Source organism: Pan paniscus, chromosome Y, assembly GCF_029289425.2.
Source record: "Pan paniscus chromosome Y, NHGRI_mPanPan1-v2.0_pri, whole genome shotgun sequence".
Lineage (NCBI taxonomy): Eukaryota > Metazoa > Chordata > Mammalia > Primates > Hominidae > Pan > Pan paniscus.
The window spans coordinates 42839220-42911308 of record NC_073273.2 but is presented as its reverse complement, the minus strand read 5'-3'; positions in this window follow the sequence as shown (position 1 = coordinate 42911308).

The following is a 72089-nucleotide window of genomic DNA, read 5'->3' as shown; positions in this document are numbered from 1 at the left end:
GAACAGGCAACCTACAAAATGGGAGAAAATTTTCACAACCTACTCATCTGACAAAGGGCTAATATCCATAATATACAATGAACTCAAACAAATTTACAAGAAAAAAACAGACAACCCCATCAAAAAGTGGGTGAAGGGCATGAACAGACACTTCTCAAAAGAAGACATTTATGCAGCCAAAAAACACATGAAAAAATGCTCACCATCACTGGCCATCAGAGAAATGCAAATCAAAACCACAATGAGATACCATCTCACACCACTTAGAATGGCTATCATTAAAAAGTCAGGAAACAACAGGTGCTGGAGAGGATGTGGAGAGATAGGAACACTTTTACACCGTTGGCAGGACTGTAAACTAGTTCAACCATTGTGGAAGTCAGTTTGGCGATGCCTCAGGGATCTAGAACTAGAAATACCATTTGACCCAGCCATCCATTACTGGGTATATACCCAAAGGATTATAAATCATGCTGCTATAAAGACACATGCACACGTATGTTTATTGTGGCACTATTCACAATAGCAAAGACTTGGAACCAACCCAAATGTCCAACGATGATAGACTGGATTAAGAAAATGTGGCACATATACACCATGGAATACTACGCAGTCATAAAAAATTATGAAGTCATGTCCTTTGTAGGGACATGGATGAAATTGGAAATCATCATTCTCAGTAAACTATTACAAGAACAAAAAACCAAACACCACATATTCTCACTCATAGCTGGGAATTGAACAATGAGATCACATGGACACAGGAAGGGGAACATCACACTCTGGGGACTGTTGTGGGGTGGGGGCACGGGGGAGGGATAGCATTGGGAGATATACCTAATGCTAGATGATGAGTTAGTGGGTGCAGCGCACCAGCATGGCACATGTATACATATGTAACTAACCTGCACATTGTGCACATGTACCCTAAAACTTAAAGTATAATAATAATACATTAAAAAATAAAAACTCTCAATAAATTAGGTATTGATGGGACGTATCTCAAAATAATAAGAGCTAGCTATGACAAACCCACAGCCAATATCATACTGAATGGGCAAAAACTGGAAGCATTCTCTTTGCAATTTGGCACAAGACAGGGATGCTCTCTCTCTCACCACTCCTATTCAACATAGTGTTGGAAGTTCTGGCCAGGTGAATCAGGCAGGAGAATAAAATAAATCATATTCAATTAGGAGAAGAGGAAGTCAAATTGTCCCTGTTTGCAGATGACATGATTGTATATCTAGAAAACCCCATCATCTCAGTCGAAAATCTCCTTAATCTGATATGCAATTTCAGCAAAGTCTCAGGATATAAAATCAATGTGCAAAAATCACAGTCTTATACACCAATAACAGACAAACAGAGAGCCAAATCATGAGTGAACTCCCATTCACAATTGCTTCAAAGATAATAAAATACCTAGGAATCCAACCTACAAGGGACATGAAGGACCTCTTCAAGAAGAACTACAAACCACTGCTCAACGAAATAAAAGAGGATACAAACAAATGGAATAACATTCCATGCTCATGGGTAGGAAGAATCAATATCGTGAAAATGGCCATACTGCCCAAGGTAATTTACAGATTCAATGCCATCCCCATCAAGCTACCAATGACTTTCTTCAAAGAATTGGAAAAAACTACTTTAAAGTTCATATGGAACTAAAAAAAGCCCACATTTCCAAGTCAATCCTAAACGAAAGGAACAAAGCTGGAGGCATCACGCTACCTGACTTCAAACTATGCTACAAGTCTGCTGTAACCAAAACAGCATGGTACTGGTACCAAAACAGAGATATAGACTAATGGAACAGAAAAGAGCCCTCAGAAACAATGCCACGTATCTACAACTATCTGATCTTTGACAAACCTGACAAAAACAAGCAATAGGGAAAGGATTCCCTATTTAATAAATGATTCTGGGAAAATTGGCTAGCCATATGTAGAAAGCTGAAACTGGATCCCTTCCTTACACCTTACACAAAAATTAATTCAAGATGGGTTAAAGATTTAAATGTTTGACCTAAAACCATAAAAACCCTAGAAGAAAACCTAGGCAATACCATTCAGGACATAGGCATGGGCAAAGACTTCATGTATAAAACACCAAAAGCAATGGCAACAAAAGCCAAAATTGACAAATGAGATCTACTTAAACTAAAGAGCTTCTGCACAGCAAAAGAAACAACCATCAGAATGAACAGGCAACCCACAGAATGGGAGAAAGTTTTTGCAATCTACTCATCTGACAAAGGGCTAATATCCAGAATCTACAATGAACTCAAACAAATTTACAAGAAAAAAAAAAACAACCCCGACAAAAAGTGGGTAAAGGATATGAACAGACACTTCTCAAAAGAAGACATTTATGCAGCCAAAAAACACATGAAAAAATGTTTATCACCACTGGCCATCAGAGAAATGCAAATCAAAACCACAATGAGATACCATCTCACACCAGTTAGAATGTTGATTATTATAAAGTCAGGAAATAACAGGTGCTGGAGAGGACGTGGAGAAATAGGAACACTTTTACACTGTTGGTGAGACTGTAAACTAGTTCAACCATTGTGGAAGTCAGTGTGACAGTTCCCCAGGGGTCTAGAACTAGAAATACCATTTGACCCAGCCATCCCATTAATGGATATATACCCATAGGATTATAAAACATGCTGCTATAAAGATACATGTACACGTATGTTTATTGTGGCACCATTCATAATAGCAAAGACTTGGAACCAGCCCAAATGCCTAAAAATCATAGACTGGATTAAGAAAATGTGGCACATATACACCAAGGAATACTATGCAGACATAAAAAATGATGAGGTCACGTCCTTTGTAGGGACATGTATGAAGCTGGAAACCATCACTCTTAGCAAACTATCACAAGGACAAAAACCAGACACCACATGTTTTCACTCATAGGTGGGAATTGAACAATGAGAACCCCTGAACACAGGAAGGGGAACATCACACACTGAGACCTGTTGTGGGGTGTGGGGAGCAGGTAGGGATAGCATTAGGAGATATACCTAATGTTAAATGATGAGTTGATGGGTACAGGCAAACAACATGGAACATGTATACATATGTAACTAACCAGCACATTGTTCACATATATCCTAAAACTTAACATATAATTTTTTAAAAAGCAGGAAACAGAAATAAGAATGGAAGGATCTCCAAGATATTACTAAATAAAAGACAGGAAAATGTAAAAAAAAATCATTTTATAATTAGCTTTATAATGCACAATCACACATTTGGCAGATTTATGTAGTCCCTAAATTTTCCACTTTGAATCATTATCATGCCAATTATATTAAAGAGATATTCCTGAAAAAAATAAAAAAACAAACACAGTTACCATCATTTTATCTCAGCATTCTGTGTGCAATTAACAGCAATTTTCTCATAATTAACTAATGGATTCTCTTCATGAGTTCACTCCCAAATTGTTGGCCATATCTGGTCTCTAGCCTAGAATCCATCATTTCTGCACAGAAAGATAAATGTGGGGGTCTGTCCTACCAATGCTGACCCAATGAAATATGAATAATGTGCACTGACACAAATATTCTGTTTTGCCAGTTGAGCGGAGCTAAGAGGCTGCTTACAGACTCCAAGCAGAGTGCTGTAAAGAGTAGCAGCTGCAACAAGCTAGTTAGATAAACTACCCCAAATTCCTTTGTATCTACTTTAATCTGTTTAACTAAAGGTAAATGGACTAGGCTGCCTTCAGCCAGATATATTACTAAAGTTTTGCAAACTCTCAGGCCTTCCAAGAGGGTTTGTGGCTATTATAACTAAAATTTTTCCCAACAGCCGGACTGAACTCCCTGTATAAAATTTCAGTTTTTTTCCAATTTGTTGATATATTACTCCATTCCTCCCTCATAAATTTTCATGCTAAGTTTTCTAAAGCTTGGTCCCTAAATTATGTCCTAGGTATAGAAGAACCAAGAACAGGTAATATATCATGTTCCTTAGCCCACATGTGGTTATCTAGGCCTGTTATGTTATACAGTCTTGTCTTGCTGATCACCTAGTTTTATTCTTGAAAGGTAAGTTCCCTTGAATCTACTTTTCCAAACCTTTACTCATTCTATGGTCTTTGTAAAAAGGATTTCTGCACTTTTCATAGTACTGCAGAGCTACATCTTGAATTATAAACACACATGTAAAATCATCTGCATAAACTTTATAAAATTTATCGGGGAAAAAAGAATGGGGAGAAATGAAAATAAATCAACCTCACAGGACACTCAACATTCATCCTAAGGGCAGCCTATCCCCTTGACCTTCTTCATCATAGTTGTTTGGTGCCTCTTGTCCTAGAATCACATAAACCGTAGATTAGAGTTCCCTTAACTGCTCTGTAGATAACAACTTCAACATTATGAAACAAGTTTTCCCTTTGAGATTTTTTTTCAGGTCCTGCATACTGATGAAACTACTAATGCCAGCTGGTCTGAAGCACACCACAAGAAGCTAACTCACCAAAGAATGCAGTTTCCATATCCTGAGGATTTTATGCTCCTTACCCTAAGCAGTCAATGACCCCAATTTCCCAGCCTCTTATCCTCTACAATCCCCTGAAAAACTACAGCTCAGAACTCCACAAGGAGACAGATTTGAGGGTTTCCTCCCATTTTCTCACTCAGTGTCCTACATTTATTAAGCTCTTTCTCTGCTGCAAACCCTGCTGTCTCAGAGTATTGGTTTTTTTACTGTACAGTGGACATTCGGCCCCAGTGGTCCTATAACACATAGTTCAAGACAGCTGTTGTTGGGTAAGTCAGGTCCTGCTTGTATGTCTCCCCATTCAGCGAGCTGCAAATAACAACATACACCTGTAAATCAGAGTCAAGTGAGTTTCATTAATGACTAACTCAAGGCTCCTTTAACCTATTTACAACCAAGACGGTGGCCCACTGTGAGTCTCATGAGTCTCACAGTGGGCCGCCGTCTTGGTTTTAAATAGGTTAATGACTCCAAGGATCATTTTCTCAGACTTGGACTCTCTTTCATGGTGAATGTGTTTTATAGCATTCTTTTTTACAAAAATGTAATGAAAACCACTGATAACGAACACTGACAATGAATGCTCAAATAATTTTCAAACACGTATTTGAGGCTGTAACTGTAATATAAAACAGAAATGTAACAGAAAAGCAACTTCTCTTACTTTAAAACACTATGGCATTTTAATAGGTAAATGGTAAGGTAGGGATGGAAAAAAAGACCCACAGGTTTGCTTTAGATAGAATCATTGAGATAGATACCAGAACTGCCAACACTGGTGTGTTGTGTTGGCAACTCAAATAGCAGCAGGAGGATTTCCATAGATAGTGTTTTCCAAAGTGGTGACTAGTTCTTGATCAGGTTCTGATCAAGGCAACTGACTGCAGTCCTCTGTTTCCACTGGTTTGCTTTCTTGTGAATTTCATCTTGATTAAAACTGTTCAAACGTGGATGGAACTGGAGGTCATTACATTAAGTGAGATAAGCCAGTCACTGGAGAACAGCACATATTCTCACTCCTGTGTGGGAACTCAAAAAAGTGGAGCTCATGTAGATAGAATGTAGAATGGGGATTACCAGAGTCTGGGGAGAGAAGTCTCACAGTGGGCCACCATCATGAGTCTCAAAATGGGCTGCCATCTTAGTGGTAAATAGGTTAATAGAGACTTGCTTTAGTCCGTGATGAAACCCACTTGAATATGTGTTGAATACCTAGAATAGACAGCCACAGTAGGTGTCCATTAATTTCAAAAATTAGTATTTGCAAGCAAATTTATTCAGATGAGAAGTCTTCATGAAAACTAACCTTCTTGGGTAAGCAGGATGAAGCTGTTTGTGAGTATAATGGTGAGTCATTGAATGAATATATTCCTACCTAATAGATTATAACTTATGTCCTAGCTTATTGAGGCAAATTATAAAAATATTTTTAAGAACAACCATTTATCACACAATGTTTGGACTATTGCAAATTTCTTGTTTCTTGCTGTCAAAATTAAATCTGTGGCATGTACTCAATGATCCTTCATGGAGGGAACTCCCCTTACTATTTTTAATTTTCAGTTTATTTTTAATTGACAAATAATAATTTCATGTATTTATGCGTTAAAAGGTGATTTTTTACACATTTATACATTGTGTATTTAACAAATCATGCTAATTAAAATAATCATCACTTCACATATTTGTCATTTCTTTATGGTGAGATCATTTGAAATCCAATTCTTAGAGAAATTTAAAAATATACAGTATATTATTAACTACAGTCACTGATATAGTTTGACTCTGTGATTCCACTCAAATATCATGTCAAATTGTAATCCCCAGTGTTGGAGGAGGGGCCTGGTGAGAGGTGGTTGAATCATGGGAGTGGACTTCCTTCTTGCTCCTCTTGTGATAATCAGGGAGTTCTCATGAGATCTGATGGTTTAAAAGTCTGTGGCACTTCCCCCCTCACTCCTTCTCTCTCCTCCATCACAATGGTAAGACATGCTTGCTTCCCCTTCATCTTCCAACAAGATTGTATGTTTCCTGAGGCCTCCCCAGCCATGCCTCCTGCATAGCCTGCAGAACCAGGAGCCAATTACACCTCTTTTATGTATAAATTACTCAGTCTCACATAGTTCTTTATAGCAACGCCAGAACAGACAAATACACTCACCTCATTGTGCAACAGATCACCAGAACTTATCCTTCCTGCCTAATTGAAACTTTGTACCCTTTGAACAATATACACTGCATGTCCCCATCCTCTACCATCCACCATTCTACTCTCTACTTCTGTGAGTTTGACTTTTTTAGTTTCCACATATGAGGGAGGTTATGCAATTTTTGTTTTCCTGCCAACTTCCGGGGCATGGAATGGTATGTGGATGGTAGACATACCCCAAATTGGCTACAGAGCTCTGGAGAGAAACCTTGAAGACAACTTAAGCGCATTTTGGAATCTGGCTCTGAGGCACACAGCAGGCTTAATGGGTCTTTAATTACAACCATTGGAGAACCAGGATAATATTCCTCCCTGCCTTTGTCCACTTGGGCTTCTATAATAAAATATCATGCACTGAGTGGCTAAAGCAACAATCATCAATTTCTCATGCCTCTGGAGAGCGGAAGTCCAAGATATGGATGTCAGCAGATCCAGTGGCTGGAAAGGACTCTCTTTTTGGTTTTCAGATGGCTACCTTCTTGTGTCTGCAAATGGTGGTGGGGGAGAGAGGGTGGAGAACAAGCTCTCTTGTCTCTCTGATTATAAAGGCACTAATCCCATCATGAGGGCTCCATTCTCATGACCTGTTTTTCAAAGTCCCCATCTTCAAATACCATCTGTCTTAGTCTTACAGGCTGCTATAATGAATACACTATAAAATGGGTGGCTTATAAGCAACATAAATTTATTCCTTCCAGTTCTGGAGGCTGGAAGTCCAAGATCAAGTTGTGGCAGATTTAGTGTCTGGTGAGGACTGTTCTCCTAGTTCATGGATGGTGCTATGTCCATTCTGGTTTATAGATGACATTATGTTCTTCCTGTGTCCTCACATGGTGGAAAGGGTGAGGGAGCTCTCTGGTTCCCTTTTCATAAGGAAACTCATTCCATCCATGAGGCTCCATCCTCATGACCTCACCACCTCCCAAAAGCACCACCTCCTAACACGATCACCTTGGAGGTGAAATTCCAATATGTGAAATTTGGAGGGCAGATATTCAGATCATAGAACCATGATAGTAAAAATTGGGATTCCAAAACATATAAATTTGGGGAAGTTGAGATAAACATTCATTCCATTGCATCCCCTACCTGCCCTGTGTAAAGAGAATGCATGCCTATTGAATTCAGATGCCTGCCTATCTAACTGGCATTTTCACTTGCGGGGTATGGATGGTACACATGCCCCAAACTGGCTACAGAGCTGTGGGCAGAAAGCTTGAAAGCAGCTTGAGGGCATTTTGGAATCTGGCTCTGAGGCACACAGCAGACTTAATGAGTCTTTAATGACAAGCAGAGACTTGGAGGTGGAGGGTGATTTTCTACACAGCAGATGAGAATGAACTTCTCTCCAACATTTGTTTGGATGAAGCAACTCAAGCCATCCATGAGATCAAATGCCCTGGCATGTCAATACCCAGCTGATTGGAAAGTCTTCTGGGAAAGAATGAACCTTCTCATTCCCCATCTGGCAGGCTTCTGATGCCACTGCACCATTGGAGGTTCCTAAAATGCTCATCAACACAATTCACTGGCAGCTCATTTTACCTAGGATTTGACCCTCAACATTACTGAGTTGGGGGAGAAAAACTTTCCACTTCTCAGGTAGGAGACCAGAATTGGGCCATGAACAGAGGAAGTGGGAAGCCCTGCCATCTGTAGCAATGGGACTGGTTTCTTGGGAAAAACTTGGTTTTACAAGGTTTAGAAAATCTGCTCATCAGAACTACCATCTCATCCAGCAATCCCACTTACTGTGTATCTACCCACAGGAAAATAAATCATTCTATCCAAAAGATACCTGCACTCACCCGTTTATCATAGCACTAGTCACAATAGCAAAGATATGGAATCAACCTAAGTTGATTCCTCTCAAAATGTAAGTGTCCATCAGTGCATGAATGGATAAAGAAAATGTGGCATATATACACACCATGTGTATTAATCTGTTCTCACACTGCTGATAAAGACATACCCAAGACTGGGTAATTTATAAAGGAAAGAGGTTTTAATGGACTTACAGTTCTATATGGCTGGGGAGGCCTTATAGTCATGGCAGAAGAGCAGGGTATGTCTTACATGGCATCAGGCAAGAAGAGAATGAGAACCAAGCAAAAAGTGCAACCCCTTATAAAACCATCAGATCTCGTGAGATTTATTCACTACTATGTAGACATTATGAGGGAGACTGCCCCCTTGATTCAATTATCTCCTACTGGATCTCTCCTGCAACACATGGGCATTATGGCAGCTACAATTCAAGATGATATTTGTGTGGGGACACAGCCAAACCATATCTCCACGGAATATTACACAGCCCTCCAAATGAATTAAATCATGACTTTTGCAGCAACATGGATAGAACTGGAGTATATTATCCTAAGTGAAACAACTCAAAAACAGAGAGATAAACACCCCATATTCTCACTTATAATAAGTGGGAGCTAAACATTGTGTAGACATGGACATAGACAGTGGAATAAGAGACATTGGAGACTGGGAAAGGAGGGAGGGGAGAGGAAGGCGAGGGATGAGAAATTACCCAGTGGATACAATGTACGCTATTTGAGTGATAGTTACAGTAAAAGCCCAGACTTCAGCACTGTGCAAACTCTCCATGTAACAGAACTGCACTGGTATCCCCTAAGTCTATAAAAATAAAAAAAAACTTTTAAAAAATTACAAATAAGAGGCTAGGTGTTGTGGCTCATGCCAGTAATCCCAGCACTTTGGGAGGCTGAGGCTAGTGGATTGCTTGAGTTCAGGAGTTTGAAAGCAGCCCAGGTAACATGGAAAAACTGCATCTCTACAAAAAATACAAAATAATTAGCCAAGCAGGTGGTGCATGACTGTAGTACCAGCTTCTTGGGAGGCTGAGGTGGGAGGATTTCTTGTACCCAGGAGATCAATGCAGTGAGCCAAGGTCACACCACTGCACTTCAGCCTGGGAAATAGAGGGAGACCCTGTCTCAAAAAATGAAAATAAAAGTAAAAATACACAACCTTACCTTATTCTTAAATATCCATTGCTATTTGAGTCTAGGAGGGCTGTGCCTCCTGGGGTAAACATGTACCAGCATCTATCTGCAAGGAACTGGGAATAGGCATTTCTTATAAATACTCAACCTTCTGCTCAAGTCTCCAGGGGTCCTTTTCCTCTTTGGGTAGCAGGGTGAGTGTCCATGATTTGCTGACGCTGCAAGCTCCCCCATGTCCAGCTGCTCTGTGATATTTATTTTCCACCTCCGATAATTAACCTCATCCTCCTCTCGAAATGTAAGCAGCAGGCAGCTTTAGAAAGATGGTGCAGATTTGCAGATTGCAGGCTTCAACATGCAGGACCTTGTCGAGTGCGTTCAAAGGCTGGTTTGATTGAAGGAGATTTTTGATGGCGCAGTGATTCAGGGCAGCTACAGAGGTACCACTGGATGGTGGAAAGCCACCGTGGAACGAAAGTCTCTGCAGGAATCAGCTGAGTGGCCTTGAATTAGAAAGGGATGTGGGGCAGATGTAAGGAGTTGACACTGAATTTGCACAATGCTGCCTTGTGTGTTTTCTTGCCTGTCTCCACGACCCCTCTCGAAAGCCACCTGGAAATACTGGACGCATAAACTTGGCATGGATTTAACATCATGCTAGCTGGCAGAACTCAGTGATCCCTGAGCTAAGCCAAAGGGGTAATAAATTAAAGACATGCTATGTTGGAAAGAGCTGCCGGGGGAAGCAGATTTATCAACGCGAGGGATGTCTGTAGGCACAGCGGACATTGTCAGCTCCCACCATTCCCCAGACACACTGGGACAGGAAGAGTAAGCTCATTTTTAGATCTGTAATTCATCTCGGGGGTTTTACTCTGCTACTCTAGCAAGCTCTAAGTGACAAGAATAATTTCTCTTTCGGCACAAACAGTTCTATTACAAAGGTGATCTCTCTTGGCTTCTAGTATAAGCCCACTGCTACTGCCACAAATGAATGACCCAGTAAAACGATTTATCTCTGCAGAATGGTGGCACTGCATAAACTGGAGTTAAAAAGTTTCAAAAGGGGCAGTTCACGCACACTTTCTTTACTACTCAGAAGGTATGGTAATGTTTCTGACTGTAGAGTATATCTACATGTTTATTTGGTGAAAAATAAGAGAACTGGATTGATTATTTAATTTATCCATTTGTTTTCATGAAATAGACTCTGTTTGGTACAAAAGCATCACAGTGAATAAAAAAAGAAAATATACAATGTATCGTGACAGTCTGAGTTCAGGCGCAGAGATGAACTTGGCTATTACATCTAAAGAGGAATTTCCATCCTAAAAAGCAAAGTGCTCTGATGCAAAGACCCTGTTACCTTAATGCTGTGCTTTTAGACAAGTTGGGAAGGCAACTGTGAGTACGACAGGCCCCACATCTCCCGAAGCTACCATAGAATCTGATATTCTGAATAAGGACAAGGAGTCTTTGTTCTTATAGAACTAGTCTGCAGTTTGCAAGACTCTACAATGCTAAACAGACATAGAAATCACATAAATTGGCTAGGCACAGTGGTTCATGCCTATAATCTCAGTAGTTTTGGAAGCCAAGGTGGGAGGATCCCTTGAACCCAGGAGTTTAAGACCAGCTTGGGCAACATAGCAAGGCCCCATTTCTACCAAAAAATAAAAATAAAAAATTATCCAAGTGTGGTGGTACATGCCTGTGGTCATAGCTACTTGGGAGGCTGAGATGGAAGAATTGCTTGAGCCTAGGAATTCAAGACCAGCCTGGGGAACATAGTGAGTCCTCATCTCTATTTTTAAAAAATGAAAATTAAAAAAAAAAGATGTACGTTCTATTTGGGGAACTGAGGTTGGAGGATCACTTCGGTTCAGGAGATCGACAGCTATGATCATGCCACTGCACTCCAGCCTGGATGACAGAGCAAGACCCTGTGTCTAAGAAAGAAGAAAGGGGAGGAGGAGAAGGAGGAGGAGGAGGAAGAAAAACAATAAATTTTTAAAAATGGCCATTTGCCTGTAGTATCAGCTACTTGGAAGGCTGAAGTGGGAAGATCACTTAAACCTAGGAATTTGAGGTTACAGTCAGCTGAGGTTACAGTGAGCTGAGGTTATAGTGATCTATGGTCACACACTGCACTTCAGCTTAGATGACAGAGAACCCATCACTGGAGAAAAGTAAATACATAAACAAAATGAAAATAAAATGGCCTCCAAGTATAGTGCTAAGTATTGTCCAGTCTTCCTAAGTGCAAGAAAGAAAGCTATGATGTGCCTTACACAGAAAATACTTTTGTTAGGGAAGCTTCATTCAGGCATGAATTATAGCACTGTTGGCCACGAGTTTCAGGGTTCAGTATTCATTAATTCAGTCTGTGGTGATTTTATAGAATAAAACACCTCAGAAATGAGTGTATATTCACAATTGCAAACTATAGAACCAGCCTAAATACCTATCAACCAATGAATGAATGAAGGAAATGAGATATATATATATCTGTATCTATCTATCTATCTATCTATCTATCTATCTATCTATCTATCTAACACACCACAGAATACTATTGTATCTATCTATCTATCTATATATAACTATCTATATATATCTATATATATATAACTAACTATCTGTATCTATATATATATAACACACCACGGAATACTACTTAGTCATAAAAAGGAACAAAATAATGGCATTCGCATCAACAGGGATGGAGTTGGAGACCAGTATTCTTATTCTAAGTGAAGTAACTTAGAAATGGAAAACGAAACATCATATGTTCTCACTCATAAATGGGAGCTAAGCATGAGGATGCAAAGGCATAAGAATGATATAATGGACTCTGGGGACTCAGGGAAAGGGTGGAAGAGGGGTGATGGATAAAACACTACACATTGGGTACAGTGTACACTGCTCGGAAGACAGGTGCAACAAAATCTCAAAAATAACCATTAAAGAACTTATTAATGTAATCAAACATGACCTGTTTCCCCAAAAACGTATCGAGCTAAGAAAAATAGTTTTTAAAAAATGAGTGTGTGGTACACATAAATATATCAATATATATCACAATGATATATAATCATGTTCAGGATTATATATAAGACAAAAATAACACAAAATAAGTGTGATATATATCCAACATGTTTATTTTATATATAAATATAAAATAGTATACATAATAATATACATTATATATTATACATAAAATATAATATATATTTATTTATATCTTCATTTTATATATCTAAAATATATATTTTATGTACTAAAATATATACTATATATAATTATTGTATATTATATACTATATATTTTATGTATCTTATATACGCAATAAAGATATACATAATAATATATTTTTATATATAAAATAAACATATATTGGATATGCAAAGGATAAGAATGACACAATGGTCTTTGGGGACTCGGGGGAAAGGATGGAAAGTGGGTGAGGGATAAAAGACTACAAACTGGCTTCAGTGTATATTGCTTGGGTGATGGGTGCGCCAAAATCTCACAAATCACCATTAAAAAACTTACTTATGTTACCAAATACCATCTGTTTACCAAAAATCTATGAAAATAAAAAAGTAAAAAAAGAAAGAAAGAAAGAAAAAAAGTCTTTGTCTCCTAAACCAGCCCGTAAACTCTCAAAAGGCAGGGATTACATATGTGTCTGCATGTGTGTATTTGTGTGTTTTCATGTCCCTTACAATGCCTTTACAACCTTCTACAATCTCATATTGCTTTTTATAATCTTTCTGTATTCGAGAGCCAATAATCAAATGTCATAGTGATCAGAGAATGTCACTCCATTAGAATGCTGGAAACTTCCTTTAACTAAATGATGTATTTCTTCAGTCTTATTTTATACAATGCTATGGTTTTTTGTAAAAAAAAAAAAATTATTGACCTATTGTATGTTTGGATACCTCAGCATCTTTTACAGATCATCAAGAATATTGGTTCTATCTTCTACTCTCCTGAGAGTTTGCAACATACCATGAACTAGGAAAACTTGAACAAATATTTAATTTTTTCCCTCTATTGAATAGGGTTGAGAGGTGTGTGTATTTCAGGTAATTGTTGGGTGTAGTTGGGAATATTTTTTTTAACTTCTGCTAAATTAGGAGAAAAGGTTATGGCAAAGTTATCAGCTAGGAGGACAGAAGAATGTCAATAAAGATTTTCACATTGAAGTGTATAGGCTTAGACTATCTAAGAGAATATGATTCACTGCTGAGGCCCAACCCTGTGTTTCCCCTTATACCCTTATATTCCTCTATATTGCCTTTGCCCTAGAAATCACACTCCACTTGCATTAGACTTTAATGAGTAGTTGTCTCTGTCTTCTAGACTGCAGACACATATGCAGATCTTCCCTTGAACCTGGAGATCAAGCTGTCTTCCAGTTTTGAGGTCTCTGTCAAATGACCCACGTTAGCAAGACTGGCGTATTGAACAGAGAACTACATAGGGGTATGTGGGGTTTGGGAGTAAGTATGTTATTACTGGAAAGAACATGCCAACATTTTTACTATGAGTAGTACAGATTGAGTTTACAGGGATAATACATTTCTTTTTGAACATGGATCAAAAATATTTTTGCAAGATACAGAACTAATCTAAGTGTCCATTAACCAATGAGTGGATAAGACTATGTGGATACCATGGAATACTACTCAGCCATAAAAGCGAATGAAATAATGTCTTCTGCAGCAACTTGGATAGAACTGGGGGCCACTATTCTAAGTGAAGTAACTCAAGAATGGAAAACCAAACATTGTATGTTCTCACCTATAGGTGGGAACTAAACTATGAGGATGCAAAGGCATAAGAATGATATAATGGGCTTCAAGGACTCAGGGAGATGGGAAGGCTGGGAGTGGGGTGAGGGATAAAAGACTACATATTGGGCACAGTGTACACTGCTTGGCTGGTAGGCACACAAAAATCTCAGAAATCACCAGTAATGAATGTAACATGTAACCTTAAACCACCTGTATTCCCCACAACTATTAAAATAAAAACAAAAGTATTAAAAAAAATTTTTTTGGCACATTTTGAGTACCAAGCACTAAATTATTTATTTTTTGTAGTAGTTTATTTTATTTATTACTTATTTTATTTCCGTAGGTTTTTGGGGAACTGGTGGTGTTTGACTACATGAGTAAGTTCTTTCATGGTGATCTGTGAGATTTGGGTACATGTTCATAGCAGCACAATTCACAATTGCAAAAATATGAAACCAGCCCAAATGCTCATCAATCAGTTAGTGAATAAAGAAGTTGTGGTTCATATGTACCGTGGAATACTACTCAGCAATAAAAAGGAATGAAAGGGCTGGGCGCGGTGGTTCACACCTGTAATCCCAGCACTTTGGGAGGCAAAGGCAGGCAGATGATGAGGTCAAGAGATCAAGACTCTCCTGGCAACAAGTTGAAACCCCATCTCTACTAAAAATAGAAAAATTTGCTGGGCATGGTGGTGCGCGTTGGTAGTCCCAGCTGCTTGGGAGGCTGAGGCAGGAGAATCACTTGAACCTGGGAGGCAGAGGTAGCAGTGAGGCAAGATTGCACCACTGCACTCCAGTCTGGCAACAGAGCGAGACACTGTCTTAAAAAAAAAAGAAAGAAAGAAAGAAAAGGAATGAACGAAGGCACTCACTGCAACCTGGATGGAATTGGAGATCATTATTCCAAGTGAACAAGTGAAGTAACTCAGGAATAGAAAACAAACATTGTAAGTTTCACTCACAAGCAGGAGCCAAGCTGTGAGGATGCAAAGGCATGAGAATGATACAATGGACTTTGGAGACTTGGGGGAAAGGGTGGGAAGGGGTGAGGAATTAAAGATTACGAATTGGGTACAGTGTATACTGCTTGGGCGATGGGTGCACCAAACACTAATTTAAAAGCAAATGGCATATATGAGTAGAAAGTTTTCATTTTGTAAGTTGAAAATGAGTTCTGAAGATGGATGGTGATGGTTGCACAATAACATGAATATATTTAACACTACTTCAGGGTACACTTAAAAATGGTGAAGATAATAGCTTTTGCATTATGTTCATGCAATTTTTAAAATATACAGTACCAAAAAATGGTCCTTTCCTCCTCTTAGGGTAATGATAGACGTACATCAATGCATACATTTTACTCTGAAGTCACTTGCAAGATAGCCTGCTAAATGATTTCAAGTCCCTCTTGCTGGTTCAATGAGAAGCAGAGAAAATAACCATGTTCTTATATCACAGTAGAGGACATGCAAACTGCAGCTGATTGATATCACAGGCCATACCAAGGAGAAGGCCACACTTGGATTGCATTTACCTGTCACCATGGATGTTCTATTAAAGAGATATTAGCAGAAATCCATTCTTAAAAAACGTGTTCATTTCTTTTTCCAGCACTTTAAATTGAAGGAACACACTTTCTCAATGGGAAAGCTTTAAGATATGTGCCCCCAGGCAAGCAAGTCTTGGATATATTACTAAAAGTTGCATTGGTCAATATGGGTGGAGCCCTCTGGATACAGATGAGAGTCTTGGGAATTTAAGGTCTACATATTTTTATTTAATCTTTACATCAGTATTGATAACAGTCCATTGTTATCTGTGTTTTACAGCCTAGGTGACTGGTACAACTCACCACTGGTCACCCAGTCAGAAAACGTGCATTCAGGATTCAAACCCAATTAGCTTGCCTTAAGAGCCTAAAAATTCTTGCCAGCTTCATGGTCTCTGCTCAGGTGAAAAACAACCATTTCTTGGTGTCTTCACAAGATGCATTATCACACTCTTCTTCCTCACATATTAGATGATTTCACAGATGTGCAACCTGGAGTTAAGTATTTTTAAGCACCTCTTATGTATTTCTGTCCTCATCACATTACATATAAATCAATCCAATAATATGTATTGACTTAAAACGCATCACTGTTGGGGGCCCATTCCAAGATGGCTGAGTAGGAACAGCTCTGGTCTGCAGCTCCCAGCATAATCAACACAGAAGACAGGTGATTTTTGCATTTCCAACTGAGGTACCTGATTTATCTCATTGAGACTGGTTGGACAGTTGCAGCCCACAGAGGGTGGGCTGAAGCAGGGTGAGGCTTTGTCTCACCCAAGAAGCACAAGGGGTTGGGAGATTTCCCTTTCCTAGCCAAGGGAATCTGTGACAGACTCTACCTGGAAAAAGGGGACACTAAGCCCAAATACTGCAGTTTTCCAACAGTCTTAGCAACCAGCAGACCAGGAGATTCTCTCCCATGCCTGGATCAGTGGGTCCCATGCCTAAGGACCCTTTCTTAATGCTAATGCAGCAGTCTGACTGAGATTGACCTCCAAGGCTGCAGCCACGTGGGAGGAGGGGCGTCCACCATTGCTGAGGCTTGAGTAGGTAAACAAAGTGGCTTGGAATCTCAAACTGGGCAGAGCCCACTGCAGCTCAGCAAGGCCTATTGCCTCTATAGACTCCACCTCTGTGGGCAGGGAATAGCTGAACAAAAGGCAGCAGAAACTTCTGCAGACTTAAAAGTCCCTGTCTGAAAGCTCTGAAGAGAGCAGTAGTTCTCCCAGCATGGCTTTTGGGCTCTGAGAATGCACAGACTTCCTCTTCAAGTGGGTCCCTGATCACTGTGTAGCCTAACTGGGAGACACCTCCCAGTAGGAGCTGACAGACACCTCATACACCTAGAGGGTGCCCCTTTGGGACAAAGCTTCCAGAGGAAGGATCAGACAGTAATATTTGCTGTTCTGCAGGTTCCGCTGGTGATACCCAGGAAAACAGGGTCTGGAATGGACCTTCAGCAAACTCCAATGGACCTGCAGCAGAGGGACCTGACTGATAGAAGGAAAACCAACAAACAGAAAGGAATAGCATCAACATCAACAAAAAGGACATCCACACCAAAACCCCATCTGTAGGTCATCAACATCAAAGACCAAAGGTAGATAAAACTACAAAGATGGGGAGAAACTAGAGCATAAAAGCTGAAAATTCTAAAAACCAGAGAGCCTCTTCTCCTCCAAAGGATTGCAGCTCCTCCCCAGCAATGGAACAAAGCAGGACAGAGAATGTCTTTGATGAGCTGACAGAAGCAAGCTTCAGAAAGTTGGTAATAACAAACTTCTCCAGCTAAAGGAGCATGTTCAAACCCATCACAAGAAAGCTAAAAACCTTGAAAAAAGATTAGATGAATGGCTAACTGGAATAAACAGTGTAGAGAAGACATTAAATGACCTGATGGAGCTGAAAACCATGATATGAGAACTTCGTGATGCATGCACAAGCTTCAATAACTCATATGATCAATGAAAGAAAGGATATAAGGGAAGGAAGATCAAATTAATGAAATAAAGTGAGAAGACAAGATTAGAAAAAAAAGAGTAAAAAGAAACAAAACTTCCAAGAAATAAGGGGTTATGTGAAAAGACCAAATCTACATTTCAGCAGTGTACCTGAAAGTGGAGGGGAGAATGCAATCAAGTTGGAAAACACTCTGCAGGATATTATCCAGGAGAACTTCCCTAACCTAGTAAGGCAGGCCAACATTCAAATTCAGGAAATACAGAGAATACCACAAAGATACTCCTCGAGAACAGCAGAACCAAGACACATAATTGTCAAATTCACCATGGTTGAAATGAAGGAAAAAATGTTAAGGGCAGCCAGAGAGAAAGGTCGGGTTACCCACAACTGTAAGCCCTTTGGACTAACAGCAGATCTCTCAGCAGAAACCATGGAATCCAGAAGAGAGTGGGGGCCAATATTCAACATTCTTAAGGAAAAGAATTTTCAACTCAGAATTTCATATTCAGCCAAACTAAGCTTCATAAGTGAAGGAGAAATAAAATCCTTTACAGACAAGCAAATGATGACAGATTTCGTCACCACCAGGCTTGCCTTACAAGAGCACCTGAAGGAATCACTGAACATGGAAAGGAATAACTGGTACCAGCCACTGCAAAAACATGCCAAACTGTAAAGACCATTGATGCTATGAAGAAGCTGCATCAATTAATGGGCAAAATAACCAACTAACATCATAATGACAGGATCAAATTCACACAAAATAATATTGACCTTAAATTGTAAATGAGCTAAATCCTCCAGTTAGAGTCACAGACTGGCAAATTAGATATAGAGTCAAGACCCATCAGTGTGCTGTATTCAGGAGACCCATCTCATGTGCAGAGACACACATAGGCTGAAACTAAAGGGATGTAGGAACATCTACCAAGAAAATGGAAAGCAAAAAAAGCAGGGGTTGCAATCCTAGTCTCTGATAAAACAGACTTTAAACCAACAAAGATCAAGAAACAAAGAAGTCCATTATCTAATGGTAAAGGGATCAATTCAACAAGAAGAGCTAACTATCCTAAATATATATGCACCCAACAGGAGCATATATATTCATTCATATGCTTGTCTTATCATATTCATATAAAGATTCATACAGCAAGTCTTTAGAGACCTACAAGGAGACTTAGACTCCCATACAATAATAATGAGAGACTTTAACACCCCACTGTCAATATGAAACAGATCAATGAGAAGTGAAGAAGGTTGACAAGGATATCCAGGACTTGAACTCAGCTCTGTGACAAGCGGACCTAATAGACATCTACAGAACTCTCCACCCCAGATCAACAGAATATACATTCTTCTCAGTGCCATATCACAGTTATTCTAAAATTGACCACATAATTGGAAGTAAAGCACTCCTCAGCAAATGTAAAATAACAGAAATCACAAAAACTGTCTCTCAGACCACAGTTCAATCAAATTAGAACTCAGGATTAAGAAACTCACTCAAAACTGCACAACTATATGGAAACTGAACAACCGGCTCCTGAATGACTACTAGGTAAATAACAAAATGAAGGCAGAAATAATGAGGTTCCTTGAAACCAGTGAGAACAAAGACACAATGCACCAGAATCTCTGGGACACACTTAAAGCACTGTACAGACGGAAATTTATAGCACTAAATGCCCTCATGAGGAAGCAGGAAAGATAAAAAATTTACACCCTAACATCACAATTAAAAGAACTGGAGAAGCAAGAGCAAACAAATTCAGAAGCTAGCAGAAGGCAAGAAGTAACTAAGATCAGAGCAGAACTAAAGGAGATAGAGACACAAAACACCATTCAAAAAATCAATGAATCCAGGAACTGGTGTTTTGAAAAGATCAACAAAATTGATAGACTGCTAGCAAGACTAATAAACAAAAAAGGAGAGAAGAATCAAATAGAAGCAATATAAAATGATAAAGGGGATATCACCACCGATCCCACAGAAATACAAACTACCATCAGAGAATACTATAAACACCTCTACACAAATGAACTAGAAAATCTAGAAGAAATGGATAAATTCCTGGACACATACACCCTGCCAATACTAAACCAGGAAGAAGTTGAATATCTGAACAGATCAATAGCAGGCTCTGAAATTGAGGCAATAGTTAATAGCCTAACCACCAAGAAAAGTCCAGGACCAGACAGATTCACAGTCAAATTCTACCAGATGTACAAACAGGAGCTGGCACCATTCCTTCTGAAAGTATTCCTGTCAACTGAAAAGAGGTAATTCTCCCTAATTCATTTTATGAGGCCAGCATCATCCTGATACCAAAGCCTGGCAGAGACACAACAACAAGAAAAGGGAACTTAAGACCTATATCCCTGATGAATATTGATGCAAAAATCCTCAATAAAATACTGGCAAACCAAATCCAGCAGCACATCAAAAAGCTTATCCACCACAGTCAAGTCAGCTTCAACCCAGGGATGCAAGGCTGCTTCAACATACACAAATCAATAAACGTATCCCATCACATAAACAGAACCAATGACAAAAACCACATGATTATCTCAATGGATGCAGAAAAAGCCTTTGATAAAATTCAACAGACCTTTGGGCTAAAAACTCTTAATAAACTACGTATTGATGGAATTAATTTCAAAATAATCAGAGCTATTTATGGCAAACTCACAGCCAATATTATACTGAATGGGCAAAAACTGGAAGCATTCCCTTTGAAACCAGCACAAGACAAGGATGGTCTCTCTCACCACTCTTATTCAGCATAGCATTTGAAGTTCTTTCCAGGGCAATCAGGCAAGAGAAAGAGATAAAGTGTATTCAATTAGGAAAAGAGGAAGTCAAATTGTCCCAGTTTGCAGATGATATGATTGTCTATTTAGAAAACCCCATTGTTTCAGGCCAAAATTTCCTAAAGCTGATAAGCACTTCAGCAAAGTCTCAGGATACAAAATCAATGTGCAAAAACCACAAGCATTCCTTTGCACCAATAACAGACAAACAGAGAGCTAAATCATCAGTAAACTCCCATTCCCAATTGCTACAAAGAGAATAAAATACCTAGGAATCCAACTTACAAGGGATGGGAAGGACCACTTCAAGAACTACAAACCACTGATCAATAAAAGAAAAGAGGACAAAAACAAATGGAAGAACATTCCATACTCATGGATAAGAAGAATCAATAACATGAAAATGGCCATACTGCACAAGGTAATTTATAGATTCAATGCCATCCCCATCAATCTACCAATGACTTTCTTCACAGAGTTGGAAAGAAAACTACTTTAAACTACATATGGAACCAAAAAAGACACTGCATAGCCCAAGAAAATCCTAAGCAAAAAGAACAAAGCTGGAGGCATCATGCTACCTGACTTCAAACTATACTACAAGACTATAGTAACCAAAACAGCATGGTAATGGTACGAAAACAGAGATATAGACCAATGGAAGAGAACAGAGCCCTCAGAAACAATGCCACATATCTACAACTATCTGATCTTTGACAAACCTGACAAAAACAAGAAATGGGGAATGGATCCCCTATTTAATAAATGGTGCTGGGAAAACTGGCTAGCCATGTGTAGAAAAATGAAGCTGAATCCCTTCCTTACACTTTATACAAAAGTTAATTCAAGATGGATTAAAGACTTAAATGTTACACCTAAAACCATAACAACCCTAGAAGAAAACCTAGGCAATACCATTCAAGACATAGGCATGGGAAAAGACTTCACAAATAAAACAGCAAAAGCAATGACAACAAATGCCAAACTAGACAAATGGGATCCAATTAAACTCAAGAGCTTCTGCACAGCAAAAGAAGCAACCATCAGAGTGAACAGGCAACCTACAGAATGGGAGAAAATTTTTGCAATCTACCCATCTGACAAAGGGCTAATATCCAGAATCTACAGAGAACTTAAACAAATTTTCAAGAAAAAGAAAACCATTAAAACGTGGGCAAAGGATATAAACAGACACTTCTCAAAGAAGACATTTATGCAGCCAACAGACATGTGAAAAAATGCTCATCATCACTAGTCATCCAAGAAATGTTAATCAAAACCACAATGAGATACCAAGTCACACCAATTAGGATGGCGATCATTAAAAGTCAGCAAACTGCAGATGTTGGAGAGGATGTGGAGAAATAGGAATGCTTTTACACTGTTGGTGGGAGAGTAAATTAGTTCAACCATTGTGGAAGACAGTGTGACAATTCCTCAAGGATCTAGAACTTGAAATACCATTTGACCCAGCAATCCCATTACTGGGAATATACCCAAAGGATTACATATTATGCTAAGATAAAGACACATGCACACGTATGTTTATTTGGCAATATTCACAATAGCAAAGACTTGGAACCAACCTAAATGTCCATCAATGATAGACTGGATTAAGAAAATGTGGCACATATACATCATGGAATACTATACAGCCATAAGATAGGATGATTTCACGTCCTTTGCAGGGACATGGATGAAGCTGGAAACCATCATTTTCAGCAATCTATCACAAGGGCAGGAAACCAAACACCACATGTTCTCACTCATAAGTGGGAATCGAACAATGAGAACACTTGGACACAGTGGGGAGAATGTCACACACCAGGGCCTGTTGGGGAGTGGGGACCTGGGGGAGGGATAGCATTAGGAGAAATACCTAATGTAAATGATGACTTGATGGTTGCAGCCAACCAATATGGCACATGTATACCTATGTATCAAAACTTCACGTTATGCACATGTACCCTAGAACTTAAAGTATAATAAAAATAATAATAAAATATCAGTGTTCATGTCAAAGCTACAGATATATAGACAACACTGTTACTTTCTGTACAGACTGCACCCTGTGGAGGGAAATGAAGCTACAGCAGACAAAGATACACAGATAATGGACACAAGGGGAGTTTGGAAAATTGTCTTCTTTCACTGGGGCTGCTATAACAAAACACTACAGACTTGAGGCTTATTAACAGCAGCTATTTATGTCTCACAGCTGGAATTCCAAGATCAAAGTGTGCCAGATGCAATGTCTGGTGATAACCAGCTTCTTTATTCACAGACAGTGCCTTCTTGCTGTGTCCTTACATGGTGGAAGGTGCAAGAGAGCTCTCTGGAGTCCCTTTTTATAAGGGCACCCATCTCACTCATGAGGCACCGCCTTCACAACCTCATTATCTCTCAAAGGCTCCATCTCCCAACACCATGACCTTGAGTGTTAGGATTTTCACACAGAAAATTTGGAGGACACAAACATTCACACCATAGCAGATTAGTAATATAAAAAATGAATAGGGTCAGGGCAGCAGCTCACAGCTGTAATTCCAGCACTTTGGGGGGCTGAAGTGGGCAGATCACTTGAGTTCAGGAGTTTGAGACCAGCCTAGTTAATATGGTGAAACCCTATCTCTACTAAAAATACAAAACTCAGCCAGGTGTGGTTGCACCTGCCAGTGTTTCAGCTACTCAGGAGGCTGAACAGGAGAATCACTTGAGCTTGGGAGGTGGTGGTTGCAATGAGACAAGATTGAGACAACTACACTCCGGTCTAAGCAACAAAGCAAGACTACTCAAAAAAAAAAAAAAAAAAAAAAAAAAAAAAAGCCAGGAGGCTCGGTGGCTCATGCCTGTAATCCCAGCAATTTGGGAGGCTGAGGCAGGTGGTTCACGAGGTCTGGAGATAGAGACCATCCTGGCTAACATGGTGAAACCCCGTCTGTAGTAAAAACACAAAAATTAGCCAGGCATGGTGGTGAGTGCCTATAGTTCCAGCTACTTGGGAGGCTGAGGCAGGAGAATTGCTTGAACCTGGGAGGTGAAGATTGCAGTGAGCCAACATTGTGCTGCTGCACTCCAGCCTGGGCAAAAGAGTGAGACTCCATTTCAAAAAAAAAAAAAAAAGTGAATAAATCATATAGAAAGAAAAAGAAGAAGGCTGTTAATTCAGTAAAAGGAACTTGGTAACATTTCAGGAACAAAATGGCTTTAGAGTTGGGACTTCCAATGTGTGGGCATTCAGCATACAGAGATGGGGCCAGAGAGGAAAATGATAGTGAGGTCAGAGAGGATGGGAGGAGATAAGTAAAGCAAAAGGATAGAACCAAAAGGAAAAGCAGAATCGAGTCTAGGGGAGAAGGGAACTTGGCAAAGCAGAGGCATTGATCTCTCTATAACTTTGTGAATAAATCTTTGTATTTGTCTGACCTGGGAAAAAGTTCCAGAGCAACCACTTTCAAGCTTGGGCAAATTTCTCAATTACTCTAAGTCTCATCTTTTCTTTTCTTTACTTTTGTTTTTTGGTTTTTACAGTTGTTTGCACAAGAGTAGCAACCATCCAGAGTGGGGTGCATGGAGTAAACTCAGAAAAAGTCATGCTTTAAAAAAATGCTTAGTGCAATGGCTATCATCCAATATGCTCATTAGGAAATAACAAAATACAACAAAAATTTGAAGGCATGGAGTTGACTAATGGTCTAAAGAGTCAGCCATGTGTAATTATAAAAGTTTACAGACCTGAGATTTATGAATATTTTGTTTGTTTCTAAGTACAGTTGATTTTCATTATTATAAATTTTGTCTTTCTGAACTTGCCTGCTCACTAAAACTTTGTAACCTCGAAATCAATGTGACACTTTTGCAGTCATTTGCAGAGACACACACAAAGCTGGAAAAAAATGCAAATTGCTCAAAGTGCATGTTCCCAGCTAAAGTGGGACAAGGCCATGCCCTACCTTCTTGTTTCAGCTCTCATACTTTAAACAAGTGGAATTATTGCAGTCCGTTGAGTACCATATGTTTTGCATGTTTGTGCTTTTTGTTGGTGATTTTGCTGTTTAAAATGGCTTGAAGAACAGAGCTGAAAGGTTGCCTGGGGTCCCTAGTATAAAAAGACTGCAATGTGCCTCACAGAGAAAATCTCTGTGTTACAGAAGCATTACTCAGGCATGAGCCATGGTGCTGCTGGACATGAGTTCAATGTGAATGAGTCAACAATATCTACTCAGAAATATTTTCTTAAACAGAAACATACATAAAACAAGATCATGTATTGACTGATTGATGAAAATGTTGTGACCGGATATCATAGAAACCTAATCTTGTATTTCCCCTAGGAGAGATAGTTTATGATTTGCTAAGGCAGTGTTTATGGTGATTTGTTTGTTTGTTTGTTTTTGGAGATGGAGACTTGCTCTGTTGCCAGGATGGAGTGCACTGACACGATCTTGGCTCACTGCAACCTCGGACTCCATGGTTCAAGCGATTCTCCTGCCTCAGCCTCCTGAGTAGCTGGGATTACAGGCATGCCCCCCATACCCAGCTAATTTTTGTATTTTCAGTAGAGATGGGGTTTCACCATGTTGGCCAGGATGGTCTACAACTATCACAAATACTGAGAATTCAATGTAATTTCCATTTTTATTTCTACTGAAATAAATTGGGGATCTCAATCAACCTAGGAGCCTGTTGGGTTTGCCCATTGCTGAATTGCTGATGATTGTTCCAATGCTGGGCTTATAATAGGCATTTGATTAACATTAGGTTTATACATCAGGTGAGTAAGGAGGAGACTGGCTTCATTAATACCACATAGTCACCATGCAAAAGTATCACATTTATTAGGGAAGTGTGACACTGGCATGGAGAAATCAAATGAATAAAATTCATATAGTAAATCATGGCTGAACATAATGTAAAATAGTCATTATAGAAAAGAAATTATAATTAATTCTCCAATATTCCGTACAATAACACTCTAGGAAGGCAATCACATTACTAGTATTGATTTTGACCAATTGTCTTTTCCAGTCATTAAAATGAATGACAACCACAAAACTTAAAGTATGCATACACTTCTTGTATTATTTTTCTGTGGCTGTTGTAACAAATTACTACAATCTGGGTGGATTGTGGAACCAGCCAAAATGCCCCTCAATCAATAGTTTGGCAAAGAAACTACAAAATACACACACACACCCACACACACACCACCATGGAATACTACTCAGCCATAAAAAAGAATAAATTAATGGCATTTGCAGCAGCCTGGATGGGATTAGAAAAGATTATTCTAAATGAAGTCACTCAGGAATGGAAAACCAAGCATTGTATGTTCTCACTCATAAGTAGGAGCTAAGCTATGAGGATGCAAAGGCATAAAAATGATAAAATGCACACTGGGGACTTGGGAAAAAGGGAAGGGGGGTGAGGGATAAAATGTTACAAATTGGGTTCAGTGTATATTGCTCTGATTATGGGTGCACCAAAATCTCACAAATCACCACTGAAGAACTTATGTAACTAGATACCACCTGTTCCCCCAAAACCTACGGAAATGAAAAAAAAATTTAAACAGATAGCAGGAATTTGTTCTCTCAAACTTCTGGAAGCCACAAGCCCAAAATCAAGGTGTGAGCAGCAACACACCTTCTCTGGAAACTCAAAGAGTGAATCCATTCTTTGCTTCTTCTGGCTTCTGGTGCCTTTTGATGTTCTGTCTTGTGGCCACATCACTCCAACATCTACCTCCATGCTCACATCACCTCCTCTTCTTCTGTCTCTCTTGCCCTTCGTGCATATTTTATTTAAGCCACCCAGTTTATGGCATTTGGTTATAGCATTAGAGGTAGTTCTGCCCAAATAATCCAGGATGACGTCCTCATCTCAAGACTTTTAGCTTAATTACATCTACAAAGACCCTAATGCTATAGCAGATCACATTCGTGGTGTCTTAGTTAAGGATCCTATAATAAAATGCCTTAAGCTGGGTGGCTTGAGCAACAAATGTTACTTCCCAAAGTTCTGGAGCCTGGGAAGATGAAGATGCTGGCAGATCTGGTGTCTACTGAGGGCCTCCTTCCTCCTTCCTGGTCTACAGATGGTGCCATGTCTCTGTACCTTCACATGGAGGAGAGAGGGAGCTCTGAGTCTTTTTCTCTTCTTATGAAGACACTAATCCCATCATGCAGGCACCACCCTCATTATCTCATCTAAACCTACATACCTCCCACAGGCCCCACCTACTAAGACCATCCCATTGGGGATTAGGGCTTCCACATATGGATTTGGGGACGTTGTGCTGTATTAGTTCATTCTTAAGCTGCTAATAAAGACACTCCTGATACTAGGTCATTTATAAAGTAAAAAGGTTAATTGACTCACAGTTCCACATGGCTGATGAGGCCTCACAATCATGACAGAAGGCAAGGAAGAGCAAAGCCATATCTTTCTGTAACCTGGCGGCAAGAAAGAGGGCTTGTGCAGGGGAACTCCCATTTATAAAACCATCAGCTCTCATGAAACTTACTCACTATTCTGAGAACAGTATGAGCAAAGATGTCCCCATGATTCAATTATCTCCACCTGGTCCTACTCTTAACATGTGGGAATTAGTACAATTTAAGGTGAGGTTTGAGTGGGGACACTGCCAAACAATATCACAGGCATTCTGTAACTTCAACCAGGGGTTAGAACATGTACTCTGTAATTTAGACCAAGGATTAAACATAGACTTTCATTCTGAGGGCCATTTAACTTTCTACACTTCTATACAGAGAACCATCAAGTTAGAAGAAAGCAGCAAATGCCATTGGGATTTTACACAAAACTAGAGAGAACAGCCACATAAATGCAAAGTAAAACAAAGTAGATCTGAACTTCTCTGGTTGGCAACTTGGGAGTATTTTGTTTCAGTGACATACCAAATTCCTATCTTTGCATGTTCCCAGAATTGAGTTCAAATGACATTAATACTACAAAAGCTCATACAATGACTATTGGTAGCAGTGAAAAAGAATGTGGTAATTTAAAATTTGCATTAGGTTGAAATGCTATGGAAAACACCTGGGGAAGTTTTATCATCTTTGCTGCAAAATTGTGGGTGACAGACAAGGTATATAAATCACGACATCTTATTCAAAGATAATAAATGCACCAACTCAACTAAGACAAACTGATGACAAGCCAAAATACTCTAGAAGGAAAAGAAGGTAACATCTGAACGTGATCTCAGCTGAGAAAAGTACACTTGGAAAGGGCATATATTTAGCTGTTTCAAATGCTCCATTTCTGGATAAAGCACATATTTAAATGTTTGGTTGACATGAATTAAAAGCAAGTGCCCAATGTGGTACTCTATAAGGTAGGTTTCTGAATCTTATTTATATGATGCCAAATGCATTCATTCATTGACAAATTCATTCACTGAACAGATGCTCACAATGTATTCATTGTATGCCAGTGCTATTCTGGGCAATGCTGAGAAGTGTGGATAAATAGGACATACAAACTTCACATTTAGGGTAACTGAATCTAGATGTGCTCCAGCAAAAGTGTAAGGTTCATTTGTCTTCTGTCTCCTAGGAAGTAGTTGAGAGCCAAATTATTACTAAGAAGGAACATTGCAACCCCACCAAAGTTCATGCATACACAAATACATCTGCTTACTGAACATAACACATCCAGCGAACAGTGTCCATATTGGTCAAAATTTTTCTCTCTTACCTTGGAAAAAATTAAGACTCCTAATGTTAACTGGGCAAAGATTTGCTTCTTTCAAGATCTTACATTTAGATTCATGGCCACTGGTTGAACTGTGCTGTACTGTGAGCTCATAGCTGGTACTACCAATGTGTCAATCCTTAGCAAAAACTTTTATTAATAACTATGCTGGTGCTGCCCTAGCCTTCCAGTGGCCATAGGTGATTGACATTGGTAAGAGGGGGATGCAAGTGATTGAAGTAGAGCTGGGGGCAATTGTTGCAGTTTCCATTGCTATTGCTCTGTGTGGTTTTAATTCAAGGGCATTTGTTTGGGGAAAAAGCAGTGTTAACATCTTGAATTTGATACTCCCTAGTGAACTAGCTGTGAATTAACAGGTTTTACACTGTAAGAAAGTGAAAAGAAACATGAACAATAACACTTAAGGAGTTTAGGCATGTCTTAGAGAACATAAAAAGAAAGAGATCAGTTAAGAGTTAATTTTGTGGAATAGATAGTGCTCTAGGCATGTCGGTTTTCTCCCAACCAAAAGTCAACAATCCATCAAAGCACAGGGCAGCATATAACTGTTGGGAAGTGCATGTATTCTGACATCAGTTAGGAAGTGTCCATATGGTAGTGGGTGGCATATTGGCCCCCAAAATACATGTCCACATCCTAATAGCAGGTATAGAGGGATGAGACCTTATTTGGAAATAGGGTTTTGAAGCTGCAATTAAGTTAAGAATTTAGTGATGAGATTATTCTAGATTTAGAGGGCTCTCTTAAATCCAATGACAGGTGTTCCTGTAAGAGACAGAAGAGGAGACACCGATACAGAAGAGAAGTCTGCATGGAGATGGAGGCAGGACTGGAGTGATGCGGCCACAAGCCCAAGGAAGCCTGAAGTCCCCCAGAAACTGGGAGAGGCAGGAAGGATTCTCTTGTAGAGCCTACAAAGGGAACACCACCCTGAGACACCTTGATTTCAGATTTCTGGTGCCCAGAACTGGTAGAGAATACATTTCTGTTGTTTAAGCCTCCTGGTCTGTGGCACTTTTGTTACAGCAGCCCCAGAAAACTCAAACACAACACTCTGTGTGTGTGCTCCTGCAGTAACTTCCATATACCTCTCACAGGAGAGGAAGGGGATTATTCTTCCAACAAGATGGAGACTTGCACACATGTCTTGTAGACACAGAGGAAGCAAAAAGCACAGAAAAGTACTCAGAGGCTTCGCAGACCCATGGGAGACCCTCCTCAGTTGGTAAAACGCCACAGCAATACCTTACAATGGGCACAGAACTGTAACATAAGGAGTGATCTTCTTTTCTGAGGAGCCAAGGCTAAGAAAACTGATTCTCGCTGAAAAAGAAAGCATTTCCAATGCACACCAGACATAAATAATTCATGCAAACCAACATGAATTATTTTAGCATGTTGCTTTCATGAACTAAGTTCTTGTCTTCATTTTGTAACCCCTTAAAGTTCTCAAAGACTACTCTCAGAGTTGTTAAAGCTGAAAAAGCTTAACTATACATATAAACACTGTCATATGTCAAAGGGATTTTTCAGCTTATAAAGCATGCTCACTAGGGCTTTGTTCATGAAACACATTCAGTTCCACTTCACCCTGGAAACAGAATCTCTTATCCCTGAATCAGAAGGGACATAGACACATGAAGTGCCAGGGAGAAAACAGCCATGTTGTATATCATGCTAAATTAACAAGTTTTGGCACTTGTATTTTTCTATCTTTTTTTTTAACAAGACTTTTTAAAAAAATACTTAAAGTTCTGGGGTACGTGTGCAGAATGTGCAGCTTTGTTGCATAAGTATACATGCAGCAGGGTGGTTTGCACACCCATCAACTTGTTATCTACATTAGGTCTTTCTCTTAATGCTATCCATCCCCCAATCCCCCACACCCAATAGTCCCTGGTGTGTGATGTTACCCTCCCTGTGTCCATGTGTTCTCATTGTTCAGCTCCCACTTATGAGTGAGAACATGCGGTGTTTGGTTTTCTGTTCTTGTGTTAGTTTGCTGAGAATGATGGTTTCTAGCTTCATCCATGTTCCTGCAAAGGATATGAACTAATCCTTTTTTATGACTGCATAGTATTCCATGGTGTATATATGCCACATTTTCTTTATCCAGTCTATCATTGATGGACATTTTGGTTGGTTCCAAGTCTTTGCTATTGTGAATAGTGCCAAATAAACATACTTGTGCATGTGTCTTTATAGTAGCATGATTTATAATCCTTTAGGCATATACCCAGTAATGGGATTGCTGGGTCAAATAGTATTTCTAGTTCTAGATCCTTGAGGAATTGCTACAATGTCTTCCACAATTGTTGGACTAATTTACACTGCTGCCAACAGTGTAAAAGTGTTCCTGTTTCTCCACATCCTCTCCAGCACCTGTTGTTTCCTGACTTTTTATTGATCACCACTCTAACTGGCATGAGATGGTATCGTATTGTGGTTTTGATTTGCATTTCTCTAATAACCACTGATGATGAGATTTTTTTTATATGTTCGTTGGCTGCATAAATGTCTTCTTTTGAGATGTGTCTGTTCATATCCTTTGCCCACTGTTTGATGGGTTTTTTTTTTTTTTCTTGAAAATTTGTTTGAGTTCTTTGTAGATTCTGGATCATAGCCCTTTGTCAGATGTATAGACTGCAAAATTTTTTCCCATTCTGTAGGTTGCCTGTTCACTCCGATGATAGTTTCTTTTGCTGTGTGGAAGCTCTTTAGTTTAATTAGATGCCATTTGCCCATTTTGACTTTTGTTCCCATTGCATTTGGTGTTTTAGTCATGAAGTCTTTGCCTATGCCTATGTCCTGAAGTTTTGGCCCTTGTATTTCTCACAGGAAAAGAAGGAACACGAAAGATAAGGATTTGGGTGGTATCACTCATTTTTATATGGATTGTGGGATGGATGAACTCTACTGGAGATGATTATAAATACAGTTTGTCTTTTAAACCAGAGTTTTATGAATTCACATAATGCCTTATTTACTTATTCTGGAGGAGTCTGTGGTCTCCTTTCCTCCTCAGATTCTTGGTAGTGGGAAACTGCTCAGATGTCCTGAGCAAAGTGATCAAATTCCAAAGCCCAGACTTTAAGGGAGCTGACAGCAAGCCACAGGGAGGAGAAGTGGTTAAAGAAAGGGGAGATTCCAAAAAGACAGCCACTTAGCACACCAATTCAGTGTCACTGGTGCCAGAATCCTTTTCACTGTTGGTGATGGGCTTTTGAGAAAAGTGTTTCAAATTGAAGAATTTGAGGTGTTCTAAAAATGGGTTTCAAAAGAAAGTGGAATAGACATGAAAAGATTCCCTTATCCATTTGTGATTTTCAATTATCCCGCTGATCTATGTGCAGGTCTTGATATACACAGCCTTCAGGGACTTGCTGCAAACAAAACCTACTGTGACGGTTAATACTGAGTGTCAACTTGATTGATTGAAGGATGCAAAGTATTGTTCCTGGGTGTTGCCAAAGAAGATTAACATTTGAGTCAGTGGACTGGGCAAGGCAGACCCAACCTCAATCTAGGTGGGCACCATCTAATCAGCTGCCAGCAAAAGTAGGATAAAGCAGGTAGGAGAAGATGGAAAAGCAGACTTGCTTACTCTTCTGGACTTCATCTTTCTCCTATGCTGGGATGCTTCTTGCACTCGAATATCAGACTCCAAGTTCTTGGACTTACACCAATGGTTTGCTAGGGCCTCTTGGGTCTTCGGCCACAGACAGACCGCTGCACTGTTGGCTTCCCTACTTTTGAGGTTTTAGGATTCAGACTGGCTTCCTTGCTCCTCAGCTTGCATAAGGCCTGTTGTGGGACTTCACTTTGTGATGGTGTGAGTCAATACTCCTTATAAACTACCTTTTGTGTATACATCTATCCTATTAGTTCTCCCTCTCCAGAGAACACTGACTAATCCAACTACACAGAGTTCATTTGGCCACATCCAGGAAGAACTACCAGAGAAACCAGACCAGGACCAGTCAACTGCAAGTCCCAGTGCTGTGGAAGTCAGGGGTCTCCAGAGACAGAGCACCCCACATCTGAAAGGGCTGAGACAGACAGCTCTTGGCCACTCTAGGATTCAGTGATTCACAGTGAGTATCCTGAAACTCTGATAAAACAATGCGTCCCTGTCTCTTCTGAGTGAAATCTCTTATGGAGTTAAGTTTACAAGCATCTGTTTATTTGGCTACACTGTGAATGTTAAACAGTTTTTAGAGGTTATCTGAATAATTGGCACAAGTAAAATAAAATGAAATAAAATTCATTCATCAATTCACCCATTCAACAGATGCTTACCAAAGGTCATCACATGCCCAGCATTTTCCTGGTCACTGGTCATACAACAGATACCTTATGGACTTTACAGAGCAGTAAAAGATTCATTTAAGAAAACCACAGAAAATTTGTACTTAAAATTTGTATAAGTTCAACAAAGGAAAATAATTGACTTCTGTGAAAAAGAAGAGCTTGGGGAGATTATTGAATAGGCAGGAGAAAGAAATACCAGAGTGAAGGCGATGGTGGAATTGGCTTCTATTCTGGCTTGGATGGTGCCCAAAGGACATGTCCTCTTAGCCTCACACCATTTACAGAATGTAGTGCAGCCTCTTTAATAGAGTTCCCTAATCTACCCTCCTGAAAAATAATGCTTACCCCATTTGGCATAGCAAGTCAGACACCATCTATCCCAGACACTGCCATTTCAAAGGCGAAAGGAAACAGGAACACTCTGAAGACTTCAATCTAAAGTGAAAGAGTACTCGTTGACATTAAAGGCAAGGTTTACATTTCCCTCTGTAGGAAATGTACTCCCCAGAGATCTCCTTGGTTCTTTGCATCTTTTATTTTGAGACAGTCTTGTTCTGTCACCCAGGCTGGAGTGCAGTGGCACGATCTCACCTCCTGGGTTCAAACAATTCTCCTGCCTCAGCCTCCCAAGTAGCTGGGAATGCAGGTGCGCACCACCATGGCTGGCTAATTTTTGTATTTTTAGTAGAGATGGGTTTTCACCTTGTTGGCCAGGTTGGTCCTGAACTTCTGACCTCAAGTGATCTTCCTGCCTTAGCCTCCCAAAGTGCTGGGATTACAGGTGGGAGCCACCGCACCAGGACAGTTCTTTGCATCTCTATTCAATTATCTCTGCACCTATCAATTTATAGATCAATATGTATAAAAGCTCCTATCAATGTATAGATAACCTTAGAAAATAATAGAGGACATTTAGTATAAGTGAAGTCATAGGAGATGCGGTTCTTTTACTGAGCAGGATATTTTCAGGGTTTATCCATATTGTAGCCCTGTGAGAACTGCAATTCTTTTTATGGCTGTGATATGCTTTGGATTTGTGTCCCCACCCAAATCTCATATTGAATTGTAATGCCCAATGCCAGCTGATTGGATCGTGGGGGTGAATCTTTCATGAATGGTCTAACAGTATCCCCCTTCCTACTGTATAGTGAGAGAGTTCTCACAGCATCTGATTGTTTAAAAGTGTGTGGCACTGCCCCGCTCTCTCTTTTGTTCCTGCTCTGGCCACGTAAGATACTCAGGAGTTTCTGCTTCGGCTGGGCGCGGTGGCTCACGCCTGTAATCCCAGCACTTTGGGAGGTCCAGGCGGGTGGATCACGAGGTCAGGAGATCAAGACCATCCTGGCTAACAGGGTGAAACCCAGTCTCTACTAAAAATACAAAAAATTAGCCTGGCTAGGTGGCACGCAGCTGTAATCCCAGCTGCGCGGGAGGCTGAGGCAGGAGAATGGCACGAACCCGGGTGGCGGAGTTTGCAGTGAGCCGAGATCGCGCTACTGCGCTCCAACTGGTAGACAGAGTGAGACTCTGTCTCAAAAAAAAAAAAAAAAAAAAAAAAAAAAAAAAAAAAAAAGAGTTCCTGCTTCCCCTTCACCTTCTATCATGATTGAAATTTTCCTGGGGCCTCCCCAGAAGCCAAGCAGAAGCCATCATGCTTCCTGTGCAGCCTGCAGAACGGTGAGCCAATTCAACCTCTTTTCTTTATAAATTACCCAGTCTCAGATATTTCTTTATAGCAATGGGAGAACGGCCTAATATAGGCTGAATAAGATTTCCTTCTATAGACGGACCATCTTTTCTTAATTCACTCCTCTGCTGATAGACATCTGGATGGTTTTCACTTTCTGGCTATTGTAAATACAGCAGCTGTGTATTTGAGATGATGAAAAAGTCGGGAACTAGAGAGTGCTGATGCTTGGACAAATTTCTGGATGGACTTAATGCCACTTTAGAGTGGTTCCAATAGTAAATATGATGTTTATATGTGTAAACACAGGTGAGGAAATTGCAAACGTTTGCATTTTAGACGGAGATAATAGCCGGGCGCGGTGGCTCAGCTTGTAATCCCAGCACTTTGGGAAGTGGCGGGCGGATCATCAGGTCAGTAAATCGAGACCGTCCTGGCTAACACGGTGAAACCCCATCTCTACTAAAAATACAAAAAAAGAAAAAAAGAAAAAAAATTAGCCAGGCGTGGTGGCGAGCTCCTGTAGTCCCAGCAACTCGGGAGGCTGAGGAAGGAGAATGACGTGAACCCGGGAGGTGGAGCTTGCAGTGAGCCGAGATTGTACCACTGCACTCTGGCCTGGGTGCCAGCAAAACTCTGTCTTCAAAAAAAAAAAAGAAAAAAAAAAAAAAGAGAGAGAGAGAGAGAATAAGAATGAACAGACAGGCCAGGAACAGTGACTTACTCCTGTAATCCCAGCACTTTGGGAGGCCGAGGCAGGCGGATTGCCTGAGGCCGGGAGTTCTAGATCAGTCTAACTAACATGGTGAAACCCTGTCTCTACTAAAAATACAAGAAATACCCAGACGTGGTTGCAGGTGCTTGTAATTCCAGCTGCTTGGGAGGCTGAGGCAGGAGAATCGCTGTATCAACTGGGAGGCACAGGTTGCAGAGGGCCGAGATTGTGCCACTGCACTCTATGCTGGGAAACAGAGTGAGACTCTATCTCCAAAAAAAAAAAAAAAAAAAGACAAAGAATTCCCTTACATAATGTCAATCTCTTCAATAACATGCTGGTCACTCTGGAAAAATAAAGAAAGAATAAATAGCTTGTAACAGCTTCCAGACAGCTAGTGCCCCAGTATGCTATAACTCCTTCTGTCTGTGTCTCTGTTTCTCTCTCTCTCTCTGTCTGTCTCACATACACACTCACTGTTTCTTTTTCTCTTTTTTCTTTCCTTCTCTCTCTCTCTCTCTTTCTCATTCTGTCTCTCTCACTGTTTCTTTCTTTCTGTTTTTCTATTTGTTTTCCTCATTCTCTCTCTCTGGCACTGACTCTCTCTCTCTTTTTCTCACAGACATAAGCCTTCTGTTTCTACCTCTCTCTCTCTCTCTGTCTTCCTTTCTTTCTCTTGCTCTCCTTTTTCTTTCTCTTTCTCAGTCTTTCTTTCTTTTGTTCTCAATTTTTCTTTTTCTTCCTCTCTCTCTCTCTGTCTTTCTCTGTCTCTGTCCTCTATGTCACTTGCATCATCCACAACATGGAGATGATCTGAAACTCCCATCTCAGCACACCCAGTCAACACCTTCCCCCATAGAAACACACCCTAACTCTGAGCCTTCCCTTGATGTCCCACAAAGCTGCTCTGACCCGACATTCATCTCATCAATTTGATCGTCCCCCTACCCACCTCAGCTCCACCATGCTGGCCACCCAGTCTTCACTCTTCTGTCTTAGTGCGGGGTCTCTCTTTTCTGTGCTGCTCTTTGTTTCTGCCACCTCCAGTTTGAAGAGTCTCTGGTTTATTTTTTATTATGTAAATTTTTAATCCATCTTTAGAGCCTTAGTTAGTGCAAGCTCCTCCTAAAATATCTCTTAATTTCCCTAAATCAGAATTCATCTCTCGCTCCTCTCCACTCCCATGGTGTCTGTTTATGACCCCTCTTACTGAACTTAGAGTCTTTAATTCCTTATTGGTTGCATATACACCACTTTTTCCAACTAGATTCTGATATACTGAAAAACAGAAATAATTGTTTTCTCTTCTTTGTGACCTCAGCTTTTACAATATCCTTTGAGGTTAGGTTTGAATATATGTATTTTTACATACATATATTCTGGCTTTCACGGTCTTTTTCTTGGGGGAGCAAAAAACAAGACAATAAAATTCAATTAGAAACATGATTGAAAATGACATTTCATTGAAACTGGAACCAAAAATAAGCACGATTTCACTTCCTTGAACAGCAAAAATGAAGCAACCTCTTAGCTTAATTTATCACACCTCAGAGAGGGGAAGTGTCGTCAGTCCTTCTGAGTTAAACCCTGAGGAGACATAGCCATACAGTCTTCCACTGGGTGCCTCTGAGGGGCCGCTGGGCTCTCAGAAACTTGGCAGGCCTATGTCCCTTTACTTGCCTTGATTCATTGAAAGCATGTGAAGTTTGGATCAGATGTTGTGGAAGCAGATTAAACACAAGTGAACAGATCCCAACTTCGGTTTTTGGTAAAACTTCAAACTGTGAAAATGTGTGGGGTTGTGAAGAGCTGAACACTGTGTTGCTCCTTGGATGAAATAGTTACTTGATTTCATGCATATTTTATTATTAGTCATGGACTACACGAAAATTTGCCTCAAAATCAAAGACGGGACCAGAACCTAGCTATACTACCTGATAATAGTCCATAATGTTGATACTTTGTTTATATGCACACACACACACATATCAATATATACACATATATATATATACTATGAATACACACTAGCATGTACACACACATATAGGTACTATATATACACACATATACACACATGTACTTTATATATACACACATACAGATGTATGATATATACCCACATACACACATATATAAGTACTTTATACATACACACATACATATGTACACACATATGTATTGTGTATGTACACATATGTACTAATATATACACATGTACTATATGCGCATGTATACATATATGTACCACACCCATGTATGTACTTTATATATGAACACATACATATACAAGTAGTTCATATATACCCATAAATACACATATAATGTAGTCTATATAAGCACACACACTTATGTACACATACGTGTTCTTTATATGCACACATATTTACCAATATATACATATATATGCTATATACACAAATACAGATACATATATACTGTAATATATGACATATATTGTTATACTGTGTGTATAGGACATAGGTATGTGTGTATGCCTATATATAAAGTAATATATATGGATGTATATGTGTGTTTGTATATGTATATGTGTATGTATATATATGCACATATGCTGTGTACACATGCACACACACATACATCCATATATATTACTTTATATACATACAAACATATGTATGCACTATATATGCATACACATGTACACACAAATATATTTGCACCATATAACACACATATATAGACATATGTACTATATATAACACATATATACATGTGTATCATATATACACATACATACACATACATACATGTACTATATAGACACACATGTGTACAATATAAACACATATGTGTACTACTTATACACATATATACACACACCCATATACATGCACCACACTCTCTATATATATATACACACACACACATGCACACACAATTAACATGGAACCGTAGGATTTTATATGTATATGTAAAACAGCATATATAAACACTGTATTTATATTAAACAGTATATATAGTATGTATTTGTAAATATTAATGTTTCAGTGAATTTCAATTTATATCAGAATTTGTCTTTCCAAATAAAGTTCTGAAATTCTGCTCAAGAAATATTTGTGGCTGTAAATCATCTAAATGGGGTCAAATTATGTTAAAGGATTTATGGGATGCATTCATGTCATCCCAAGCTCTTAATGGGATGAAATAATGCCTTTTATAAAGCTGCCCTTAGGAAATGAAAATTGACACAAACTTGTAATTTATACCTGGTTCTCAACTCGTTATGGCCAGTGCATTTTCTCTGGTTATCTCTGATGTTGTTAATATTCTAAATCTGCCAGATGTTTTTTCTAGTAGGAGTGGGGGTAAATAAAATGCAGGCTGGATTTGAGGATTACCCTAGGACCTGGGAAAAGACCAACTTATATGAATTCAACCTGTCCTTCTAGATATGAATGAGCTGAACAAACTTTATTATGTTCTTATAGAACTTTTGATATTTTTTTCTGACTATTCAGTGTATGGAAGTAACCTCCTATGATTAAACTTCTACCGTAGACCAGCAGAATTTATTACCAAGGTTATATGTATTGGCTTTTATTCAAAGAGCTTGTTTACTGAAATGTCAAAACAATTTCCTATAAGGTTATTTTAGCTGGAAGACAAACTCACATCTTCTACATAAGAGATGTTGTCTAAGACTTCACCATAGAGTGAGGCTGACATTTTTCTCCAGGTATGAGACAAGATGACCTACAAGCCAAGTGGCCAAAAAAATGATTTTCTTCATTTACTCCCATGATATCATATTTGGAGAAAACTTGCTCTAATGAATATTCTAGGTGTGTTCATATTAAATCCTGGATAAGTTCCACTCGAAGCCCCATTCTGTGAATGACAAACAGTGGATGCTTTTCTCAGTATATAAAAAGGAGGGATGGGGGTAAGGGGATATACCTTGGGTTCATTAGTTCATTCTGTTATCATATGTCCAACATTCATGCACTGTCTTTCTTTTGCCCCTTGCTGAATTGGTCACAGAACCCTGACTCTTTTATTTCCTCCAGAGATGAATGAAAGACTAAGTAAAGGAATAATCAAACAAAGTAATTCACACAAGACTTCTTTGTATGCATCGACTTTGCTGAGAATGTTTAGAGAATAAGGGAGACATGAATAGCCAATCTACACAGATGGATAAAATTTGGATATACAATATTCTTTTCCTATAAGTTCTTTTTAGTCCCTCTGCTACTGATGATTTGTCATTGGCCCCACCATTCAGGGATATCCCCAGCATCCAATTATTTGTCTTCTCTCCCCTCTTCCACTCCCTCCTCCCAAGCAGGAGCAAAACAAAACAAACACAAAATAAAACCACAGAGACTTCTTACTCTATTTGTGCACTGTAATCCCCACTACTCTCTACATTGTATCTTTTTAGACCTACATGGCTTCTGTAACAGAGTAGCAGTGCCAAGAGAGCAGCAGTGTCAGCTTTGGCACTGTTGACATTTGGGGCTGCATGATTCCCTGGTGGGGCATCCTTGTGTGCTGTATGGTGTTGAGCAGTGTCCCTGGGCTTCACCCACCAGATGTCAGGGCCAACCCTCCACCCAGGGAAGACGTTTCCAGGCATTGCCAGTGTCCCCTGAGGGCAAAGTGGACTGCAATTGGAAACCACTGTGATGACAGATATAGATAGATAGATAGATAGATAGATAGATAGATAGATAGATAGATAGATGGATGGATGGCTTGGATGTGTCCCCACCCAAATCTTATCTTGAATTTTAGCACCCATAATTCCCAACTCTTGTGGGAGGGACTTGATTGGAGACAATTGAATCAACAGGCAGTTTCTCCCATACTGTTCTTGTGATAGTCAATAAGTCTCAGGGGATCTGATGTTTTAATAAGAAGAAACCCTTTCTCTTAGCTCTCATGCTTTCTCTTACCTGCTGCCATGTAAGACGTGTCTTTTGCCTTCCTCCGTGATTATGAAGCCTCCCCAGCCATGTGGAACTGTGAGTCCATTAAACCTCTTTTTCTTTATAATTTACCTCACCCCAGCAGTGTGAAAATGGACTAATACAAATGGATAGATAGATAAATAGATAATTAACAGATATATAGATAAATAGTAATAATGATGACCAAATAGATGATAGAGGGATAGATATATCGATGATAGATAGATGACAAATATGTGGACAAAAACATAGAGAGATCAATAAATAGATAATAGACAAGCACACAGAGTCTTTTATGCTAAGGCAGGATTTTGCAGTTGAGCTGGCACTGCTGACATTTGGGGGTGGATGATTCTCTGTGGTGGGGGTGTCCTGTGCACTGTAGGGTGTCGAGCAACATCTTGGGCTCCAACCACCAGGAGTTAGTGAGACCACTCAGTTGTGACACCAAAAAATATCTCCAGACATTGCCAAGTGTCCCCTGGCATGGAACAAAATCTCTCTACCTTGGAGACCATTGTTCCACAACTCATAGAGCTCTCTCACTCATCATACACAGCATTTGTGTGACCATTTTTATTGTTTCTCAAAATTATGACCTGATTGTCTCAATTGTTTTGATAAAATTGACGTTGTGAATGTCTCCAAGAGTCTTAGGTTCATTTCCCACCTTAGAAACAAAATCAAGGCCAGGTGCAGTGGCTCACACCTGTAATCCCAGAACTTTGGGAGGCCGAGACAGGCCAGTTACTTGAGGTCAGGAGTTTGCGACCAGCTTGGCCAACATAGTGAAACCCTGTTGCTACAAAAAAATACAAAAATTAGCTGGGTCTGGTGTCCCATGACTATAATCTCAGCTACTTAGGAGGCCAAGGCAGGAGAATCACTTGAACCTGGAAGACAGAGGCTGCAGCGGGCTGAGATCTCACCACTGTACTCCAGCTGGGATGATAGAGTGAGGCTCTGTCTCAAAAACAAACACAAAAACAAAAAACAAAATAAGGTGAGTCCCTATCCATTTCATTTTAAAGAATTTTCTACATTTCTTATTTTAATTTTGCATGGCCACAAACACATCTAATTCAGGTTTGTACTTGAATGTGTGTTGATGGAAGAATTAAAAAATAGCACTTGGGCGGATCACGAGGTCAGGAGATCGAGACCATCCTGGCTAACACAGTGAAACCCCGTCTCTACTAAAAATACAAAAAATTAGCCGGGCGTGGTAGCGGGCGCCTGTAGTCCCAGCTACTCAGGAGGCTGAGGCAGGAGAATGGCGTGAACCCGGGAGGCGGAGCTTGCAGTGAGCCGAGATCGCGCCACTGCACTCCAGCCTGGGCGACAGAGCGAGACTCCGTCTCAAAAAAAAAAAAAAAAAAAAAAAATAGCACTTAGCAAATTTCACAAAGCCCACACATGTTACACAGCTATGTAGGTTAATCAAACTTCCTTAAAAATTTCAAACTAATTATATGTATCTACCCTCTTTTTGCACACCAAAGAACATGCTTCCAGGAAAGCCATGCAACCCAATTTCAGATATTATTGTCAGTGCTGAAATTGATCTAATTTCTTCCAGGATGAAAGAAGTCCACTGCATGTGCCTTGGTCCTACAGTTAAATCTGCATGGCCATTTCCATACCAATTGGTTGGGCATATCTACTGACCACAAAGGATGGTTAGGATCTGGGAATAATTGACTCAACCACTGTGGATCTCCAGATTGAGTTACTTAATGCACAGAGCAACACCTTCTGCAACCTACCAACTCAGGTGTATATTTATCAACTATGTGTATGCATGGTCTCTATGTTACAGAGTTGAGTTAGACATAGCTTTACTAGTTGTGGAAACATTATTCACAAAGGAAGACTTTCAATATGGTTGCATTGAAAATTCAGGGACTTTGGAAAAATCACGTACTCTCCAATTTTATTCCTGTCTAAATGTCACTTAAATGAAGACAGAGCCATTGAGCAACCCCTCACAAGGGAAAGAAATCTCATTTTTGCACTGAATAACTATTGGATGCTTGCTGGGCTGAAAAAGTGATCCTCAAAGAATTCTGATGTTATAACTTTGAATATTCATGCTCTTTTACTAGGTTGTTAGTACATAAAGTAAAGTAGTATTTTACACAAAACCTGTGTTCAAAGATTTTGTTATCTTTTTTTAATGCAAGAAAACACACGCATACATACACACATACTTACCTAATACATACACACACACACATATATACACATACACACACACATATATATACACATACGTATATGTGTACACACATATACATATGTGTGTTTGCATTTAGGCACGTATGTATATTTTTTTCTTGCGTTGAAAAGGGATAGCATAGGCCAGGTGCAGTGGCTCACTTCTGTAATCCCAGCACTTTGGGAGGCCGAGGAGGGCAAATCATGAGGTCAGGAGATTGAGACCATCCTGGATAACACAGTGAAACCCTGTCTCTACTAAAAATAAAATTCAAAAAAATTAGCTGGGCGTGGTGGTGGGTGCCTGTAGTCCCAGCTACTCAGGAGGCTGAGGCAGGAGAATGGCATGAACCCACGAGGAGGAGCTTGCAGTGAGCGGAGATCGAGCAACTGCACTCCAGCCTGGGTGACTGAGCAAGACTCTGTCTCAAAAAAAAAAAAAAAAAAAAGGCTAGCATATATATTGGTAAACTGGCAAAGAGCAATCTAAATACAGAATGAAAAATATAAAATGAAGATAAATCACAAGAATTCCTATACAGCAATAATAGACAAACAGTGAGCTAAATCATGAGTGAACTCCCATTCACAATTACTACAAAAAGAATAAAAAATAAAAAATAAAAAAGAATAAAATACCTAGGAATCCAACTTACAAGGAATTTGAAGGACCTCTTTAAGGAGAAGTACAAACCACTGCTCAATAAAATAAAAGAGGGCACAAACAAATGGAAGAACATTCCATGCTCATGGATAGGAAGAATCAATATCATGAAAATGGCCATATTTATAGATTCAATGCCATCCCCATCAAGCTACCAACGACTTTCTTCAGGGAATTGGAAAAAACTACTTCAAAGTTCATATGGAGCCAAAAAAGAGCCCTCATAGCCAAGACAATCCTAAGCAAAAAGAACAAAGCTGTAGGCATCATACTACCTGACTTCAAACTACACTACAAGGCTATAGCAACCAAAACAGCCTGGTACTTGTACCCAAACAGATGTATAGACCAATGGAATAGAACAGAGGCCTCAGAAATAACACCATACATCTACAACCATCTGATCTTTGACAAAACTGACAAAAACAAGAAATGGGGAATGGATTCCCTATTTAATAAATGGTGCTGGGAAAACTGGCTAGCAATATGTAGAAAGCTGAAACTGGATCACTTTCATACACCATACACAAAAATTAACTCAAGATGGATTAAAGACTTCAATGTAAGACCTAATACCATAAAAACCCTAGAAGAAAACCTAGGCAATACCATTCAGGACATAGGCATAGGCAAAGACTTCATGAATAAAACACAAAAGCAATGGCAACAAAAGCCAAACTAGACAAATGGGATCTAATTAAACTAAAGAACTTCCATACAGCAAAAGAAACTATCATTGGAGTGAACAGGCAACCTAGAGAATAGCAGAAAATTTTTGCAATCTACCCATCAGACAAAGGGCTAATATCCAGACCCTACAGAGAACTTAAACAAATTTACAAGAAAAAAGCAAACAACCCCATCAAAAAGTGGCAAAGGATATGAACAGACACTTCTCAAAAGATGATATTTATTCAGCCAACAGACAATGAAAAAATGCTCATCATCACTGGTCATCAGAGAAATGCAAGTCAAAACTACAATGAGATACATTCTCATGCCAGTTAGAATAGTGGTCATTAAAAAGTCAGGAAACAACAGATGCTGGAGAGGATGTGGAAAAATAGGAATGCTTTTGCACTGTTGGTGGGAGTGTAAACTAGTTCAACCATTGTGGAAGACAGTGTGGTGATTCCTCAAGGATCTAGAATTAGAAATACCATTTGACCCAATGAGCTCATTACTGGGTATATATCTAAAGGATTATAAATCATGCAGCACTATTCACAATAGCAAAGTTTTGGAACCAACCTGAATATACATCCATGATAGACTGGATTAAGAAAATATGGCATATACACACCATGGAATACTATGCAGCCATAAAAAAGGATGAGTTCATGTCCTTTGCAGGAACATGGATGAAGATGGAAACCATTATTCTAAGCAAGCTATCACAAGGACACAGCACCAAATACTGCATGTTCTCACTCACAGATGGGAGTTGAACAATGAAAGCACATGGACACAAGATGGGGAACATCACACACCGGGGCCTGTCAGGGTATGGGAAGCTGGGGAAGGGATAGCTAATTTCTAATTATATTTACATTGGGAGAAATACATAATGTAAATGACAAGATGATGGGTGCGGCAAACCAACATGGCACATGTATACCTATGTAACGAACCTGCACATTGTGCACTTTTACCCTAGAACTTAAAGTATAATTATAATAAAAAAGGAAAATAAGTTCTTAGGTTGTCTGCTAAGGGGTGAGCACAGAGTTTATTCTATCAATTCAACTAATAGTCAACTAATAGCTATTACTAATGCTGAGTGGGTTGAGGCATCTCTTCCTTTCACCTGCTTTCCAATGAAGTCTGTGGTGTTCTTTACAATTGGCTAGCCACATGGAGGCCTATGGCCTATAAAGGGATCAATGATAATGTCCTTAGAACTAGGCTATTATCCCAGACTGCCTAGACACCAATTCTTTCAGTGTCTCAAAATGAAAATGAGCACATGCTTGTAATATTCTCTGCTTTGGAACCTAAAAGTTGGCTTTTGACGTGGATTTTTTTAATGGAAAACTTCAGCCAAACAACTTGTAGGTTACATGTCACTTTGTAAACAAGTGTGCTAGGTGGAAGAGCTGGAATTTAACAGATTCAATCCTTTATCTATGGGACATCTCAGAATTTTAAAAATTCAGCTATGTCTGAGGAAACCATCAAAGCATAAACTAGAGCATTGAACACAATCAGGGATGGGTCAAATGTATAAACTCTTTGATTTTGGGAAATAGTTCTATATAGCCCTGATATTATGAACGCAAACTGTATCTAATTTGGCCAAAAGTAAGTGAAAGAGCTCTCATGCTCTGATGGATGATGTAAAAGATGGCTGATGTGGAATGTGTGCAAACATCTTAAGTTCTTGGTGCTCTTCCCAACATTGTCTTCTGAGTTATGTTTAGTCTGAGACATATGATTAAACTGTTACTTTGCCTGTATACTTCTCTGTCTTGGACATATGTGCCACCAGGTGCTCTAAATATGCCCAAGACAGGTGGGGAGGCCAACAACTATCTGCATTCTGCTGCCAGATTAATCTTATGAAAATACCACTTTGATCAACTTAAGGTAGGAAAAGCCCTTAATCACCCTCGTGCACCAACAGGAAGAAATAAACACTACACAATCCATCATTTAAAGCCCACCGTACTAAGGCTTCAATACCTCTTTTAAATTATCCTCCATTTCTTTCCAAACAAATATTTCCTCAGGAAAGTTGCCTATCATTGTTTATAAAGACTACCTCTTAACTAGACTTGGACTTGAGAAAGAGACAAGCTAAGTGAAATCAACCTCTCCTTATAGGAATGCATGAACTGAATGGGCTTTTATATTCTTATAAGATTTCCCCCCCTTTTTCCCCTAAAGTTTCAATGAATGGAAGTGAACTCCTGTGACTATCTTACCACAGCACGGAAGAATTTAATACAAAGGTTACTTGTGTTGGCTTCTCTTCAAGAGGGTTTATTGTTGAAATGTCAAAACAATTTCCTATAAGATTATTTCAGCTGGAAGTCAAGCCTTTGATGATACAGTCACATTGTTGTGCCTATCCAGAAGTCTCATGGCTGGGATGAGGCAAGCAGTGAGGAAGTCATGTAAAGAATCAGGGATTGTCAGTACAGTTCAGAAACAGAGAGGTTCTGGAGAGCCAGATAACATGAGTAGGAAGCTTGTACCTATGGTTGTGAGGTCTGCAGTTGCTAACAGTCCTGAAGACAAAACCAGAGCCCACCCGTATTTTAGAACAGGAGCATCATTCATCATCAAAATATCTTCAGGTGGGGGCTAAAGTAACCCCATCTTGAATGCTAATCCACCATGTTGACTTCTGATTGACCCTAGTTCTGGGCAGGCCTCTAAGATTTGTATTCTGTCTACTGTTCCTTGTGTTAAGAGCATGTCCTTGCCATAAATCCTGCCCACAAAACAATCATCCTATACACCCCTTACCCCATGGGGTATATAAGCCCTGGGTTATTTGGCAGTAATGGTATAGAAATCCACTTGTCTGTCTGCCACACAAGACACAAACATGGGTTCTGTTTCTAAGTACCAATTAAGTGTTTGTTTGTTTGTTTGTTTGTTTGTTTTTCTAAGAAACTAGATGTGTCAGCTTATTTCTTTGGCATCTCAGCTTTCTTGGGCTTTTGGGGATAGGTTTGCACAGGCTTGCCCATTATGGATGAGGTGTTTGGGAACACCTTATCCCAAAATTCAAGCCAGGAGGACAAAAGGTGAAGACAGTATCAGAGATGCAAAACCCAACCACCAAACCAATAGTCTAGTCCACCAAGAGGTATCCCATTAACCCACAAACCCAGAAAGGTTTAGGTAAGACATTTGGGCTGAGAGGTGAGTGTTTCATGTTAAGGTCAACTATGTGTAATGGCACATCTGCAGAATAATGCCAAAGTGTGCACTGCCTTCTGCTCTGAAGTCCATACAGTCAGGGGACATTACATCCATTCTCTCCGTCCAATGTGAGCTGAGTTCCTCCAAGATCTAACCCTATCACATCACCTTCATCTTCTTGTCTGATTGTCTGATTGTTATGAACAATCAGAACAAGCCTCATGAAGTTAATCATGATCTCTGTAGCAGCAATAGCCCCAAGCCCCAACCTCCTCCAGACCCCCCAAAACACCTAGGTTGGAGACCATGAATTCTCATTAACTTATTCCAGCAAATTCAAGATATTGCAATGGGCATGCCCATCTTGAACACATGGGCAAATGAACACTGTTAGATCCTGGAGTAGTTTAGCATAAAATACAGAAAATTAGCCTTTACCTAGGAGATAGAACTTTGAAAATAAAAGGAGCTCTGAAGATGAACCAGGATTCATTCCATCATTTCTCCAAATGAGGACTCTAACACCAACAGGGTTAACAAGTGAGTCTTGGTGATATTGCTTGATCAGAGACAAGCCAGGAGAAATACTCCAGAAATCCTGTCAGCTCCTAAACAGCTCTTGGAGATCCAACTCTATTACACTATAGGACTGGTATTTCTTGAGGGCTGTTAGGGGAAAACCTATGTAACTGTTGTGGCTAACAAGCATGACTCATTGGGTGTAATCACAAAGCAATTTTATTTTGTCTCTTACTAGCTCTTTCATATATATTCACTGGGGCTTAGAGAGTAGGGAGGGTTTTATTGGCCTCTGGAGGAAATGATAGCCAGCCCCATAACTTTTCTTTAAGCACATGCTCTCTTCCTCCCTCTCTCTTTCCTTCCTTCTCTCTCTTTCCTTTTCTCCTCTCTTTCTCCATCCCTTCCTTCCTCTGTTTATCCATTTGTTCCTCTCTGTATGGCTCTCTGTCCTTCTTTCTCTTTCTCCCTTACCCTCTTCTCTTTCTCTCTTTTACTTTCTCCTCCTCCTACTCCTATCTCTCTGTCTTTCTCCTTCCTCCATTCGTATATCTCTAACTATCTCATCTCTCTCTCCCAGTCTGCACTCCCTCTCCCTTATCTCTTCTCTCTTTCTCCATTTCTCCCTTCTATTTACCATTCCTTCCTCTTTCTCTCTCACCGTCTTTCCCTCTCTTTCTCTTCCTTACTTCTCTTTCTCCCTTCTGCTTCCTATTTTTCTTTCTTTCTCTCTCCTTCTCCTCCTTCTTTTTCTCCCCTTCCCTCCCTTCTCTCTTTCTTTGTTTGGTTCTTTCTATATTTTTCCATTTCCCCCCTTCTTATTCTCTCTTTTCCTCTCTCTTTCTTCCTCTTTTTCTCTCTTTCTGACTCTGCGTCACTCTTCCTCACTCCTTTCATTTTTTCCTTTCTTCTTTCCTTTCCTTTTCTTCCCTTTCTCTCTCCTTCCTTCCCTCCCTTCCTTTCTTCCTTCCTTCCCTTCTTCCTTCCTTCCTCTCTCTTCTTTCATCCCTCTGTCTTTCTCCTTTCTTCTCTCTTCCTTCCTTTCCTTGTCTCCCTCTCTCTTCCTCCATTCTTCTCTCTCCCTCCCTTAATATTTCCCTCCCTGCATACAAAAGGTGTGCGTCCTATCAGCATCTTCCACATCCACATGGGAATCATTAAGTCAGAGGAGGATATTAAGAGAAGGCAACTTTGAGCTTCTTTTTATTCCACCCAGTGGCATAGGCTCAAGTGCAGGAGGAGAGGAAACCTGCTTGGCTCATGTGATGAGCTCTTTCTAGTGTAACTGTAGCAATGATAGATAGAAGTCCTTATTTCTCCCCAAGCCCCCTGTAGACATTGCAGCAGGTTCCTAACCCAGTGGGAAGGGACATGCATGACTTACTCTTCAAAGGCTTCAAAGTCATCATCTAGGAGACCCTGAGAAGGATGGGTTGAGAAACAATGAACTCTGAGCTGTTTTGCAATATCAGGGTTGCTTATGTAGCCCTATGGAGGCTGCACAAATTTCTGGCTACATTCGCCTGTGACCTTGCAGTTTTTGTCATCTTATGCTATGACTGGGGGTTGCAGCTGCTGGATGTAAGTACAGCCAAAAATACCAACATTGACACTCACAGGCCGCTGAGGACCTTAAACCATAACTTCTCTGGCTGCTGGTGTAGGTATTGTGCCTTATCAAGGAAGGGGCCATCATTTCAGTGGCCTGAACAGAAGTTCAACTAAGTTTTAATGGGCTAAAATAAGGGTCTCTGCAAGAATGGTTCTTCTGGATGCTCCATGAATGAATCTATTTCCTTGCTTTTTCCAGCTTCTAGAGGTTGCTGTATTCCTTGGCTTGTGGTACCTTCTTCCTTCTTCCACCATGCCAACATCTACTCTCCTTGTCACATCTCCTTTTTCTCTTTCTCTGAATCCCAGTCTTCCTTCTATAAGAAGCATTGAGACTACATTGAACCCACCCAAACAATCCAGAATAATCTCCCCATCTCAAGATTTCTAACTTGATCCCATCTGCAAAGTCAGCTTTACCACATAAATCAACATATTCATTGGACATGGACACCTTTGGGGCCATTATCCTGTCTACCACATGAGGATTAGGATATGGACATCTCTGGGGCCATTATTCTGTCTATTACATGGGGATTAGGATGCAGACATCTTTGTAGACATTATTTTGTCCACCACATGCAGATTAGAATGTGGACATCTTTGGGACCATTAGTCTGTCTACCACATGGGGATTAGAATGAGGACATCTCTGGAGGCATTATTCTGTCTCCCACATAAGGATTAGGATATAGACATCTTTGGGCACATTATTCTGTCTTCATGGGGATTAGAATGTGGACATTTTGGGGGCCATTTTTTTTCTGTCTACTGCACAGGGATTAAGACATGGACATTTTGGGGTGGCCATTATTCATCTGACCACAATGGGAGAGTTTTCCTGCTGAGTTAGTATTCATTCCTGCATTGTAGTGAGGCTAAGACCAAGGAGACTTTTCTCTTCTAAAAATATGACCTGAAGACATCCAACTCTTTTTCCTGAGGAGCAATCTCAGATGCACCTTCAAGGAGAACCCCAATTCCTCTCAAGCACTGATGGAGACTGCCCTAGGTGAGGGTGAAGAAAATTTGACATAGGGGAGAAAAAGAATGTCTTAATATCTGTGGTTTTTAACAAATACAGGGTACACATTTTCTCTTTGTTTTTCTAACTTTAGATGAATATTAATGGGATAAAAGTGCAATTTTTTTACATGCATAGATTGCATAATGATCAAGGCAGGGTTTTTAGTAATCCATTTCATTGTACCCATTAACCAATTTTTCATAATTCTCCTCCCACCTCCTTATGCTTTTGAGTCTCCATCATCTCACTCCATTCTTTTCATCCACATATAACATATTTTAACTTCCACTTATGAGTGAGAACATGTGATATTTGTCTTTCTGGGTCTGGCTTTGTCCACTTAGGATAATGGCCTCCAGTTCTATCCACGTAGCTACAAAAGACATAGCTTTATTTTTTTCACGGTGGAATAGTATTCCGTTTTGTGTACATGTACCATATTTACTGTATCCAATCTGCCATTGATAGACACTTCCATTGATTCCATATCTTTGCTATAGTGAATGGTACTGCAATAAACATACAAGCACAGGTATCTTTTTGATACAATGATTTATTTTCCTTTGGGTAGATACCCAGTAGTGGGATTGCTGGATGGAATAGTACTTTTATTTTTAGTTCTTTGAGAAATCTCCATATTGTGTTCCATAGAGGTTGTACTAACTTACATTCACACCAGCAAAAGATACCCATTTTAGATGCTTAATATCCTCAGAAACTTGTTAACAAAAGGACATTCACAACGATCAAATTTGGGTATTATTCCATGACTGGATTCATGTTATCAGCAGCATTTATTCCAATATTTGGGCCTGTGATCAACCTCTGATGAGTTATATCAAACTATGTTTGGATGTAACTGATGAAGAAAATAGGATGAAAGATTAATGCTCAGCCCAGGAAGCAGTTTAGCCATGGGGTTGATTGAATTCACCATTGTGAGAGCTGCAGGTGAACTGCCCACCTCCAGCTATAGAGAAACATAAAATGAAGATACTATTACAATTGGGAATAATTGCGCCATTGTGGTGATTTTGTCTCCTCTTCTGAGGGACCACTTGATACCTTGTTTTACTCCTTAGGTCTCTCCTTGCTTTACCTGGATCTGTTCACTTCTGCAGACCTGGAGGTAAAGAATTTAACCTTGTTCAAGGAGAGGTGTGGGCTTTGGCCTTGGCTGGAATTTAACCTTGCTCAGAGAGAGGTCTGGGCTTTTGCATTGGCTCTAGAACTTGACATCTAAGCCTTTGGAATGTGTGCCAAACAAAGACAGGAGTGTATTTGTTTCTGCAGGGGTGTTGGTTCACACTGGGCAGTCTAACAGTGTGATTTGGAGTCAGGGTAGCCACATCCATTAGTAACAATGGGATTCAGGTTCCATGGTATTGGTAGATCTTCAGTGAGGCTGGAGAATGATCAGCCACATAGACAATTAGTCAATCACAATGAAGCCTCTGTAAACACTGAACCCCAAGGCTCAGGTGATATGCCCGGTGATATAGTTTGGATATGCTTCAAATCTCATGTTGAAATGTGATTCCCAAGGTTGGCAGTGGGACATGGTTGGAGGTGATTGGATCCTGCGGGTGGATTTTTCAGGAACGGTTTAGCACTATTCCCCTTGGTACTGTCCTTGTGATAGTGAGTGTGTCCTCATGAGATCTGGTCATTTAAAAGTGTCTAGCCCCTCCTCATTCTCTCATTCCTGCTTCCACCATGTGAGACAACTGCTCCCCCTTCACCCGTGCCATGACTGAAAGCCTGCTGAGAAGCAGATGCCAGCATCATGCTTCCTGTACAGCCTGCAGAACTGTAAGCCAATTAAACCTCTTTTCTTTATAAATTACCCAGACTCCATTTATTCTTTATAACAAGGCAGGAATGGACTACTACACCCAAGTTGGCAACACTTCATGCATATTGCCATACACTGATGCCTAGAAACCAACACTTGTCTGACTCCAAGGGGAGAGGATAATAGAAGCTCTGTTTAGTACTTGGCTTGGAGCTCTATCCCATGCACCTCTTCCATTGGCTGACTGTGATCTGTCATTCTCTAACTGTAATAAACCACAAATGTGAGTGTAACAGCTTCCAGTGAGTTCTGTCAGTCCTTCTAGGGAACTATCAAACTTGAGGGTAGTTTTGGGAACTCCTCTCAACCTGCAACTGGTGTCCGAAGTGAGAGTGGTCTTGTGGAAGAGCCCCCTCCTCTGAGGGCTCACTTTCTTGCTTGTTTTACTGGCCTTATGATATCTCTCTGCCTTGGCTGACCCAAGTAGTGTGTTAGTCCTTCAGAAGGACAGCGGTCTAGGGAAGGTGGTTCACATCTATAATCCCAGCATTTTGGAAGGCCAAAGTGGGAGGATCACCAGAGCTCAGGAATTCGAGACCATCCTGAGCAATATAGTGAAACCCTGTCTCTACAAAAATAAAAATAAAAATAAAAATAAAAATATTAGCCAGGCATGATTGCACACACCCGTAGTCCCAGTTACTTGGGAGGCTGAGGTGGAAGGATCACTTGAGCCCATGAGTTTGAGTCTGCAGTGACCTATGATTACACCACTGTACTCCAGCCTGGGTGACAACAGAGTGAAACCATCTCTAAGACAGAAAGAAAGAACTCAAAGAGAAAAGAAAAGAAGGCAGGCAGGAAGGAAGGAAGAAAGGAAGGAAGGAAGGAAGGAGTGAGGGAGGGAGGGAGGGAAAAAAGAAAGAAGGGAGAGAGAGGGAGAAAGAGAAGGAAGGAGAGTAGGAAAAAGGAATGAAGGAATGAAGAGAGGAAAGAAGAGAAAGAAGAAGGAAGGAAGATAAAAAGACAGAAAGAAGGGAGAGAGGGAGAGAGAGAAGGAAAGTACAAAAAAGGTAGAAAGGAAGGAAGGAAAAAAGAAAGAAGGAAAGAAAGAAAGAAAGAATGAGAGAGAAAGAAAGAAAGAAGGAGAGAGGAAGGAAGAAAGAGAGAAAGAAAGAAACAAACAAAGAGAAAGAAAGAAAGAGAGAAAGAAAGAAAGAGAGAAAGAAAGAAAGAAAGAGAAAGAGAAGGAAGGGAAGGAAGGAAGGAAAGGAAGGAAGGAAGGAAAGAAAGAGGGGGAATAGAGAAGTCCATCATGGTGTGTTTGCAAGCGCTTTGCTTTTCTACCTGCCCTGTCTGTCTTTAATGAAATAACTCTTTTGGTCAGGATCTGAGCCATGAGTATGCTGCAGTTAGCTAAACCAAGACTTCCCTTCCACATTGTGCTGGCAGCGATCCCACAGACGACTGTGGGGCCCAAGAAAGAGAGATGAGTTAATATCACTCTCTGTCCTTACCAGGAACCAGGGCCTGATACAGGCATCAGCTCTGGAGGTTCAGGCAGAATACTTTGCCAAGAGAAATCACACCTAGAATTTGGCCTGGAAAACCTCTATACTTGTTTCTGACTCTTTGAATGTTATCATGAAAATATTTTCTAGCCGTATTCCAATAATAGAATATTATCCAGCCTTAAAAAAGAAAGAAGCTTTGACACACGCTACAATGTGGATGAGCCTTGAAAACACTAAGCTCAGTGAAAGAAACTCTTCACCAAGGACCACATATGGTATGATTCCATTGATAGAAAATGTTCAGAATAAGCAAATCCATAGACAGAAAGCAGATTAGTGGTTGCCAAGGGATGTGGGATCAGGAGTAATTGGAGAAATAGCAAGGATAGCTAAAGAGTGTGGAATTTCTTGTTGAATTGATGAGAATGTTCTAAAGTTGATTGTGGTGATTGCTGCACAGCTATGAACGTCCTAAAAATGATTGCTTTGTATACTTTAAATGTGAGAACTGGGCTGGATGTGGTAGCTCACACCTGTATTCCCCGTACTTTGGGAGGCTGAGGTGGGAGGATCACCTGAGCCCAGGAGTTTAAGGCCAGCCAGGGCAATATAGCAAGACCCAAAAACAACAAAATTAGGCAAGCATGCTGGCACATGCTGGTAGTTCCAGCTTCTTGGTAGGCTGAGGTGGGAGGATCACTTCAGTCCAGGATGTTGAGGCTGCAGTGAGCCATAATCGTGCCACTGCCCTCTAGCCTGGATGACAGAGTAAGAACACATGGACATAGGAAGGGGAACATCACACACCAAAGCCTGTTGTGGTGTGGGGAGAGGGGGTAGGGATAGCATTAGGAGATATACCTAATGTTAAATGACAAGTTAATGGGTGCAGCACACCAGCATGGCACATGTATACATAGGTAACAAACCTGCACATTCTGCACATGTACCCTAAAACTTAAAGTATAATAAAAAATAAAAATAAAAAAAATAAGAAATAAATGGGTGAGTTGTGTGGTATGCAAATTATATCCCAAAATAGCTGTTCCAAAAAAAACATAATGAGCCTTTCTTCTCATCTGTCCATACTAGTTACTGAGCCCTATCTGTCTCTGGACATCAGACGCCACATCTCTCCTCCTAGGTGCTCTCATACACTGCAATTTTCTGCCACAAACCACAAAACTGCCTAGGATTGCCAAATGTATGCTCACTTATACATAATTTACACTCCATGTACTTCCACATAGAATCAAAGGATTTGATGTGGCTTATAATAAAATCACATGAACATATTGTTGCTAAAAATAAGTGTCAAGAAACACCACTAAGCAGATATGAAAAAAGAGAGACAATTTTTTTCTGGAGCCTAAAGAAATTCTCATCATAATCTTCTAAGCCTCCTAAAACTACAAACCTGAAAATCCCCTGGTTCTTCCCATATTATTGAGGTTTACTGATGTTTCCTTGAGATATCAAAGACACTGTGCTTCCCATTGCAAAATGTTTAAAATTTCCACAAAGCTGACCTGTATATTTACATAGTAAAAAATATTTAACACCCTTTATGTCCTTCCCTGGAATAAAATCTCACAACTCTCTCTAACATATGGAATTAAATGCAAGTTCATGCAAGAAATGGAATTCCAAGTGAATCTTGGAAATTATCAATGATTTAACTTTAATCATTAAAGTTAAAAACTTTTAATATCTTTAAAGTTATTAAACATGCCTTCATGTTGCAGCTGTGAATCTTCTTGTTACAAAATTATCAATGATTTATAGCAATGCATCTTGAAAGTTATTTAATGCCTTCATGTTGCTGCTGAAAAAAAATGAGGCCAACAGAAATGACTTTCATAAAGACAGATAGCTAACAAAATACAGAGCAGAGATATCAGCCTGGATCTACCACACTTCCACTACATCCTTGTGAGTTATTTCAACTTGACACCAAACATTTTCTAACTTGAGTGAAGACTACATTAGAAATAATGCTTAAAGAGCATTTAAAAGCAAATTCAATTATGTTATTTGCGTCCATTTACGGGGTACAATGCAATTTTCTTACAGGCATAGATTGCATAGTGGTGAAGTCAGGGCTTTTAGGGCATCCATCATATGAGTAATGTACTTCGCACCCATTAAGTCATTTCTCATGCATCCTATCTTCCCACTCCTTCACCTTTCTCAGCACTTGTCATCATAGCTAACAATTTAATTTTTGTTTAATGGAGATTGTTTTGTCAGTCCCAGGCATATAATAAGAAATATTTGTCCTAATTTTGATAATATAAGGCAGTCATGGTTTAAGACCTGCTTCTTAGTTTTTTCAGCTACTATAGCAGATTATCATAAACTGAGTTGCTTATAAACAGAAATATATTGCTTACAGTTATAGAAGCTGGGAAGTCCAAGATCAAGGCGTGGCAGATTCAGTGTCTGGTGGGGACCCACTTCCTGGTTCATAGATGGCACCTTCTTGCGGTGACGTCACATGGTGGAAGGAGTGAGGGAGCTCTCTGGGGTCCCTTTTATAAAGACACTAGTCCCATTCATGAGGCTACACCACCTTATGTGTCTCAGAGGACACAACCATAACACCATACTTGGCCAATAACTTAGACTTATCTTTTGCTGGTGAGGGTACTACATTTGTTTGCTACAGTTGCTTCAAAGTTTCACAGACTTGGAGGCTTAAAAATCAGAAATATGTCTTTTTATGTATCTGAAGGCTGGAAATCTGAGATCAAGGTGTAGGCAGAGCTGGTTGCCTTGAAACCTCTCACCTCGGCTTGCAGACATAATCTTTTCTATGTGTCTTCACGTGGTTGTCCCTCTATGTGTGCCTGTGTCATTTCCTTTTCTTATAAGGACACCAGTTCTGTTAGATCAGGGCCCACTCTAGTGACCTCATTTTACTCTAAGTACCTCTTGAAAGACCCTGTGTTCAAATGCAGTCATTTCAGTCATAGCATCTTGAACCGTATATTTAAATCAGGTCCTGGGGTTTAGGCTTCAACGTATAAATTTAGCAGGGACACAAGTCAGTCCATAAGTGGTAGGTAGGGAGGTAGAGCAGTGAATGAATAGCGTTTCTGCTGGAAATGCCCCAAGAAGAAAGGTGATGTTTGCCATTGTCCTTCTAGGTCACCACTCCTAGATTCTAGCACCTTTCTGTGTGGTCACACCAACTGATGGGCTAGAGAGTCACCAGTTACAAGCTAGATAAATGCTGTACTTAGACCAGGTCTTTATGATACAAAATAATAGACGACTGTGGATGTCTAAATTATTGTGTCCAACCTCTACATGGTCTCCCACAATGAAAGTGATTCTGAGCCCTTTGAAGCTCCGGAATCCATGGCTAGACCTTCATGTAGGGATTGGTGTCATCCAATCAGATTTAGGAGAAAAGAGTGAGGTCCCTGCAGAAGAGGAACTGCTGCCTCCAATGCCTTCAGACTCAAGCTGCAACATCAGTCCTTCCCTGGGTCTCCAGCTTGCTGGTGGCTCTCATCCATTCTTTCTGACTGCTGTGTAATATTTCATAGTGTGAATAGTCAATTTTAGGAAGCAGAATTCAAAGATGGCTACCAAGACTTTGGGCCCTGATGAGCACACAGATTGTTCAGTCAAACATGAATCTGGGTGTTACTGTGATGGGATTTTGCAGACATCATTAATGTTCCAAATAGGTGGACCCTAAGAAAGGGAGCTTGACCTAATCACATGAGCTATCTAAACCTGGGCCTAGAGTCAGACACAGGGAAGTCAGACATCCAAAGTAGCAGTGAAACTCCCCTGATTACTTTGCAGATAAAAAAACTGCCATGTTGTGGAAAGGGCCATGGGGCCACTACCTGTGGAAGCTGAGAATGGCTCTGGCTAACAGCTAGAAACATGTTGGAGACACACTCCTTCAGCCTCTAGGAACTCAATTCTGCCAACAACCAGGGAGCTGAGAAGAAGGCACCCAGCTTCAGATGACACTGCAACCCTGACAACACATGATTTCAGCCTGGGGAGACCCTCAGTAGAGAACTCAGCCAGGACATGTTGAGATATCTGATGTATAGCACTCTGAGATGATAAATGGGGATTGTTTCAAGACACCAAGTTTATAATTTGTTATGTAGTAGTAAAAAATACACACAACCAATGTGGTGATTCCTCAAATATCTGGAACCAGAAATACCATTTGATCCAGCAATATCATTACTGGGTATATACCAAAAGGATCATAAATCATTCTGTTACAAAGATACATGTGTGCATATTACTATTCACAATGGCAAAGACATGGAATCAATCCAAATGCCCATCAATGATAGACTGAATAAAGAAAACATGGTACATATAAACCATGGAATACTATGCAGCCAAGAAAAGGAATGAGATCATGTCCTTTGCAGGGACATGGATGGAGCTGGAAGCCATTATCCTCAGCAAATGAATGCAGGAACAGAAAACCAAACATGGCATGTTCTCACAAGTGGGACAGAAACAATGAGAATGGACACAAGGAGGGGAACAATATATACTGGGACCTATTGGGGGAGCAGGGGGAGGGAGAACACCAAGAAAAATAGTTAACACATGCTGGGCTTAATACCTAGGTGTTGGGTTGATAGGTGCGGCAAACCACCATGGCACACATTTACCGATGTAACAAACCTGTACATCCTCCACTTGTACCCTAGAAATCAAAATTAAAATTAAAATTAAAAAAGAGAAAATGCATAAAAGCATAAAAAAGTCTACCAGTCTGTCTGCCGGACCTATCTAATAAATCTAGTATTATAAGAAGATCCATAGATTTTTCAAGCCATCTAAGAGTATTTTGTAAATCATGGCTTGGTGCCCGAGACTATTGTGTTCTTTCAGAAATTCAGATTTTGGCTTGTTATTTGATTGAATTGAGGAAAACTTCTACTATTCACCTGCTTTATGTTGTTAATTTAGACTTGAGTATCAGTAAAGTATATCAGTTTCTGAAGGGCATGTGGCATGTGAGGAAACTTTTTCTGCAGACATGAGATCTCATTACATTGCCTAGGTTGGTCACGAACTCCTGAGCTCAAGCGATCCTCCCACCTGAGTTTCCCAAAGTGTTGGGATTAGAGGCATGAACCAGTGCACCCAGCCAAGATAACTTTTGAGGTGACCTATAAGAGGCTGTGGAAGAATTTTATTTTAGAATTGTATGTTTTATTTATTTCTGAATTATCACTATTATTATTATAATTATTATTATTTTGTATTTGGTAAGGTTATATTCAATTTTGTAAATGTGTTTATATTCCATATGTTTTATAAAGAGAAAACTGGCTGGGCTCAGTGGCTCAAGCCTGTAATCCCAGAACTTTCGGATGTCAAGGCAGGAGGATCACAAGGTCAGGAGATCGAGACCATCCCAGCCAACATGGTGAAACCCCGTCTCTACTAAAAATACAAAAAGAAATTAGCTGGGCATTGTGTTGGGTGCCTGTAGTCCCAGCTATTCAGGAGGCTGAGGCAGGAGAATGGCGTGAACTTGGGAGGCGGAGCTTGCAGTGAGTCGAGATTGCACCACAGCACTCCAGCCTGGGCAACAGACTGAGACTCAGTCTCAAAAAAAAAAAAAAAAAAAGAAGAAGAAGAAGTAGAAGGAGAAGGAGAAGGAGAAGAAGATTACAAGAAAAAAAATCAATGCTATTAAAAGAGAATACATTGATGCTATGATGTTTAATCCTTATTTTTAATAAAAGTTACTTTTTGAATATTATTGCTGTTGTAACTTCAGCCAAATTTGCTAAAATGTGAGAGAACACAAGGCCAGGTGCAATGGCTCATGTCTGTAATCCCAGAACTTTGGGGGGCCAAGGCAGGAGGATCACTTGAGCCCAGGAGTTTGAGACCAGCCTGGGCAACATAGTGAAACTCCATCTCTACAAAGAATTAAAGAAAAGTTTAGCTGGGAACAATGGTGTGAGCCTGTCGTCCCAGCTACTCAGGAGCCTGATGTGGGAGGATTGCTTGAACCCAGGAGCCTTTTCAGTCTCCAGTGAGCTATGATTGCACCACTGCCCATTAGACTGTGTGACAGAGTGAGACCCTGACTTTTACAAGGAAAAAAGTAAAATGTAGAAGAACACAGAAAGTCAGCAGGGCCAGTTCACATGAAGTAATGCACCATCCATTACCACGAAGACATCTCAAGACATAATCATAATATTAGCCAACAAATAGGACTTTTCACTAGTAGGATGCTTTCTTCATTTCTATGTGCAGGGGTAGAGAACATAGCCTTATGGTGTCTTCTAGTTCTCAAATTTCATCTGCAATTCCATCCTTTAGCCAATGGGGAATTGCTAAAACATTTTGGAAATGAGAACTGGCAAGAGCAAAACAGCAATTTAGGAAGACTGATCTATGAAGATCCCATCAAATAACTTTGTGGATGGAGACAGTGGAGGGCATGGGGTCTACATCTGTTTTGTGTTGCTATAGCAGAATACTCAAGACTTGGGTAATTTATAAAAAACAGAAATTTATTCCTTCAGTTCTGGAAGCAGGAAAGTCAAAGATCAGGGTGATGGCATCTTGCAAGGACCTTCTTGTGGCATTCTCCCATGGTGGAAGGGAGAAGAGCAAGAGAGGAACCAAACTCCCTTCCTCTCATTTATTTTATTAATCTGCTCATAAAGATGAAGCCCTCATGACTTAAACATCTTTGTGTTTGACAGAAGTGAAATGTTTGAATATATTTGGTTCACTCTAATCAGTAAGATTTAACAACTTCTATCATCTAGTACTATTTTCCAAGAAAAACAAAATAATTTCATATTATCCAGGACAGCATTTTTCTAACATAAAAAGTCATAGGACTGCAGGTTAAAATTAAGCTTTTACTTGAAATCTCTTATTCACATTTTTATTTCAGGTGTCTTCTGATATTGGTTTAAAGAATGTAAAGATGACAATGAGCATGAGTTTTAAAAATGCTAGTTACAATAGTTGCAATCTTAATAAAATGGTCTGGGTTGGAATTATTTACCATCAGTAGAGACAATGAAATGATACAAGAATAATAGCTGAAGAAGTCTTAGATGTGGCTTGCTTTTCTATTTGATGTAGATGGAAGCTGACCCTCAGAGACACTCATGTCACCACAGAGATAAGAAAAAAAAAAAAAGAATCACAAGCTTTTTCAATTCATGCTACATCACTAAGTCACTCATGAATTACAATAATCCCCTCTTATCTTTAGTGTTACTTTCTGCAGTTTAACTTACCATGGCAGACTGAAGTCTGTAGATATTAAATGGAATATTCCAGAAATAAACAATACATTTTAATATTTATCTATTTATTTATAATGTATTTATTTATTTATTATTTATTTATTTATTTATTCTGACAGAGTCTCACTCTATCACCCAAGCTGGAGTGCAGTGGCACCACTTTGGCTTACTGCAAATTCTGAGTCCCAGGTTCAAGTGATTCTCATGCCTCAGCCTCCTGAGTAGCTGGGATTACAGGCACACACCACCACACCTGGATAGTTTCTGTATTATTAGTAGAGACAGGGTTTCACCATGTTGGTCAGGCTGGTCCTGAACTCTTGACCTCAGGTAATCCACCTGCCTCAGCCTCCCAAATTGTTGGGATTACAGGCATGAGCCACCATGCCTAGCCTCACAATGCATACATTTTAAACTATGCACCATTCTCAGTATTGTGGTGAAATTTCACACCATCATGCTTCATTCCATTGAGGGAGAAGTTGTTCCTTTGTCCAGGGTATCTATGCTTTATACACCACCCACTTACCAGTCATCACTACCATCTGCTCCTAACATCCCTGCCTTGACACCATGGCCCAGTGACCCAAAATCACCCAAAGTGGAAGCCACTCCTTCTACGGTATCATCAGAAGGTATTTTAGAGCAGTAAAATAGGACCAGATGAATCGAAGGGGTTAAATCTCACTGTTTAGAGTGAACCAAATATACTGAAACACTTCACTTCTGCCAAACACAAAACACACTTTGCAAAGAATGATTTCCTTCAGGTTCTCTTAAATTTTGCACTAGGGCCATTTTAGTTCTATGTTCTTACGTTTAGAGTTAACTCATCAAAATATTGTTTTCCAGATATCTTTGATGTCCAAGAGACATTTGGGTTCTGTTTTTACAAAGGAGAACATCCCATTTTCCAGAATTCATGCTACATCACTAAGTCATTCATCTCACTTCATCTCGTAATGTTCATTCTGTAGGCTTTTATCATTGCGTATCATCACCGAAGAAAGGTGAGTAAAATGCAGTAAGAAATTGTGATGGAAAGAGATCACATTTATACAACTTTTATTATGTCATATTGCTATGATTGTTCTATTATGAGTTCTTGCAATTCATCTCTTAGTGTGCCTAATTTATAAATTAAATTTCATCATGAGTTTATTTGTGTAGGAAAAACCTAGTATATGAAGGGTTTGGATACTATCCACACTTTAATGCATTCATTGGGGTTCTTGAAACATATGCCCCTGAAGACAAGAAAGAACTGTAGCACTGAAATACTCAAAAAGGCCAGTCACAGATGCTGAGTTTAACATTCATGTTCTTAGTCATGATATACTTAATGAATGAACACTATTTCCATTTCAAATTCTACTGTTGAATTATGAGGTTGGTGCAAAAGTATTTGCCACTTTTGCCATTAAAAGTAATTGCAACAGGCCAGGTGCGGTGGCTCATGCCTCTAACCCCAGCACTTTGGGAGACCAAGACGGGTGGATCATGAGGTCAGGAGATCAAGCCCATCCTGGCTACCACAGTGAAACCCTATCTCTACTAAAAATACAAAAACTGAGCCAGGGGTGGTGGTGGGCACCTGTAGTCCCAGCTACTCAGGAGGCTGAGGCAAGAGAATGGCATGAACCTGGGAAGTGGAGCTTGCAGTGAGCCGAGATCACGCCACTGCACTCCAGGCTGGACAACAGAGCAAGACTCTGTCTCAAAGGAAAAAAAAAAAAGTAATTGCAACAACCGCAATGCCTTTTTTTTTTTTTTTCCTTTTTTGAGATGAATTCTCATTCCATTGCCCAGGCTGGAGTGTAGTGACACAATCTCAACTCACTGCAACCTCTACCTCCTGGCTTCAAGCAGTCTTCCTGCCTCAGCCTCCCAAGTAGCTGGGACTACAGACACACGACACCACACCCCAGCTAATTTTTGTATTTTTAGTAGAGACGGGGTTTCCCATGATGGCCAGGCTTGTCTCGAACTCCTGAGTTCAGGTAATCCACCCATCTTGGCCTCCCAAAGCACGGGATTACAAGCCTAAGCCACAACTCCTGGCCAAAAACTGCAATGATTTTTGCAACAACCTAATAGTTTTTGTTCATCTCAAAACAAACTTCACACAATGGTTATAATTCCTAGATTTCAGTTCACTATCTTCCTCAGCTTCCTCCCTTAGAACTCTATGGTTTTTAACCTAAAAGTACTGCAGAAACCTAAGAGCTACAGAGAAAATAGCACTACATATTCTTTCAACAGCTCTTCTAGGCTTCCAATGAATAATGACTTTATACCAAAAAAATCATCTGAGTGTTTATGAAAAAGTTGGAAGGAAATGGAGAATGAGAAGATTGGTGACTTTTCGTTTAAAATGTATTTCCTTGGAATGCTATGTGTTGCGAGAAATCTCAACTCCTGTTTTTTCAAGTGAAAAAAAAGGAGATAAGAGAAGTGGGGTGAAAAAAGACTTTAGAGAAGATAGAATCAGTGTCAGCCATATCTTCTTCCCCAGTGGAGAAGAAATCATCTCTTTTAAAATCCATGTGCTGTAATGAGAACACAGGCCAGATTTTGTGTAGCAACACATTTTCTGGCAACATCAATTCCACTTTTGAGACTTTGGGACTTGGGCTGAGCCACTATTGTCTTCCTACTTCCTCAACTTGCAGATGGCCTATTGTGGAACCTCACCTTGTGATCGTGTGAGCCAATGCTCCTTCATAAACTCTCTTTTATATACACATAGATCCTATTAGGTTTGTCCCACTGGAGAACACTGACTAATACACAAACCTACTTAGCAAAAAAAAAGTCTAGTTAAGAAAGCAGAACAGTGCATTATATAATGCAGATTACAAATGCTATTGACTGGTTTATGGTAGACTTTCATATTAGTGGACTTTCAATGTACTATTTGAGGGCTTCCTGTTTTCCTGAACATCTCCAAATATAAACACATCTTCAAACAAAGTTAATCTGTATTTGCTTCTTCCTAGGTAGTTAAAGAATCAGCACTTTTCTCTGGAGTCAGTCTTCTTACTGACATTAATTCTTCATCTACTTTGGTATTTGCAGTGTGTCTGTAACTTCATAAAGAGAGTGAATGTGTCATCCATATGATCATTGTATTCTTGGCCCCAAGCAAAATGTCTATGGCAGAGAAGGTTCTCTGAAAACAGATTATTACAAAAATAAACAGAAAAGCCTTATAATATCCTGTTACTGAACTGAATTTAGGAATGCTAAGCCATCCTGCAGAAAACATTAAATGAGTCTTAAAAAAATCTGCTGTAATGGAAATCCCAAAACTTTTCTCAGTTGTCCATTATGATAGAAACTTAATTCTCAATTTAATTCTCTCCCACATTATCCTGAGGTTTAGCCAGAACTCATATTTCATAATGATGTCAAGTCATAAAGAAGAGACCGTATTATTACACACCCATTAACCAACGTAAACACAGCTCTTTTATGATTAAAAACAGCTATCAACATAGCATTTGACTCTTACCTTTTAGGAAGAACCCATTGCATTTCATGGTGAACCCTCCTGAGCCTAGTGGATTGTATGAGAAGCCCCTTTAGCCAGAAAAAGAAGTGAATTCTGGAGTCAAACATCTACAAAATGATGCTCTGTCCATTGGGAATTCTTCTTGTACTGTAGATACCTCTTTGTATGCATAGATAGAATGGTTGTATCCACAAACCTTAAAACAAAATTCTAAGTCCCCGCCCCTTGAGATCCGAATGGACTCTTCCTCTGGGCAAGCGCATTCCATTTTTCAGGAATAATCTGAAAAATGTCTTCAGACTATTAAGGGGAAGTTGGGCATCCCTCATGATACCCTTCTCCATTTTGGAATTAGTGAAAGAACAGACTCTAATAAGGAACATTTACAGTTTATTCTCTGAAGCCTGTTACCTGGAGGCTTCCTCTGCATCATAAAACCTAGGTCTCCACAGCCCCTGACCGTAACCCAGACATTTCTTTCTATCGATAATAATTCTTTCAACCAATTGCCAGTCGTAAAATCTTTAAATCTACCTATGACCTGGAAGTTCCCACTTCAAGTTGTCCTGCCATTCTGAACCGAACCAATGGACATCTGATACGTATTGATTAATTTCTCATGTCTCCCTAAAATGTGTAAAACCAAGCTGTAGCCCGACCACCTTGGGCACACATTCTCAGGATCTCCTGAGGCATGCGCATCCTTAACCTTGGCAAAATAAACTTTCTAAATTGCTTGAAACCTGTCTCAGAAACTTTTCATTTGCATATCCATGGATGGAAGTGGATTCAAATCCACATTAGTAACCAGAGTTGTGGATTGAGGTCAGGACTCTTGTTGGTTTCCATGAAGATCTCCTGCACCTTATTCCCCCTCTTTCCCCATCCTCCAATCCTAGGTTTCCTCTCTTCAATCTTTAGACATAGATTAGATTGTGTCATCTGCTCACCTCTGGACAAATGATGGGAACACAACAAACTCGCTGGATTATTCCAAACACAACATTCCCCAGAGCTGACATAGGGGTGATGTGTGCATGTACATGTACAGGACTCCAGCAGGAAAAACAAAAGAATGGCTGATAAACAAAGCTCCTTCTCTCTAAAGTTATTTGGTTAGAGCACTTCATAACTATCTACTTTCCAGGGAACTCCCAGGTAATTGAGGAGAACCCTTAGGGCCTTATTTAAAGAATTTAGATATTGTCACACATGTGGGACACAGTTTAAGAGGAAAGTGTGATATTACACACATCTTATCTTGCTTTGGTTTAAGAAGTAGGATCCCCATAATTACTCATTTTCTATTCTGAGTATTACCACAAAGTGGTCTCCATTCAGACCCCAAGAGAAGGATTTTGGACCTCATGTAAGGAAGAATTCAGGGTAAATCTATAGAGCAAAGTGAAAGCAAGTTTATTAAGAAAGTAAAGGCATGGCCAGGCATGGTGGCTAATGCCTGTAATCCCAACACTTTGGGAGGCCAAGGCAGGTGAATTACCTGAGGTCAGCGTTCAAGACCAGCCTGGCCAATGTGGCGAAACTCTGTTTCTACTAAAAATACAAAAATTACCTGGGTGTGGTGGGGCACACTGTAGTCTCAGCTACTTGGGAGGCTGAGGCAGAATCATTCAAACCCAGGAGGTGGAGGTTGCAGTGAGCCGAGATAGCGCTACTGTACTCCAGCCTGAGTGACAGAGCAAGACTCTATCTCAAAAAAAGAAAAAAAGAAAAGGAGTAAAGAATGGCTATTCTATAGGCACAGCAGCAGCTTGGTCTGCTGGACAAAGGATACTTATAGTTATTTCTTGATTATATGCTAAATAAGGGGTGGAATATTCATTATTTTTCTGGGAAAGGAGTAGACAATTCCCAGAACCGAGGGTTTCTCTCCCTTTTAGACCATATAGGGTAATTTCCAGATGTTGCCATAGCATCTGTAAACGGTCATGTTGCTGGTGGGAGAGTCTCCTAGTATGCTAATGAATTATAATTAGAGTATAAAGAGCAATGAGAATGACCAGAGGTTTCTTTTGTTTCCATCTTCGATTTGGTGGCTTTTGGCTGGCTTCTTTACCACATGCTGTTTTATCAGCAAGACCTGTAACTTGTGCCAGCCTCCTATCCCATCCTGTGACTTAGAATGCCTCACCTCCTGGGAATGCAGCCCAGTAGGTCTTGGCCTCGTATTACCCAGACCATATTCAAGATGGAGTCGCCCTGGTTCAAACACCTCTGACATGAGTACTTTCCTTAGATCCCTCCCTCCTACCAATAAATGAAGGCTTTCTCAGTACAAGGTGGACGCTCTTCATCTGAAAATCCAAAATCCAAAATGTTCTAAAATCTTTAACTTTTGGAATGCTGACCTGACATCGGATTTTCTGCATGGATGGCTGAGAGACTGACAACTTACACCTTTGCTTCCTCTTTCGTTTTTTTACTTTCTTTCAGACAGGGTCTCACCCTGTTTCCCACCATGGCTGTAGTGCAGTGGTGTGACAATAGCTCACTACAACCTCCACCTCCTGGGTTCAAGAGATCCTCCCACCTCACCCTCCTAAGTAGCTGGGACTACAGCTGTGTGCCATCACACCATGCTAATTTTTGCATTTTTTGTAGAGATGGGATTTTGCCATGTTGCCTGGGCTGGTCTTGTACCCCTGGGTTCAAATGTTCCACCCACCTTGGTCTCCTGAAGTGCTGGGATTACAGGTGTGAGCTACCACACCCAGTCAACCTTTTCTTTCTGATGTTTCAGTATAAACAAACTTTGTCTCATGCACAAAATTATTTAAAAATTTTGTATAGGTTGGGTGCAGTGGATAATGCCTATAACCCCAGCACTTTGGGAGGCTGAAGTGGGAGGACAGCTTGAGCTTAGGAGTTTGAGACCAGCCTGGGCAACATAACAAAACCCCATTTCTGGAAAAAATAAAAAATATAGGCCTGGTGGCATGTGCCTGTAGTCCCAGCTACTGGGAAGGCTGAGGTTCAAGGGTCACTTGGGCCCAGGAGATTGAGGCTGACGTGAACTGTGGCTGTACCACTGCACCACAGCTCGGGTGACAGAGTGAGATCCTGACTCTAAAAGTATAATGATGATAATAATAAAAATAACAGTATTGTATATGAAAACGTGTACAATAGTCTATGTGTTTAAAGTATATATTAAACATAAATTAATGTTATGCTTGTACTTATGTCTTATCCCCAAGACATCTCCTTATGCATATGCAAATATTCCAGAAACTGAACAAATCTGAGATCTGCCACTGCTTCTGGTCCCAAGCATCTCGGATAAGGGAAACTTGGCATGTGGTAGTGAAAATGCTAAGTGTAGGTGGAGGATGTCTTGCTTTCCATGAGATGGTGCATTCTGAAGTGGGCATAAGCCCAGGTGGGACTCTTGGCATCCCAATGATGGAATTTCCCCACATTCCTACTCATGGCCCTCACCCCATGTCTTCTTTAGAGTTTTCTGAGCATCAGGAAAATCCGATGTAATGGCAATCATCAGCACCCATCCCTTGCAAATAACACAAATAACCTCATCTGCCTATCATCTCACCAGATGCCACTTGTCCCAGGATGAGCTGACATGCCACTTCTGCAAGGAACACAGCATTGTTGATGCTAAAAATGGCAAAACAACAAAATGAAAAAATCTTGCTTCTTAAACTCCTCTTGAAAAACTAAATTAAACCTGTGGGTCTGGCAGGGCATGGTGTCTCAAGCCTAGAATCCAAGCACTTTGGGAGGCTGAGGCTGGTGGATCACTTGAGATCAGACTGAGGCTGGTGGAGTTTGAGACCAGCCTGGGCAACATGACAAAATGCAGTCTCTACTAAAAATACAAAAATTAGCTGGACATGGTGCCAGGTAGCTGTAGCCCCGGCTACTTGGAGGGCTGAGGTGGGAGAATCATTTGAGCCTGGGAGGTCAAGGCTCTAGTAAGCCATGAATGTGCCACTGCACTCTAGCCTGAGCAACAGAGCAAGATCCTGTCTCAAATCAAACAAACAAACAAAAATCCTGTGGATCATCCTGTGGGGTGCTGTCATCATGACTCTAGGATATGAGACAGATATGTACCTTGACCACCAATAATCCCATTGCCACCATGGGCAACATGCAAATAAAGGGACTCTGAGGTTGGCTAAGAATTTTCTTCTTGAAGCTATTATTGCAGATGACTGGAGGAGGAATCATAACAGTAATAATAATAATAATAAGTCTTGACTTCAAAGGATCAGGCAAGAAAAAAGAGAGTTCTACAACAGCAGAAGTTTCTTTGCATTAAGCTATTGGGAGGGAGGACTGGAGGGAGGGAGGACAGCCATCTCCATTGCTGTTGCATGGTACAGCTTAGGCTATCATCACCAGGTGTTTTATTTCCCATACACTAGTAAACTGAACTTTGCAACAGCAAATATTTGTGGGAAGAAAAGGATTTTAAAGGTAGAAATTGAAAACAACAACCTGGGTCAGAGGAGTGAGAAATCTACATCAATTCAAATACAGAGGACATCCCACCCAGTGTTCACTGGTAAATCAGAGAGGCTGTATTCATCTGTTTTCATGCTGCTGATAAAGACATAGCTGAGACTGGGCAATTTACAAAAGAAAGAGGTTTAATGGACTCACAGTTCCAAGTTGCTGGGGAGGCCTGAGGGATCATGGCTCATATGATGGCAGACAAGAGAAGAGAATTTGCGTGGGGAAACTCCCCTTTATAAAATCATCAGATCTTGTGAGACTTATTCACTATCATGGGACTAGCACGGGAAAGACCCGCTCCTGTGATTCAATTACCTCCCACTGGGTCGTTCCCACAACACGTGAGAATTGTAGGAGCTACAATTCAAGATGAGATTTTGGTAAAGACACAGCCAAACCATATCAGAGGCTAAATTTGAGCTGTGTCTTCATGTCAGGGTCTTACTCCACAGTTTGTTTGTCCTCATTCCTTCTGCAAATCCTGGAGGTACTCAGCCATAAGGATGCATCTCGGGGACCCTTCCTTGCTCTAGTTGAGTTCTGCACATTGTCACTTGCTATGACGATGGGTCCAGCCCCTACAGCAACTCCAGGACACAGGTCCAGACAGCCTTGGGTGCAGAAGATGCCAGAGGCTTGAGACTAGATTTAACACAAATGAAAACACCTGGAAGCATGTCCTGCTTCCCCTTTGAGTTTTGAAGAGCCAAGGAAAAGTACTGTCATGCATCTTCAAAGAGGATAAATGAAAGTTGGCATGCATGGGTGTATCATTGCATACAAAAATGCAATGCTTCCTCCAGGTCACCAATAGGGAAAGTGAGACATAACCCTATGCATAGACTTTCTAGATGGATTGATGGAAACAACATCTGTATTGCTTAATGTGTCACTAGATGCAATAAAAATAACCTGAGAAACACCTCTTGGACCATCTCAGAATAAAGCACTTGGAAACGCTCAGTGGGTACATGCTTTGATAAGCAATCTAGCTTTCCTTTTAGAAATCTTATAACATCAACCTTACCATCATTTAGAGAGGAGGACACCTAAAAAAGTTGGGCAAATTCTTGGGCTCTGAACTTGATCAGTCCATTGAAGAAACACGCTGACTTAGAGTGTCACTTCCTAGAATTTACAAAAAAATAATTCTTGCTTTATTAAACAGCATCACATTCTGCACTTGTACTGTTCTACTATTTTCACATCAACCCATGCATGTCTCTTCCAAACATGACCTCACTTGCTTGGGTGTTGGTGGGTCTTTGAACATCCGTAGCAAATGATTTCAAAATCACTTTCTCACCAAGCATCCTAAGCAATCCTTGGCCTTATGTGGTGTTTCTTCCACTTACCCATTGCCAAAGTCTGACAACAGATATCTGAAACAAACTCAACTTTTTTTCTGTTCAAATTACACTTTTGTCAGAAAACAGGCATTTGAGCTTCCAGAGAAGAAATAATGCAAGTTTTCCTTTCTGTGCGGCTTTGAACGTATTTGAGTAATATTGGCTTATTTTTCTTCCTTTTACTTATTGAATCCTAATACAAATGTTTAGTAGGATGTTATGTTTAACAGAAATATAATCACTTTACAAAGGCATTACTAGCTTACATTCTATTAATGATTTTACATCCTTGACATGTCTACATTCCTGGAGAAGCATGCTAGAAATAAAATTCAAGGCCAGGCAAGGTAGCTCATGCCTGTAATCTCAGGACTTTCAGAGGCCAAGGCAGGTGGATTGCTTGATCTCAGGAGGTCAAGGCCAGCCTGAGCAATATGAGGAAATGCCATCTCTACCAAAACTACAAAAAGTAGCCAGGTGTGGTCGTGGGCCTGTAATTCCAACCACTCAGGAGGCTGAGGCATGAGAATTGCTTGAACCTGGGAGGTGGAGGCTACAGTGAGCTGAGTTCATGCCACTGCACTCTAGCCTGGGCAACAGAGCAAGATCTTGTCTCAAAAAAAAAAAAAAAAGGAAGAAAGAAAAATATAAAATTTACTAGAGCTACATGGAATTAAAATATTTCAGAAGTGCATTCTTGGTTTTGTGATTAATGGGTGGCTTAGCATAATGTGGAGATGATGATGTACTCATGGAATATGAAGTGAGAATGATGTTCTGTGTCCAAAGATTCTGTCACAAGAAGGTAGTGAAGTCACCTAAACGGCCAAATATCCCATTAGAACATTTCAGAATCGTTGGCTTCTTTTAGCCATCACTTCTATGATTAAATGCCTTTGGAGAATTCTGCTTACATTACATGTCTTTAGCAAATGAATCAGTAAAAGAAAATAGCAGTAGAAATCTGATTCCATCATTAATTGACAATGTAATAACGTAAACACCCCGATGTCTTCAGCATGGAGCCACAGAGATTCTGCCTACAAAAACGCTTGTGCTCATTCTAGGCCCTCACACATTAATTTTTAACAGCTTGGCACACCAGAAAAAAACCTCCCAAATGCATGAGAAAAATCTCCACTAAATCAAGTTTGCTGATAAATTTCAGTGACTCATTCTTCCAAAACTCAATTCAACATACACTTTGACAACCAAGTTCTCCATCTTCCCCTACCGCAACAAAGGCTGACATACCATGGCTATTTTAACTTCTCTTCTGAGTGCATCTTCCCTTTTACATTACGCAAACCATTCTCAAATTTTTTTAACTAGTTTCTCTTGGCTTAAGCAATGATCCCAATAATATACCTCCGAGTTTCAAGGTGGAATGTTATGAAAATTTCTCTGCCAAGAGCATCTTTTATCTGTACATTTCCAAATAATAGTCTTGTACTGACTGGGTGTGGTGGCTCATGCCTGTAATCCCAGTACTTTAGGAGGCCAAGGCAAGTTGATCACTTGGGGTCAGGAGTTCGAGACCAGCCTGGACTACATGGTGAAATCCTGTCTCTACTAAAAATACAAAAGTTAGCCAGTTGTGGTGGTGCATGCCTGTAATCCCAGCTACTCAGTAGGCTGAGGGAGGAGAACCACTTGAACCCAGGCGACAGAGGTTGCAGTGAGCCAAGATCACACCACTGTACTCCAGCCTGGGCAACAGAGTAAGACTCCATCTCAAAAAAAAGAAAGAAAGAAAAGAAAGGAAAAGAAAAGAAAAGAAAAAAGTCCTGTACTAGTGGTAATGTGCTGATTTTATCCACAGATAACAGCATTCAAGTAAGTGCAGCCCCCTGCCTCAGAGTGTCCTGTAGAAACATTGGAAAGTCCCCATTCCTGGTCTTTCAGCTTTGCTGTACTAAATGATTCTCCAGTGGTGGAGATTACAAATGGACTCTTAGTCCTTGTGTTTTTAA